The sequence below is a fragment of the Clytia hemisphaerica genome, unplaced genomic scaffold (assembly GCF_902728285.1).
Source record: "Clytia hemisphaerica strain Z4C2 unplaced genomic scaffold, Clytia hemisphaerica genome assembly, whole genome shotgun sequence".
Lineage (NCBI taxonomy): Eukaryota > Metazoa > Cnidaria > Hydrozoa > Leptothecata > Clytiidae > Clytia > Clytia hemisphaerica.
In genome coordinates, this window is record NW_027103240.1 from 833,456 (window position 1) to 894,403 (window position 60,948).

Genomic DNA, 60,948 nt, shown 5'->3' on the forward strand with positions numbered 1-60,948 from the left:
ACTCATCGCGTGACTTTATGTGGCAAATAAAGAATTGAAAATTTTCGTCACTTGAGTCACTCACATGACTTTTAGTTCTGATTGGACGTCAATATCTCTAATTTAATAGTTTTTTCTTTCTCATTTAATTTATGCAGATTTGAATTAAAAGCAAGGATATCCAGGGCATCCAGGTTTTTGTTTACAAATTTCCCCTTAACATCTTTTTTTGGGGGCATTATTTTTCTTAAAATCCCTGAAAAAATTACATGGGTCATCATTAAGTGATAGATGGTTCCATCAAAGAGTGCTCGATGATCAGAACCAGAGTTTCATACAAGTAAAAAATTTGAATTATGATAGTACTTTAAGTTTCATCTTTATAGAATAGTCAGCTATCAAATGAAAAATAACAAATGCTATGATTTTATGTTGAAAATTTTTGATAGGTAGTAAAAAATGGGTCATTACAAAGTTATTACAAAGTTAATTTAGAGAAGAAGAGAGGGTTTTTACTACAGTCTATACTATAGCATAATTTTCTTATTGCTGTTGGACACAGAACATGCGTATTTTTTTTAGGTATCTTTTTGGTTTGTCCTTTTTGGCATTTTCAGGTTTTTATTGTTTTCTTTCACATGTCTTGATCATTTTCTAATTTTTGGGGTAATTTATGTATTTTTTTATGCATAACTAATGCATTCAGTATTTTACAATATAAAAAAGCCCAGACCGCCGTTTGAGGAAAACTGCGTAATGTTACCGAGCACGCGCAGTTGAACCATGAAGGTAATAAAAATACAGATGGAGAGAAAACGTCTCGGTAATGACCTAAATGGTCGTTGAAATCTTTTATAAATCTATTCAAAGCGGCTTTTCTTTGATGTACCATCATTGGAAGCAAAAAACATCAATTTATAACTTTATAAGAACAGAAAGAGGCTGGTCCGTTTATTTTGAAAAACTTAATTTTGCAAGAAATCTTAGTTAAAATGCAATTCGAAATAGTTTCAACTGATTTAAGGATAAAAGAATATATTGATTTCATAAGGATATATTTTTGGGCTGGCATTTTGTGAACATTGAGAGTCGCATCACATTTTCACGTCTAAGTGGGCAGCGGTTTTCATACTCTGACAAAATGATCGATACAAGGTTCCTAATCGTAACACGTAATTATTTTTTAAATCTATCGATGGCTTTATGGGCAGCTTCCCCTAGAAGTTTGAAGTATTGCGCTTATTATGTGAAGTTTTTTTCAATTTTTCATGACAAGGCTATTATATTTCAATATACTTGTTAAAAATGTAATGTCTTTTCATTCATCTTAAATATTCCCGCGAGTATACCCAAAATTAATCATCTTATTCCCAAAGCAACCAAACAGCTGTTTGCTTCCGATGATAAATCAGAAAAGAACAAAAGGCATTGACTCTCCATCTTTCTTTGTAACCTTCATGGTTGAACCTTACTCAGGACGCAGCACATCTAAAGGCCGGCTACTATTCCTCTCCGATGGGAAATCAGACCACTCCTTTAAAGCTTTAGCGTGGGTGGTCTTCAATCTGCCATCGGAATTTCAAATAAGTGATAAAGTCATCATAATGTTGTGACCACAGACGAGGACACGTTTAAAATTTTATAGTTAATTTCTTCTGTTTCTTCTGGAAAAAATAATCAAATTTCGTTTTTGTGTTATCATGGCAATAATAGTCTTTAATTGCCTTTTTCCACTAGATAGGTATTTGATAAAGCAATTAATAATTAAATTTATTGACCAAAAAGCAATTTTATAGAAATCAACAAATGAATTAAACAGATTCATTTTAATTGAGGGCGCCGTTTGAAATAAAAGTCAAACGTATTTCAACCACAAGTTTGGCGTTATAGAATTTATATTCACAGGCTATTTATCAACTTTTAAAGCAATAAACTGTCATTCAATGGTTCACATAGGTGGAGGTCTGTTCTACACAAAGGTGGGGTACCCTCTTGAGAGGCCCTCTATCTGTTTGCACAATAGCGTGATTGGCATATTTTCGGCGTGATTGCGTGCGATCAAGATTTTGGCGTGATGCGTGATAGGGAAAAGATCTTAGCATTATGCGTGATTTGGGCTATTTTTCGTTTTTTTACGTGATAACAGATTATTTACAGTAAAACCTCTAATTAACGGGCACTATAAAAGGCGGACACTTCTAATTAGCGGACACTAACCCCTTTCCCCGATGGTGTCCGCTAATTAGAGGTTCCACTGTAGCAATTTTTATGATGCACGTGACGAGGCGGCGCCGCTTTGGAGCCTCTTCATCTACTCGCAAGTTAGCTAAATTCTGTTTCAAAATAATATCCAGTTGAAACAAAAAAAATGATAGAAGAATTCTTATTAGATGACGGTTGTTTGCTCGTTGGAAAGATATTCAGGGTATAAATTTGTTTTCCAAAATATTCATTCAGTTGAAATATGTAGCCTAAAGTATATCACTCGTTCACTTTAAGAACTTTCGAAAAACATAAAAAAGAGCGTTTCCTTTGGCCAACTAGACAGAAATCTCAAGCTGTATTACATGACTGAATAATCATTTTTCGAAGAAAGTTTCACAGCGATGACGTTTTAAGATTGAAATTTCTTAATATGAGAATAGAAGCAAAACACAGTTTTTAGAGAAGTTAATTTCTCTTCTTTATTTTCATATCTGCATTTAATTTTTCTATTTGATGATTAGGCTTCTGAATATCTTTATAACGAAACTGTTATCGAATTCAAATTTTATACAAAAGATACAGTCATTTGTTTTCACTGTAAATTATATTGAAACATACTTTTTAGTAATTCCATCATTTTTTTTTTATTTTATAGCAATATATTTCGCAGGTCTATTGACCTCTATGAAACAAAACTTTTGATTTTACATTTTATAAAGTTTTTTCTCCCATTCTTTTATCAAACGCTCTTTGAAGACTTGTAAGGATGGTGCTTCAACAATATCTTCTTCTAGATCATTCCAAGGTTTCACACTTCTGTAAAAAAGAGAGTTGCTTTGGTAGCTTTTGGTATCATAATACACCTTTTCATAAATCACGTCACGAACACCACTTGCCCCGTTTTGAAATTATTACCATGGTGATTAACTCCCAGCAGATTTTATTAAAACTACTTTCCATTCATATCAAAATCATTTAATGTCTCAAGGGATATGATAACCACGATAATTTTTTGAATACGAGGCAAGTGATGCTTTGTGACGTAATTTATGAAAAGGTCTATTACCTTACTTAGCTTGTATATTTATTTCAGAATACCTTGTAAATAAACTAAAGCAAAGAAGGAAATCATAATGGCTAGCAATTCAACGAACTCTGCTCTTCAGACATCCAATCTACTTAATGGTATATTCACAAGCATTTTGTCCGTTTTTGGGACAATATTCAACGCATACATTATTCAACATTTTTATAAGAAGCTCTCATCTTCACAAAAACGAAAAAATATCAACACTTTAATGCTTGGACAATCCATAGTTGATTTCTATAATTCGGCATTCGCTGGGCCATCAAATGCAGTTTACTATTTTGGAAGCTACCGTTATGGAAATGATTATGAAAAGACATTGTATTTTAAATTGATTGATATTATTTCACCAAGTTTATACGTGACGTCACTGCAAATTAGCATGTTATGTTTCTTGCTGACAGCGTTCGATCGGTTGCTGTCTATCACATTTCCAGTGTTTCACCATGTAGCATCTACACCAAAGAAATTAAAGGTGAGAAAAATGAAGATGTCCTCTTATTCCTTGATTTAAAAGTAAACACAGAAAGCCACATAACATCATGGAATTTCCCTAGTGCTCATTATAAGTAAGTAAGTAAGTCTGCCGACCACAGTCGGAGGCGAGCCGAAGGCTCTTCATTCGATAGTTATCTACCCGAAGGGGTGCCACTCTTCTCTCTGGATTTCTCTACTTACCCTTGATCCTTCTCTTTTGCTGAGCATCAAGCAGAGAGGCATTAAGTACATTTTGGGAATCTTTGGTATTACCCAGCCGAGGATTGAACCCTCAGCCTTGCACACCGTAGTCGGGTGCTCTACTGCACTACGGTCGCTTTAATTGTAAATTAAGATTGTAAATACGATTGCTTCATTGAAAATACCGAGTAAAGCCCGAGTGGTCAAAGCATTCGTGCTAGAAACCAGGGACTCTTAGGTCTTGTGAAGACAATCGAAAGAGTGTACCTAGCTCAATTTGACAATTTTATTTGGATGATCGATTCGCTAGGCCATAAACAAAGTGAAAAAATATGTTCTGGTTTGCTAAATATATGATTAAGCAATTTTCCCGCCTGATATTAGGCTACGTTATATCTTCCTTCGTTTGGAGCGTAAAACTCCTACTCTTTGGAACATGAGCACTGCTCTTGTTTTGAATATTAAAATGTTCCAGATACATCGCATGCGCGCTGAAGTTTTAATGAACAATAGAGATATCGATGCCTAAGCCAATCAGCTTTTCATAAACATCTTTTTTGAAAGTTGTCTATTATGTTTAAACCTATTAAAGTCTATTCACGATAAGTGTGCACTCTTTTTTCTTTTACCTATAACCTTTGAAGGAATTCTTCAATCTTTATAAATTTGGTGTCATTGGAAAGATATTAGTGAGTGGAACAATTTGAAATAAAAAAATCTTTAAAAAAATTCTAAAAATGAAGATGAAAATGAAGAAGAAAAAAAGGAAGATCTTGTAGAAAAGTGCTATAACTTTCATTTTTACTGGAGAGATTCTTTGATCTTAGGAGATCATCACTGTGAAGAAATTTCATTAAATATCTATTCAATATAAAGTTATGATACAAAGTTAATAAGTGATTGGCCCCAAAAAACAGCAAAAAACTACAGAAAACAGCGTTTTTAGACATCAATCAGCTTATAACTTTGTTTGATATCTTTTGACTGAATGATTATTTTTGAGAATTATTTTTACAGTGATGACGTTCGATGATTAGGGATTCACTTCAGTGAGAATAATAGTTATAGCACTTTCCTACAAGATCTTCATTTTTTTCTTCTTCATTTTCATCTTCATTTTTAGAATTTTTTTAAAGATTTTTTTATTTCAAATTGTTCCACTCACTAATATCTTTCCAATGATACCAAATTTATAAAGATTGAAGAATTCCTTCAAAAGTTATATAGGTAAAAGAAAAAAGAGTGCACACTTATCGTGAATAGACTTTAATAAGCAACTCCCGGTGGTGGTTACAAGTGCCGCCTACCGCCTTTAGCCTGTAGCAGTGCCTATAGACCAGAGTAACGCCTAAAAATTGTGTAGACTAGCCTAATACCTAATGTTAATGTTTACTGTAATGAATTTTTTTTAGATTTGTATGGTTCTGATGTGGATTGGGTCAGCTTTATTCTCTTGCATTGGTGAAGTTTATTGTCATGTATGGAAGAACTTTTACAACAATCCCACATTTACAGTTCAATATCATGTCTGGATTCTAGTTTTGGATACAATACTTGTTGTATTGATTGCCATTTTGTGGATCTCGACGATGTTCACTTCATGTTCCGCTATCAAGAAGTCATTTGAAAGGTAATTTTTTATAAAGTTTTTTACCTTCATTTTTAAGTTACCCATTTCCGCACTAAGATTCTTTTGTCATTTTTCTAACAGAAAAAGACTAGGACTTTAAAGACTTTCTTTAAGAATCCACTTCCCCGGGTCATCAGATAGATGAATTTAGCTTTTCGGGTAAGGAAACGGCCCAGTGGGGGACACGGGGACGTGCTACTGGTCAGGTCTTCTTTAGGCTCTGATGATATCTGACAGGGTCCCAAATTTACCGATTCTCAAGATGTGTATTTGACAATTTCCAGGGAAGCATTAAAAAAAGATTTTTAATTTTTCGTCTACTTTTAGTCATTTTGGCCACATTTAAGGGTGAAAATGGGAAAAATTTTCGACTTTTCTTTCTCCCTGACAGGGTCCCAAATTCACCGAATATTCATATTTGAAAGGGTCCATTTTTTAAACTCCAGTGGCATGTCCTCGTCAGCCGTAAGGTTGGTGCCCCCCGGGGGGGGGGACGTCTTTCGACTGTTTGGTTAACCTATCGAATATTTCTACAATTCGTGGGTCAATCATGGGTCCTTGGCCACCTGAAGACCACGAAGTAAGACTTTCTATAGAAATCCTACCCCGGACTATGAGATTAGGTACTGAAACGGCTATTTGATTACGTAGCATGAAGGTAGAGCATCCGCAAATTTTTTTTCCGTACATGGACGGAAGTATCATCGACGGTCGGGAGTATCTCATCTTGACGGTCGGGAATATCATCGACGGGCAGGAGTATCTTAAACTTATCTTAAACCTTGAAATATCGACCCGACCGGGGTTCGAACCCACCAAATTAATGAAAGAGTTTCTGATAAGAAACCCAGCGCGCTATCCGTTGAGCCACACTTGCACAGCAGAACACAAAATTTGGAAATACTTATAGAATGACAAAAAAGACGGTAAAATTGCCCCTTTTTCAACCTGACTGAAATTCGAGCCGTTACTAGCAACCCTGCGGGGCCCAAGGCGCCGAGTATGCACCCGACACAGTGACAAGCCGTTACTAGCAACCCTGACCTAAGCAATTCCAAACAACAAAACCAAACAACAAAGATGAGATACTCCCGTCCGTCGATGATACTCCCGTCCATGCACGGATAAGAAAATTTGCAGAGAGCATCCAGCTTCGGTGTGCAAAGTTGTGGGTTTGATCCCCAGCCGGGTCAGTCAAAACATTCCCAAAATGGTACTTGATGCCTCACTGCTTGATGCTCAATACCGAGTTTATGTATCGGGGGATATCGAGGGCGACGGTAAGTGAAATCGATACAAAAACAAAGTCGATAGTTGATGTACGGCTCTATATCGCCTTTGCTCACCTAAACAGACGACGGTATCTTGGTGTTTTTACCGTCGTCGAGCAAAGTGGATGGTGATTTCGGTCCTATGTCAGCTTTGCTTTATACCGTCGCCCTCGATTTATCTTGAATACATAAACTCTCTAGTAACTAATAAGAGACGGATCTGGGATAGGTGGAGAAATCCAGGGAAAGGAGTGGCGCCCTCCCCTATCTTCGGGTAAACAGCTAGAGAAAAGGGAGCCTTCGGGTCGCCCTCAACTGCGGTCGTAACCTTACTTACTTACTTACTTACTAAATCATTGAATATACTTCCTTTTTTAGAAAGATAACAATGAGGCCATCTGTAAACGAAACTGAAGTTGAAAGACAAAAACGAAAACTACAAGAAAAACATTTGATGCAAATGTTTGGTCTCATGTTTTTCATTTTTGCTGTCGCATTCATCCCAAGTTTGATTTTCTGGTTTATGGATAACAAAGGACTTTACCAAGAGAATCCAGAAGTAATCATTGCATGGCATTGCTCCTCAACAACATTCGCATTATCATCTGTTTGCAATCCGCTGTTCATGCTGTATTATGCACCAGATTTCAAGAGAAGTTTCAAAAGTTTTAAAAAGCAGTTGCAACGTACTCTAACGGGAGAGACAACAACAGCATCAGAGATAGTATCGGAGAATACTGATGAAAATAGAAATAACACCAGTGGTAAATACATTGTGAATGGAGAAACAACAGCATCAGAGATGGTGTCGGAGAATAAGTATACTGATGGAAATAGAAATAACACTGGTGGTAAATACATTGGGAATGGAGAAACAACAGCATCAGAGATAGTATCGGAGAATACTGATGAAAATAGAAATAACACTGGTGGGAAATACATTGTGAATGGAGAAACAACAGCATCAGAGATGGTGTCGGAGAATAAGTATACTGATGAAAATAGAAATAACACCGGTGGGAAATACATTGTGAATGGAGAAACAACAGCATCAGAGATGGTATCGGAGAATAAGTATACTGATGAAAATAGAAATAACACCGGTGGGAAAACCATTGAGAATGGAGTAATGAGAGCCTTGGAGATGATCTGTGATGATAAGTCTACAGTTGAGCATTCAAATGGAGAAAGAAGCTATGACAGGAAAAATGGGAGAAAAGAAGAAATAATTTCACAAGTGGTTTGCTGTCACAAGTGTGGTGCTGAGCTGTCAAATGGAAACGGTGAAAGCCGAAAAACAACTTCAGATGAAAATCGAGCTAAGGATGCAAATGCCAAGATTCGAGAAACAACAGATTCAGATGTGACATTTACCAATAAGTATAAAGTTGATGAGCTGTCAGATAAAGATAAAACCAATAATCGAATTACCGAAATTCAAGGAGCAATAGCCTCAGAGGCATATGGGAACAAATACACAATCGAGCTATCAGATGAGAACGGAACCAACGAAAATTGCATCAAGGATAATTCTGGGAACAAAGAAACAGATTCAGAGGTGGTATGGGGGAATAATTATACAATCAAGCTATCAGATGAAAATAACAGAGCCAACGAAAATTGCATCATGGATAATGATACTTGGTGCTGAGCTGTTAAATGGAAATGGTGAAAGCCGAAAATCAACTTCAGATGAAAATAGAGCTGAAGATAGCGAGAATCGAAAAACAACAGCTTCAGAGCTGTTATGTACGAATAATGGTAATGATCATACAGTTGAGCTATTAGATGAAAAAATAGTGCTCATAATGCAAATATTTGGAGCCAAGATACAAATTCAGGGACCATATGTGGTAATAGTTATACAGTTGGGCTATACACAGGTGAAAAAAGTGCCGACGATGCAAATATTGAGTGCCCTTCACAGATCAGCTGTGGTAATAAACATGTGATTGAACTATCGTTTTTTAGAAGTTCCAACCTCAGATGCAATTATCTCAGCTTTGGAGCAATCTAAATAGGTCATGTTTAGGTTCGTTGGAAAGATGTTTTTATGCTCTATCTTTTCAGCCTGCCAGATTTTCAAATTAAGTCCTCAAAAAAAGTTACGGCAGCCGAAAAAGAAAGTTCCAAATGGAACGAAATTAGCAGGAGCCGTCCTGAAAGAGTTAAGGGCTCTGACCATAGTGAATTTTTCATAATTGCCGTGTTTAAAATGTGTTTTCTGACTGATGTAACCAACAAAACTATGGCATGTTATACATTTTCTGTTAGACAAACTATTCCTGAATCTGAAAATTCAAAAATTGCATTGAAAAAGTTTGATGAAGAAGAAAATGAAGACTTTTGCGAGGAAGAATATTTCAACTTTGAAGAGCTTAGTTTCGGCGAAGAAAAAACATTTTGAAAAAATTTTTGCAGTAGATGGTGTATCTTTTACCGAACAATAAAAATTTTTGCGGAAAATTTTTGTAAATGCTTCTTTGTCTCGAAATCTTCAAAATAGTGGTTTTTCATCAATTTTTCATCCGGATTTTGCTTAAAAAAACAGTAATAACTTTTGACACACCTTTTTAGAAAAATTTTCCGCAAAATTTAAAATAGTTCAATTCTTTGCGGACAGTGTAAAGAAATTTTGAAACAAAAAAGTTAATTACCCATTAAAACTAAGCACTTTTTGTAAAAGAGGGTGATGCAACATATTATTAACATCTTTTTAAAGTTCATAACGTCATTTTTGCAATTAAATTCTTAATTACTCTTAAGGGATTCGATTAAAAAGCAATTTATAAAGGCAATTCTTTGTTAAAAGTGTTAAGGAACCTGAAATATAACTTTTATGTTCAAATACCAAAATCAATTTTTGGACTATGGTCAGAGCCCTTAAATATCAAGAATATTAAGCTGGGGTGCGTCTCCGCTATAAATAGCACTATTATGAAAAGTAGTTAGAGCTGGCCAATAAAACACCCCTGTCTCACTTACTCAATGCCAAGGTGAAGCCTTAATACCAAAGGATATGTGAAATTACTTAATTTTAGTGAGTGGGGTTTTCAAAGTCTAAAAGAATTCAGTTGAGATTCTCAAAATTGTCCTTTGGTGGTTAGACGGTTTATTGTTAATTCCAATAGTGGAAAAAGAGTTTTTTTCACACCGGGCTCATTTTTTGGTTAGTTAACTTTTGAGTGCATACATGTTGTTATTTTTATAAGAACAAATTATATAAGAACATAAAGCTTCGGTGGCCAAAAAATGTTAAGAACAAGTTAAACTTTGCAGACTCTAAGGCACCCAATTTCTTATGAAAACGGGCAAAAATGCTCGAGAAATGGTGAAAATAAGAACATGTTAATAACATTTTTAGGCTTAAAACCCAAAAAGTTAAGAACATCCGAAGGCTTCAAAAATTCTGGATGTTCTTATAAAAAAACGTGTTTGTGCTACAGGAGTGTAATGGGTTTTTGCAGATAATACTAAATTTTTTCTAAAATTTTCACTACAGTATATGGCCCCCAAAACGGAGACGGCCCCCAAAACGGAGGTTTTCATTAAAATGAAGATTCTGAATTAAACGATTTTTGTTTATTTTGCAAGAATGATGGTTATACTTAAAAATGAGCATGTTTTGCTGGTTTGAGACAGATTCAAAATAACATATTTGCGTCTAAAGGAAATATTTTAACACCAAAATTAGATAAAAATTGCATATAACTCACTCTAGCTCCTTGTATATTGAAAATAAGTCATGAAAACGGGGTATAGGAAACTTTCTACACCTAATACCGTTCAGAAAATCCAAATAAATCTGTGACTTTAGAGGCTGGGTAAAAGATATAGCATCTTGAAGGTCAACCAGTATTTTGGAGCCCTAGAATCAGCATTGACAAAACCGAAAATTCTAAATATGAGAAAAAGCAAAAAATCTTGGAATTCTATTCCTATCACCTTGAGTTAATAGTTTATAACAAAAAATTAACATTATATATAAAATTTTTTGCTGAATCAGCAAAAACGGCAAACTCTGTCATTTTTTGCAAAATATAGGAGAAAAATATCTTTAAAGCTTAATATTTTCAGTTTCAGTTAAGCTTTTTTTCTAAAATTTTCACAGCCTATTCCATACATGAATGGAACTATTTTCAAAAGAGATTTGTTTTCAAAAACTTGATTAAGACGTTGTTAAATAAAAATTGTCATTTTGAAAATTTCTAAATTTTCAGTTTGGACTTTGCAATATCGAAAATCTTGAAATATTTCATAAGAATCATAAATTTTACATCCATCGGGTCGTAAATTTAAGGGAAAACACAAATATGTTCATAGTTTTTCCCCCTATTAACACTGGGCTTAATAATTTGATTTTAACTACACCTCCGTTTTGGGGGCCCCAAACCTGCATTTTGACAACCAGGGGTATACTGTAAAAATTTTATCAAATAAATTTATGCCCAAAACCCTCTAAATCATATTTCAAAACTATGGTCAAAATTTTGTATTCATATCTTAAAGATATCTCGAGAAATCGCTAAAATTTCAAACCTCCGTTTTGGGGTCATCAGAAAAAAGATACCTATCTTTAAGCGATTGAAAAATATTGTTGAAATTGAAAATTTTGAAAAAGAACTTCCAGGAAATAAAGTAGAGATGTTAAAGGTTTTCATGCAGCAAAAATTTTTGTAAAATCTCTTTTCCTCTAGATTTGAAAGAAATTTCAAATTTGATCGCCGTTTTGGGGGCCACGCATACTGTATACAAAACACACTTACATTGTATATATACATGCTTATATCGGCAATGAACATAGAATACACTTTATTTAATAATATTTGTTTTTATTAATTTTCTCAGAGATTTGATTTTCTAAAGCCTCACTCATCTACATATTTTTATGATCTTCCCCGGAAGTCCTATAAATTAACCCAACGATGTAAAAATAATAGATAACCAACTTGCCTTGATTCTCAAAAAACATCCGTGTTACGGTTGTAAAAATATTAATGACATTTTGCATCGTAAAAAGTGCAATTAAATAAAAACTTGCTTCATTTGCAACCTTCTATTGGACAGAATCGATCACGTGATGTATATTTTTCCAAAATTTGGGTTAGAAAAAGTGTATTTTCCTATAGGCAGCCTCACAGAAGGAATTTTTTAATTAGATATTATTGTTCTATAAACATTCATCTGTTTATTTTGTATCAGGCAACCTTCATGCACTTTTCATTCGTGAGATATCGCACTTCAAATCACACATATATTTTTCAGATAACAGCATTTTATGAGCGTTTATTTATCTAGATAAAGATTAAGTGGTATCAGGCCGATCCGTAGTCAATTTGTCTAAAGATCGGTACCTTTATCTTTTGAAAACGATTCCAAAATTTGCAGTAAATAACAATTCAAATTTTCTATCAATTCAGTGGATGTCAAAAAGTGTGTCAAAATCTAGCTAAAAGCATAACACACACTGCACACAGAGCTTTTTAAAAGAGTGCTCATTTCAATAGGAAAACAATGGTTGTTCTCTTGGGAGAAGTGCCTTCTAGAGGTAGTTGGTTATCTATTATTTTTACATCGTTGATTAACCCATGTCTGTCCGTTCGTCTGTTACCAACTTTTCTCATTGGCTCATTAGTTTTCTCTGATTTTTTTTGCACAATGATGTAAAATGGCAATACCGAAAATGTGATGGAGCCCAATTTCCGAGAATAATTCTTTGGGGCAAATTTGGGCCGAAAAATGCCAAAAATAGGGTTTTCCGGACTTGCTTTATTAGTTTTTCTAATTTTTGGCAGAAAGATAGAAGGCAAAGTTCTCTAAAAAATGGCCAGTGTGTGCATTAAGTCAAGGTAGTCAGTTATACTTCAAGCCCAAGAAACAGGTTACATAGTTTCCTGAAAAAAAGAGAAGATTAAAATATATCTTTTTTTTCAGCAATTCTAAATTAGAAGTTTTTTCACATTGAATTGATACTGATCCCGGGGGGGGGGGTACTAGGTTTGCCAGGTGACGGGTACGTCCGAGCCGAAAATCGAAAATCGACCCTTATTGAGAGACAAAATTTGGTGATTTTTGGACCCTTTGAGAGACTTTTTCCTAAATTTTGGTCCATTTTTTCCAAATTTTGGTTTGATTTTCAACAAATTTTGGTCAAAACTTTTGGAAATCGTGACCCTTTGAGAGAGAAATTTTTGATTTTCGTGATTTTGGGACCCTTTCAGAGACTAACTTTTGAATTTGTACCCCTTTGAGAGACTTTTGAGGAATGAGAAAAGGTACCCTTATGGCTCGCACATACCCGGTACCCATTTTGCCTAAGTATCCCACGGGACACTGATGTAGAGCAAGATTGGTTAGAAAAAAAGAAAAGCAATCTTTTTTATTCAGTGCAAAATTGAACACAATATAACAATAGGGGACACCGGCCTGATATAAAACATGTGTCTGATATGAAACAAGAACATTTATAGAACCTTTAAGTAGAGATATTGATAGGCGTAGGTCATTTTTCTAACGGAAATACCCGAAAAAAGGTCGGGATGTGACCCCTGTCTGTTACTTAAAATAAAAACACGTTTGTGAAATCCGGCTTTTTTCGGGTGTTTCCGTTAGAAAATATGATTTACGCTTTTCTAGAATGCAGAGCTCACAAAATATCAATATCTCTACTTAAAGGTTTTATAAATGTTCCCGTTTCATATCAGACACGTGTTGTATATCAGGCCGGCGTCTCCTATCACCTATTATCTTGACATTTTTAGTCTTAACTGTCAAAAAGTTAAGAACGTCGTCTTAACTGTCAAAAAGTTAAGAACGTCCGATGGCTTGGATGTTCTTATAAAAAATGTTTCGATTTCTGACAGGTCTGAAGCATTTGCGATACACGCTTTTTTCATAAGAACCAGTAAATTTTTGTCCAGGCTGGGTTTTTCTGAATTTTATGGAATTTTCAAGATTAAATGTTCTTATGATGTTCTTAATATGTTCCTTTTCTTGAAATCTTTAAATGGGTTTAATATCTGTTAAAATTAGTACTTTCTTAACGATTTTTCAAATCTGAGGCACATGATTGTTCTTGATTTGTTCTTAGGTTTTAGCAAATTTTCAGCCTCGTGTTCTTATAAAAAAGCGTTTAAGAGTTTTCTCTCAATAGCTAACCTAACTTAACTCCTTTATGAGGAATTAGATTCAAAGGCTTCTAGGCCGAAGTTTCAAGAAAATTTTAGAAATATATTCTATATATATTATAAGTAAAACATACCCTTTCTTCTGAAATTATTACACAAGATATTCAAAAAATACTGTGAATAAAACCATTTCAAGAAGTTGTTGAAATTGTTAAAATTCAAAATTTCAAATATCTTAAATGTTTTTATTTAAAAGAATTTCTCATTTCATATTTCTTTCTTAAATCTTTAATAGCAAAATAATTTAATAAACAATAGTTTACAAACAAAAAGAAATAAAGAAAATGATTAAAAAATACAAAATCTCTATACGTTTTTTGTAAGAACAAACTATATAAGAACAAGTTAAGAACATTTTTAGGCTTAAAATTCAAAAAGTTAAGAACATTTGAAGGCTTAAAAATTTTTGGATGTTCTTATGAAAAAGCGTGTAAACGAATAAACCTTTCGAAGGCTCTGCCTATTTTTTCAGTTCACGATAAGTCAATGTCATCCCTTTTCCCCAGACCTCCTTGGCACACAATCCTAATGAAATATAGCCGAAGGCTAAGGTCGAATCTCCTGTGTTTTGGAAGTTAAAACACGTTTTCCTAGTTAAGTTCCACGGCCCGTGTAGTTTTCATAAAAACGCTTGATTAGAATTAATATTTGCCACAAGAATTCGAAAGTGTGAGAAAGTAACTACGCACAAAAAGAAACAGATTCAATCATTCAACCGAAATGCAGTAAATATCTTGAAGGCATCACATTTACACGTTTTTTTTTTATAAGGAACCTTAACTTTGCTCTGAGCCTGGAGTTCCTTATTTTTACAGAGAATTTCAGCCTCAAAGTTCCTTATAAACGTGTTCCTTATAAAAAAAAGCGTGTACATCTCTGGTAGAGGTCGATGATTCATCCCAAGCCACTGATATAGAATCTCAATTCAATTTGTTCAGTTATCAATAGGGCCTTACAGTAGTGTAGACAGGAGGGATGCAAGAATTGTGTAGGAGAACATATTTTATGACACAGTAATTATATTTTTCTATTATGAATAGATAATTACAGTGTCCATAAAAATCTGCTCTTCTACACAAATTGTGCATATTGTGCAGTGGGGTCTGAACCCCCCATTAATATTTCATCCCCCCTATAAAGGTATCCCCCCTATTTTTAAAATTTTTTGATCCCGCACCATTTACAGGGGTCCGAGCTCCCACCATATAATTTGTACTCCCAGTATTGGGGAAGAATTTTGATGAATGAAATATATTTTTCAGTGTGAATTCGTACCAATAGTCAATGAACTTGACTTGACTTGAATTTTATTGACTTAAATTAACATATAACATAAAAAAAATTATTTTTTTAACCAAAAAGTTACTATCCCCCCATTTTTATTTGACCCCCCCTATAAGCTCAACCCCCCCATTTTAACTGGAAAATTGCCCGTCCCCCCTATAAAGCCTTCCTTGAAAACTCGGATCCCCCCCCCTTAAAAAAGGGGGGGGGTTCATACTATGTTGTGCACCCTCTTGTCTACGCTACTGACCTTACTTGTGTAATATTCTGTCAAAACATGGCAAATTCAAATTCCGTGAAATTTTTACTGAGCTAGTCCTGACGACATAGATACCCAAAGTTAGATTGTTGTCAACAAAAACAAAACAAAATGTAAATAAAGAATTCTATTAAAAAAATTCAAAAGCACAAAAATATTATTACCTTTTAATTTTGAAAAAAAAATATAACTGGCATTAAATGTGATTTCGTTTAAAAGTCTATAAAAGATAAAACAAATTGTGCTTCTTTTTATATCAAGGATAAAATATAAAATAACATATCGAAGTATATAAGAAATATCGAAGTTTATGGGGATATACCCAAAAGAAAAGTTACAAGAATAAAACACATTTCAAGAGTTTTGGGCATTCGCTCATTAGAATAGCTTAAAATTTGATCGCAAGTTTTGCAGAATCTTAACCCTTTGAGTGCCATGGTCCTTTTTTCTAAGTTTTTTTAAAAAAATCGCTAGTTCAAACTTTAAGGGCTTATATCTCCTGATCTAGAAGGAATTAGAAGCTCGTATATAGCTCGCGGACCTGACTGAACTGATGAAAAGGTGCCCAGTGGTAAAATTTCAAATCAATTCACTAGAAGACAGAATAAAGTAAAACAGGGCCAAATTTGGAGGTTCTTGGATCACTCGTTGACCAAAAATAGTCAAAAAACGGTCAGAATCTCAAAAAAGTGAATTTTTGTCAATTTTTTGCATTTTTTTGACTTTTTTGCTTAAAATTTCGCTGGAAAGACTCACTTTTGAATTTTTTTTTGCTTGACCATAAAGGACAATCTAATTCCTACGAGTTCGACCAAAAATAACGATTTCTAACTCAAACTGGGCATTACAGGAGGGCTTCGCCCTCCTATATAGCCCATGTCGTATATATACGACATCGGCACTTAAAGGGTTAAGCAACTTCAATATTTAGGGTCAAAATGTTTTTAAAAATGAAGAAGTTTCCACCCCATGAACATATCCTCTATTATTCTAAAAAGTACGGATCATCTTAAAATTATATAATTGCTGAAATACTTTTTTATTATCTACAAAATGAATTTATCTAAAAATTATAACAGAACCGGATTCCCTCTTACCAGGGACGGACGCTAACTGTCTAGTATAGATTACTTAGCAGCAGCCCGAGCGTTCTTGCTGCGTGACGACATCAACAGGCTTCTTCCTCAGGTCAATTTTATCATCATCGATGTCTGGACTTGTCAGATTGTTGGCTCGATCGTTCTCTAGAATCTACGAAACAGAATAATAGAAATCAAATAATACACGTTTTTTTATAAGAATATCCAAAATTTTTGAATCCTTCAGATGCTCTTAGCTTTTCGGGTTTCAAGCCTAAAAATGTTTTTAGCATGTTATTTTTGAGTATTTTTGTCCATTTTCCTAACAAAACAGGTGTTTTAAAGAACACAAAGCCTTAAAATATTCTTAATTTGTTCTTAAGATTTTGGCCACCAAAGCCTTATGTTCTTATATAATTTGTTCTTATAAAAAAAAGTGCAATCTACTATCTCATATCTAACTTCGGCAAGCTTTGGTAGAGTGGTAAGATAAAAAATCAGTCAGTGTATGTCTTTAAGAATTTCACAAAAATGTCTAAAGATAATCTCGGAATGTTCAGTCCTATTCAGCTCAGCTTCATGTTTTACAAAAATTTTAAAAATTTTCCCCCTCGGGCCAAACCATGGTTGGCCCTCGCAGTGTCACTAAACTTCAGCCCCCCCAATATGAAAATGCTTCCTACGGCACTGTATCGTCAAAACATATTGAGAATTTTGGTTATTTCTTCGCTTCGGGCCAGAAAGTCACTTTGGGGCTATTTGTAAAATGTAATCGAAATTTTCAATTAGGGAGGGGTTCATAGACTTTCAGGCTATATTCTGAGCCGTATTGGACCAATCTTGAACTATTTGGATGTTGTTAAGTCTAGTGTTAAAACTCAGGGTTAAGACTCTACCCTGCGAAAATAAATCAGAGCGCTTTCAAATCGTTTGTGGCTGTAAGATTTCGTAGGAATTACCCTTTTTCTCAAATATAATGACCTTGATTGTAGCTAACAATAATGGTTTTAGGGAATTTGCCAACAATATCTTAAACAACTTTGATACCTACCTTTTGAACAAGGAATTTCGAAGCTTCATCGATATTTATGTTTTCTTTGGCACTTGTCTCGTACCAACCAATGAACCCTTTCTCTTCACAAAATTTATCCATATCTGATGGCTTATTGACTAACCCTTCTTTCGGTTGATCACACTAAAGAGAAATGAAACAGATGGCTTCTTATATAAGTTTTCAGTCTGTTCATACATGCTTTGTTCGTGTGATGCTTCATATTAATTTTTCTTCTAGAAAATTATCATCCAAAAAATCTACCTAGAAAAAAGATAACTGTGGTGGATTAAGCCCAGTGTTGGTTAAATTAACTGAAGGAGAATGATCACTTTATCGGCGTATCCCTTCACTGGAAAGGGATAACACATTTCTAGCTACAAATTATACTCTATAAGAATATTTATAATGAAATTTGAACAGAACCTAAAGGGCTACATACACTACACAATATATTGTCGGGCAATATATTGAGAATATATTGTTGAATGCTGGCAATATATTGAAAAGTTGTCCGCAATATATTGTCAGCTCGATTTGCCAACAATATAGGGGGATTGTTTACAGAAAGAAAACTCCTTTTTATAATAGAGCAACTGTTGGTTACTTCGTACATTACGGTCCGCAAGCAATTTTGTTGAATATTGATCACCAATATAATGTGTAGTCTAAGTAGCCCTTCCCGAGTAAGGCTCAATACGAAAATGCCATTTTATGCTTCAGGTGGGTATTACATGTTAAATTTAAGTTTTTAATTTCGATCTTGACCTAAGAATACCGTAAGAATATTTTAGAATGAATTTCCCCAAGAAGTTAAGAATTTCGATGATGAATGGAAAAACACTTGTATAGTAAAAGTATGCAATTTACCGAGTCATTCTTCACTAACCAAGCCTACCTACTAGCTTTCCTCTGTAGTCTAACCTGATAACAACTGTGGAGTTTTCTTAACGCGACAGCACCCTGAAGCTCTAAAGATCGCTAAAAACTATATTTTCGCCCACGTCTTTAGAGCTTCAGCGTACTGGGCCAGAAAATATACAATCTGTTATCAGGTTACTTTAGTCAGGAGTAAAACTAAACTTACTTTGTTAGCTAATAATAAACATGGGATTGGTTTTCCATCAGGAAGTTGAACTTTAGTATCGAGATCGTTCTTCCATTTAGAGACTGCTTCGAATGTTGATTGTCTCGTTACATCGAACACGATGAAACATCCTACGGCTTCTTTGTAATACACCTGTGTATGTGAAAGTATAAAAATTTTTAAAAAGGAACTAATTTTTGCAGTAGAAAAAAAATTCGAAAAAATCGTCTCTCGCGGGAATTAATTTTCGAAGTTTTGCCATATTTTCGACACATTTTTTTCGTTATTTCTAGGGATTTTTCAACTTTTTTGATAGAATGGCTAAATTAGTAATTCGTGGGTTCTGTGGGTTGCTGAAAAACCGCGGAAAAAACAAAAATTAGTTCCCGCGAAAATTAGTTCCCTTGATGTAAACAAGAAGCAGCGGAGACGCTAGATTTCAGACAAGTCTTCATCCCACAGCTTCTTTGTAATACACATGTGAAGCAAGAAATCAAATTCAGTGGATTTATTGATTTTATCAAACCTCTAACTCCAACGTCTCCTACACTCGAACAAGTTTATTCTCCCTAAAGTTAACACTGTCTTATAAACCTTACTCCATAACTCGGGATTTCCTAAACTCGAATAAATTTGTATCCCCCGCTTGCATGCTCGAGTTATGGAGATTCCATTGTGCATTTTTTACATAAGACCCAGTAAATCTTTTAAGAAGCTCATCTGTTCTTATTTTTTTGGCACTTTGAGCCTAAAATTGTTCTTATCATGTTCTTATTTCTATGGTGACATTGAGGCATTATAAGGCGTGTACCCTATTTTCACTACTTTGATAACTTCAGTAAGGGTTAAAAAAATAATGATAGGACGATCTCTAGAATAATTCAAACGATCATTACCCTTGTCATGTTTCCAAAACGTTCTTGTCCTAAAGAATTTGAAACAAAAATAATGAAAATATAATTTACAACCAATTCTATTTCGTAGAACTAATTAAAAGGTAAATACAGGGTGTCCCTAATTAAAGTATCGAGTCGAAACACAATTTATGAGTAGAAAGTTTTATGTGCGTGTTCACAAAATTGTATTTTAAGCTCTCCCTCTTTTTTCTTTGTCATTACGATTAATTTATACGTTGTAACTACCTTTTTTAATAAGCCTGTGTGATGGAGAACGTTCTTATATTTTAGCGATAACACACACAAACTTTTCTACTCAATCGCATGTTCAAACTCGATACTTTAATTAGGGACACCCTGTAGTGGTAGAACCACGTAGAAATTGTTACTAGTATTTTCTTAAAATGAAAAGATGACTTGTGTGGTAAACGCTTTTTTTATAAGAATGGTGTAAATCCATTTCATCATGAATAGTTTTAACTTTTTTGGGAAAATCATCCTAAAATATTCTTACCGCATCTTAGGTTAGGATCCTAATTCAGACTAGATTTAATATTTAGTACGTACGCCTCAAGCATATAATGGCATTTTTGTGAAGGAGTGAGCCTTACTTGGGGCGACTTATAATTGAAAGTACTCTAAAAATGGCATTCTTAGTTTGAGTAGCAAAACTCCATGATGGTGATATTCTTAGCTTTTTTGGCTATTTTTATCATGGACATTCTTATAAAGTGTATTCTTATAAAAAAAGCGCGTTTTGCAAATGTGACAGAATCTATTTTTGCAAAAGTCGTATCTTCATTTTTTTATTTTGGTTCAATAAAAAAAAAAGTTTCACCTGCTATATCCCATAGCTGTAGACGTATCAATGTTTTGTCATCCCAATTCAACACTTTCAAAGCAAAATCAACACCAATCTGAGAGAAAAATGAAAAAGGTTTATATTATATGTAGGTTTGCCAGTTGACGAGCCAAAAATCGAAAATCGACCCTTAGAGAGAAGAAAAGTTGGCGTTTTTTGGGACCCTTAGAGAGACTTTTCTCAAAATTTTTGTCGATTTTCACTTGACTTTTGTTCAAATTTTGGAAATCACGACTCCTTTGAGAGGCTTTCGGGAGTGTGAAAAAGGAACCTTTATGGTTCGCACATACCCAGCACCCATTTTGCCTAAGTACCCCCCCGGATATATAAGCATAATAAAACAATAGGCAGACACTGTCCTGATATTAAATATGCGTCTGATATAAACGGGAACACTTATGTAAAAATAAAACCTTTAAATCCTCAACAAGTTAACTGTAAATATATTTTTTAAATCTGTTTATATATACTCATAAAGAGTGATGGAAAGAGATGGAAATTAAAAAATTGAAATTCTGAGCGCAACCCCAAGTTAACTCTTGGATTCGTGAATACAATCGAGGTTTCACAATCTCAGGAAGCCATTTATCCCCATTTTCGCATGATTAAAGTCAATATCAAATTATATTTGCTCCTCAGAAAGCTAACTGTCATTACCCCTTTAATTACTTTCAAATTCCCTATTTGAGTACTTCCTGTTAAGTCTTCCTTAAGTTTTATTTTACGACTATTTTGAAATGCTATAGCTAACGACATTAACCCCAACCCTAATTATGTAATCAGGCAATTAAGATTTATTTTAGTAGTGACCTAGTATATATAGAGGTCGAAGTTACTTCGTAAACATATAAGTAGACAAGTAGACAAGTGAAGCTATTTTAGCCTTCATCAATTAATTCTCAAAATGTAAGTGTGACTCTTTTCATGTAATCATATGGCTGATTACATTTTAGCTTAGAAATGTAAGGGAGGAGCAGGGTGATTAATCCGTAATAAACCTGCTGTAATCACCCCGCGAAAAGAGAAAAATAAAAATCTTTATGACCTTTTTCAAAAACTAATTGATTTCACAGTTGTGCAATTAGAATATTTTGATTTATTAGTTGTCATTCGACTTCTATTTAAGTGACAAAAATAAAAAGGAAAATTAAAAAAGATATGTGAACAAAATAAGTTACAAGGAGGAGTGGCTGAATTTTAATTTGTCCATAAAAATTAACGAGGAGTAACATGGTCGTTTGGATGATTTTGGGAATAATAGCCCCTTGAAAACATTTCAAAATAGCCTGAACGTAGTGTTATTTACTAGTACTTATTCTAGGAGCTGGTTATGTTAAAGATTATTTTTATAGTGGACTAAGTTTGTCCAAGTTCATTCTGCACTCGTCTACCCTTTTATACAGGTACGAGCCGGGAAGTATCTTATCCATTTGGTGGACTAACTTTCTTGGGGTTTTTCTTGTTCCTTATGGTAATAAGAATATTTTAAGCTTCTGGGCCACCTGGATTTCTCACCTGGGTATCCATAATGGCGGATTTTTGGTCATGTGACCCCCGTAGCCAAAACTGAAAATTCGTCCAACCCAAATATAGGCATATCATATATCAATCGATCGGAAATTTGATACTGATTAATTTTGAGATACAAAGTTGGGTCTGAAAACTTTCCTATCTCGAGATATAAATCACTTTCATTTTCTCAGGTTTGGCTGCAGTTGTAGGCAGGCTTTCATGGAGTGAGGCAATTCTTTTAGTCATATCTCAAGAAATATGCTTTTAAACATATCAAAACTTTATGTGCTCCTAGAAAAGGCATTAAAAATTGTTTGTGCAAATTTTCAAAAATTTTGCAGTAAAAATGTGTATTATACAGACCAGAGTACAATTTTCTTACCGTCGAAAAAAGATCTTTTTCTCTCAAAATTGGTCTTTTTGTCTGAAATGAATTAGTGAAATGATGCTTAATAAGGTTTAGAGCCACTCGATTCTTCATATTATACTCAGAGAGGTACCTGGGGAATATATAAGGGCTAAGTGTGTCTGGTCAGCACTTTATAAGTATGATTTACGGTAAGACATGATCCCGAAAACGGTGAAATTTCCAAATAATTAATGAAAAATTCTCTCATTGCATCTCAACATTAAACGCGAACCTTCTGTTCTTTAGATTGACTAATGCAAAGAATTATGAATAATGTAAATCGTTACAGTGTGTATTTTACAGACAGGATTTAAGTGCTTCTAGGAGCTTGTCTTGTTCTAAAACGCTTTAGTTCGCCAATTCCTTTATCTTCATTGTTCATGCATGAAACGAGATTTAGAGGGCTTAGAATCTGTGTTGTCTGTAGGACCAAAAAACGTTGGCATAATATGGCTTCGAGAGGCGATAATCCAAGGCCATTGTAGGAAGCCTAGTGATGGAGCCATATTTGTGAACCTGCTTGGGGCTATTCTGGTTACTGTTACAATTATAAGAGGCGTATAATGAATCCAATGCATCATTGTATATCCGCTTTAACTACATGAGTGCAACACAAAGCCTTCAGCTAGTTGAAGAAGTCAGACTGTAGGAGTTTTAACTTAAAGCGCTTTAAAGAAGTTGTTGCCATATAAAATAATGCTTTAAGCTACATGTCCAAAATATCCCCGTTTTCTTACAAAAATCTAAGTATAATATTAAGAAATCTTGATTTTAAAATTCTTATTTGTTTTGGACATGGCTTGCTGATGGTGATCCCATTTTCCTTTCCCCTCATGAGGTTTTAAAGTTTTAGAATAATCTGGTCTCTGTGGCTTTGTCAGAACATGAACAAACGACTGGACATCCTTCTCCTTTGTAAGCACTGCTAGCTTCGTTGCCGCCTCGTTAAAACATAAAATGAAACAATAGGTTTTGATGATCTACCTTGGGAATACCTTGCTAACAACGTCAAAACTTACACAAAGTCCATGTTGTTCTACTCTTCTCTAGTCTTTTATCTATATCATAACAAAGATAACAGATGCGAAATCATCGTCATTTTTCAAAACTCCGATGAAATAATATCGAGTATATAGGATTGAGAGTATAGGATTCAAATTATGATATTCTTATGACACAGGCTCACAACTTTGGCATACTTTTTTTTTCAAGTCAATAAAAAAACTAATAGCGCGTCGTGGTGCAAACGTCAAGATTATTACTTCTCTCATTTGAGATGCCTTGGAGTTTTTACAAGATACTTCACTAATTGGTCATTTAAAGTGATAGAGATGACGCTTTCTTTAGTAATAAGATTCTTTTTTTATTACATCTTAACGACCAACCAAATCAAATATGAGCTTGTAAAAACTCCAGCTTGTCCCTCTCATTTGACCGAAATTCAATCCCACAATCCTTTTTTGTTTTAATTCAAGAGTCGTGAAATTTATTACTTTTTCTTTGTAATTGGAGTGTAATTTGCGTGCAAGCATAATTGACGCAAAGGTTGACGGGATTGAATCTCGGTCAAACAGAAAAATCAATTCGATTACGAATTCGATACGATTCGCTACGGTATGCTATTGGAATGACAAAAGTGATTCAAAAGTATACACGCAGTTGAAATTCTCCATTTCTGCGTATAAAAAAAATTGAAAATAATCATTTTGTGACTTGAGAGTAACTAGCCGTATGCGCAGCGTCGCACGCTGCGTGTCCCAATCCAGCAAATCACTATACATAAAAAAAATACCCAACGGAAGAAAGATAGCTGCTGATTGATGATAAGATTTTGATTTTATAAAAGAAAGGAGAAAAAAGTTCAACGCCATGAAGAGGAGGCTTTGTAGAGCTTTGTTAGATTTTCGAAAACTTTTTATAAAACGTTGTAAACACACACGTTTTAGCATATTAATATACAGTATAGATTTTCAAACTATCAAGCTATCTATCAATCATTTTACCTAAGTAATTCAACGAAATAGCATTGTGACGGAATATCAACGGCTTTTTTATACCAATTTAATAATACAGGCGGCAACGAAGCTCGCTTCAAAGACACAATGGAAGATAGACGTCCAGTTATGATTTATCCCATGTGAAGGCGCAGTAGTAGTATTGACCGTTGTCTAGGAGATCAGGACTAACTCCAACTCGGTGCTGTGTTTCAGTTAATGAAAAGTAAATGCTACTTTGCTAGGGCCAACCCATACCATGTGATGGTCGTAGGGTGGACAGAAACTCTACAGGCCCGTTCAGTGACTGTGCGACAAATCTGTGCTAGTGTCTAGCAAGCTTGCAAGAAATAAAAACTTTGGGACTTTGTTCTTTTTTAGGAAAATAATTCAAAGTCTGACGTCTGGCGCATACAAAGCTATCATGGCTTAGTGGTCTCAAAGCCAGACTAATTTCATCAAAATTTTATGCTTATGTAGCTACGCAGTTCTGGAAGTTCTAAGCACTTCCCGAAGTCTCAAAGACAGGCTACACAGATTTCTCGTTACATGCACGAATAATAAAGATATAGGAATTAGAGGATCTTGACGGATTTTACTCAGTAAAATTCTCCAGCTCGGGTTTTTCCGTGGTAAGTTTAAACATTTTAGGGCAATATAACCACCTAGAAGCACTTAATTCTGGTCTGTAAAATACACACAGCGATTTACATGTATTCTTGATTCTTTGCATGTGTCAAACTAAAGAATAAGGTTCAACTTTGTTTAATGTCGAGATACAATGAGAGACTTTGTCAAATATTTGAGTAATAGCTTGTAAGTTTTACCGTTTTTTGGATCAAATCTTACCAAAAAAACATGCTTGTAAAGTGCTGACCAGACACATTTAGCCCTTATATATTCCCCAGGTATCTCTCTGAGTATAATATGAGGAATCGAGTGGCTCTAAACCTTATTAAGCATCATTTCACTAATTCATTTCAGACAAAATTTTGAGAGAAAAAGATCTTTTTTCGACGGTAAGAAAATTGTACTCTGGTCTGTAAAATACACATTTTTACTGCAAAATTTTTGAAAATTTGCATAAACAATTTTTAATGCCTTTTCTAGGAGCACATAAAGTTTTGATATGTTTTAAAGCATATTTCTTGAGATATGACTAAAAGAATTGCCTAACTCCATGAAAGCCTACAACTGCAGCCAAACCTGAGAAAACGAAAGTGATTTATATCTCGAGATAGGAAAGTTTTCAGACCCAACTTTGCATCTCAAAATTAATCAGTATCAAATTTCCGATCGATTGATATATGATATGCCTATATTTGGGTTGGACGAATTTTCAGTTTTGCGTACGGGGGTCACATGACCAAAAATCCGCCATTATGGATACCCAGGTGAGAAATCCAGGTGGCCCAGAAGCTTAAAATATTCTTATTACCATAAGGAACAAGAAAAACCCCAAGAAAGTTAGTCCACCAAATGGATAAGATACTTCCCGGCTCGTACCTGTATATTTGTTTTATTTACTCATTTGATCATGAAATTTAGTAAGTTTGGATGGAGGACTCGGAAATCCTATGTACACCATTTTTATTGAACCAAGTTTTTGTTTTGAATATAAATTCTTTAAATTAGACTATTTCGACACTGTCAACATCTTAAAAACCTTCTTTGAGTTGAATTTCTTAAAAGTTGAATTAATGTTTTCTGATCATTTTCGACCAATTATACAAAACCCCTCATATTTTCTTTGCTCCAGTGGAAATTAAAGGGTAGGACAGGTAGGGCCACTATGTTTCTAGAGATTCCTCTATCACAATCAGGAAAGGTGGAGGAATTTTGCTCTACAAAAAGGTCTTTGAAATTCACTCATTATTTTGATTTATAAAAAATTCAAATCTTTCGAAAGTTAATCTGTTCTTTCCCAAGTTGTTCCAATTAACAGCAAAAATAAATTTATTAAGGAAAGTATATTAAAGGAAGAAATTTTGGCCGGAATTTAATTTGGCGGATGACCGAAAAAGTTTTTTAGAGGAAATTTAGTTTAGCGGATTGGCAATGAAATTAATGAGTTTCAAGGTTTACAATCAGTGTGAAAATGTTGAAAATACTCCCATTTAGGGCCTAAATAGTGAAAAATCGAAACGAAAAAATGAGAAGACTTAAATTTGGCAGGAATTTAATTTGATGGATGGTGGAAAAAGTAACTTTTGGCTGGAACTTAATTTGGCGGGTTTCGACAAAATCCACCAAATCCAAATCCGTCAAATTTTCTTCCCGCCAAAATTTCTTCCTTTATATAATGTATATATCCAAAATTAAACAGAATGAAATGAACTTACAGTTGCCCTGTAGTGAACTGAGAAGAAATTGTGAACATAACGTTTGATTATACTGGTCTTTCCTGTTCCCAAGTCTCCAATGACCAAAATCTTGTACAAATGTTCTTTCTTTTCCATGATTTTTTTAAAAATTATTATTGATTGAATAATCTGCTAGATGATAAGAAAATACAATAAACGAGACAAATTTCTACTTTAGGCTGATTGGGATTTTTAAAATCTATTCATGATATACACCACTGGAGTCTTCTGAGAACTTTAAAAAATTTCCACCCAATACGTCACTTAAACAATAGAAAAAGTGACGTATTGGATGGAACAAAAACAGAAAAGTTTTAATAATAATTTCGTGAAGTCATTGCAGTGGTGAATATCATGAATACCTTAAAACCTAAAGGGAGTTTAAAGTTTGAAATACAACAATAATGACTGTCAATAATTCTGACAACAAAGAGCTTCCCAAGGTAGAGCCAAACAATCTATTTCAAAACTACATTTCTTTAAAAACTGGAAAATAGAATTTGATCAGTTTAAGTTCTCATTTTGGCAACCTCATTTACTTGTCAGTAAACATATGATAGCATGACATGAATGAAATAAGAATTTACTTTTTTATCATGCTAATACACTTAATAAAAAAAATTAAGAAAGAAAAGTCTATTAAAAATGTCATATAAGAAGTGCCACCCATGTGGTGGAATACCACATTAACAATGTTATAGAGCTTTTATTAAAGAATTTATATCAATTCTCAAGAAAAAAGTCTTTAAAAGGTTTTGTATTATTAATAAGATTAAATTTTAGATTGTAATTTTAAAAATCAAGTCCTAATTATATATATATACGAGTGCACCACAAAAAAGTCTTAAGAAGTTCTCTAAGAACAAATCCTTTTAAATTGTGAGGGGTCATTTTATTAAATTTGGTTAATTAGATCAAAAGTTATCCTCTGAAATTGAAAAAAGAATACTTCCAACAAAGTGCTCAAAAAAATTGAAAATCAACCCATCAAATTTTTATTTCAAACTTTTACAGGAATTAGAGCATTTCTTAGTAATTGAACGCATAAATTTTGAAAATTGAGCTTAGAAAGGGTTTAAAATCTTCATCAAAATAATTTTCATTTGTTTTTACCGAGTTTATCTTCATATTTTTGGTTCTAGACTGGATGAAGTAAACGTAAGGCTGTATTTATCCCCAAACCCATATTTTGTGATGTATTTTCATGAATCTTACCAGATTTTTTACATTTTCGGACGAATTTTTGTCCTTTAGCTGAAATTCGATTTTACTTTACATAACAACAGATCACTTTGAATGCTAATTTTAAATTTTAATGACTAAAACAACAATACTGATTTATGTGATCATGCTTCTGTTTAATTTCTGCCATTCTAATTCGCGTCGGCATTCAGCTATTGCCGATTTGGATTTTGCCAACGTAAAAAAGTCCTCCTTGAATAACAATAATAACATTTTGTCAGTATTATTTAAAAATTTTCATTGTCGGACGTTTTACCAAACCCCAAAACGGACAAAAAGGATTGGGTAGCTCTAGAAAACTTTGGAATGATATTCTTGCCCTAAAGTTTTGCATACCTACCCTCAGTTATCTATCTTGACGAATCCTGAGAATATTTCCCAAAGTAAATTCGTTATTTCGTAAATAATTGTCTAGATATGTCCGTAAAAAAAGGGGAAATATAGACGGGCTACCGGCTAGGGCTCATTCATAAATCGTGTAATTAAATTTTCAGTTTTCTTCTTCATTACGTCAAATACTTTTTCGCCTCAAGACGTCTTTTTTTAAGCTGGCGAATCTCACAAGAAAAATGGAGGAAAAAATCGATGAAAATGACCAAGAATTGCCGCTTAAAAATGAGGTTTGCACCCCAGAAAAATGCATTATTAGAGAAGGAACAACACCAAAAGACACTCTGGCCTGTAGGAAGTGCCACCGAGATGTTCATTATGATTGTTCTGAGCTTCCAATCTACCAAATACAGATTTGCTAAACGTTTAAATCTCGAAGTTTTCAATGCCAAAGTTGTGTTAAGATCTCGCCAGAGCTGATTGAACTAGTTGAAACATGCAAAAACACCAAAATCGAAGGACTTCAAAAGGAAATTAAAGCATGTGAAGACATCATGAAAGTACAAAATGAAGAAATTTCCCAACTGAAATCAAATGATGTGAACTTTCTTACAAAAGAAATCAAAGAAAGCCTGGAAACAAAGATGAGCATACTCGAGAAAAAGATAGAAGCAAAGATCGAGAACATCTAAATCGAAAAGAAGCAAGAGGCAAAAGATGTTAGTTATGCTGAAGCTGCATCCAAACAGATGAATCAAAAATCAAATAAGGTGGAGAAAATAACTCGATGTGAGACAGTCGGCAAACAACGATCCACAGCATGTAACCTAATTTTCCATGGAATCAAAGAACATCTGGAGGATCAAGAGAATACAACGAAAATCTACGACGAGAAATTTATCAAGTACAAAATCCTTGGATTACAACTGGGTATCAAGGACATAAAAATTATAAACACACAGAGGATTGGAGTATTCACGTAAGAGAGAGAGGAGGAAGGGAGGTATCGACCAATCAAGGTAGTATTCGAAAATGAATAAGACAAGAACAAAGTCTTGAGAGCCATCACGACATACAAAGGCCCTCCTTCATCCTATCGAGCAACAGAAGACCTCACAATTATTGAACGATTGGCAATCAAAGAATTGTGCAAGAGAGCACATGAGCTCAATGCTCAAATGAGAGACAAAAACATTATATTTAAAGTCAGAGGAAGCCCAGAAAAAAATGTACCTAAAGAAAATTGTAACAACAAGCCATTGTAAAAAGACAGGTTCTTAGAGGCCCACAACGTGCCTTGAACCTCAATCCTTTAATAAAATAAATAAATAAATTGAAATTCCCTCTAGAAATTGGTATTCTTGATCCAAGAACAGTTTTAAAGCCTTTCAGAGTCGAAATTCATGTAAAAGTTTCAATTTTCCGCCTTCAGATCGCTTTTTACGTCTTCTGAACTTCACTGAGGTAGTGTTAAATTAAGGAAAGTGTTTTTATCACATAGAGCAAATTGTTGGCAGTTCTACGAGAATTTACATTATTTCAGATATAAAAGAAGTGCTTATAATTCACAAACATAAATTTTGATGGATTTTCTGTTGTTCAAGATCATAGAAATAAAAGGTTGTCAACTTTTGATATATTTAGGACGAGAAGTCACTTCCTCTAGGTAAAGGAATAATAAAATTTTTAAGGTTTCACAATTTACACTGACAAATCTTCACCTGAAGAGGTAATGTGCCAAATTTAAGCAGGAAAGAATGTTTTCTCGCCTTTATAGTCAAGCCTTCCTCTTTTTTGCCTGTGTAAAGCCTTTGGGCTACGCCCAAAATGTCCAAAATTATATTTCTCGAATAAATGTTTTGATATACTTTATTTCTGTCCCTGAGAAGTGAATGTGCCAAATTTGAACGGAATTCAATCACTGTGCGTTTCATTTCCAACATAATTTGGGTAGTTGGGTAGATGGAAAAAGATTGATTTGAGGGCACAAACCTTAGTCTACAAAAAGGCTTCCCATATTTTTTTCTTCATTTTTGTTCAAAAATTCTATTTGATCCTGTCTACACTTATAATTTAGACCTCAAAAAAATTTAGTTTGACATTTTTTGAAAAATCACCCTACATAGCCCACTCCTAATTGAACAAAATAAAACAATCTAAATGTTTTTAAGGGGTGATTTTTTAGTTTTTCTTCTTTTTCTTCATAGTTCACCAATCTGGCGAGTTGCATTGAAAAACAGAATAATGGAGACAAATGGCCCCTATCTTGCCCCCAATTTTTGTCTCTTTTGTCTTTGTTTTCGATCTGAATATCTAAAACAAAAAGTGAGACTTAGCGAGATCACAAAAGCAAACCAAACTAAGCGAGAGAAGTGGTCTACATACACTACATGAAAACTCGTGACACCCGCCCCAACTTAATTTTGCGTTTGGCAAATCCCCAAGGACAAACAATTATTTTTTCCATTTACTCTTTTTCTCTTTGATCTTTTATTGGTTTCTTTCGTTGATTTCAATGACTTGGGCGTCATTTCTTAAAATGGAAACAGACGGTATTTACCAAGCTGACCGCTCGTCGATTGCAATCTGATTATAGTTTGATATGTTTGTTCCTAGTTACGCCTCCCTTTTTTCTAGGCCATTTTTGCAATATCCCGAGAAAAATAGCGGAATAATTCCAGAAAAGTACCACAAGATACTGCGTGAAACTATACTCAAACACTCGTCGAACAACTTGACTGCTTAATTAAGTTTGATTGAGTTCAACAGCTTGATTAGGAAAATTGGTTCGATAGGGTTCAGTTGACAGCCCCTGGTTATAGAGGGGACTAACTTCAAACCCCCATAAACAAGAAAATAGTTCAGAAAATATTACCCCCAAGATTTATAATAGTTCTCTATAAAATTAAAAAGGTATTATATTCAAAAATTTTAAAAGCAAAAAAAATCAAAGACTTTAAAGGGAAAATATAGTATAATATATAATATACCATCCACCCATTCCAAGCCATTTTTGGACAGATAAATGATACTTATCATTTATTTTCTTTGAACTATAAAATCAACAATTTTGAATTAAAGAAAATTACCCAAAGTTTCAATCAAAAGTGTATCATAACATATATCATCACATGATATCAAACTCTAAAGTAAAGCTTATGAGGAATAAAAATCAAGAGAAAATCACAGTTGTAAGCACACAAGCTGTTACCTCTAGTTATCCTGTTGTAACCTGATATCGTATCCAGAAATCGATACCACTTTTTTTGTTTTCTTGATGTTGAAAAGTCCGCCATTTTGATAAGATTATTAATCATGTGATAGCTGGGGTTTTCCCTGAAGCCCAAAATTACCCGTGACCTCAAATAAAACCGGGGGTTTTGTAACAACTTTAATTATCGCTGTGTAGATTGATTTTATAGTCAAAAATTTCCTAAGTGAATAATTTGTGATTTTAATGATGTATTAAAAAAGATTTTTACCAAATTTTTTTCATTTTTTCTAAAACTTATCTTTTATCTTGAGTTTAAAAGTTCTTGAAGACCCCTTGTGACTCCGATTCTAAGAAAACGTGAGCCACTAAAGTGAAAACGAAAGTGGAAAAATTGGTGTGTCAATGGGGTGTCAACAACACAGATTTTATACCTATTTTTGAATATTGTATTTTGATTACCTCTTTTCCTCCCTGTAAAATATTGAAATTAATGAATTGATTGAATATCTCTGTAATTTTGTGTAAATAAGCTTTTCAGGGATTTTCAAAATATTTTTGCACACGGATCATGAGAAAATTACACCAATGAGCTTTTGTTTTGAACACGAGTGCAAAATCTTGACTATTCTCTTGTTCCTTCCTCATTTACTGCAAGTCTAGGTCTTGTAAACAACATACATCGACACACCTCCAAGAAGCAAAATGTCTGACACAACTGGAAAGGTAAAGTCTTTTTCATTTAATCTTCTTATTATGAATCTTTTTGTTCATTATACCTCCATCCTGTGTTATTCCTTCCACTACACTGTGAAGTTTTTGGACAAGTAATTTCATTTATAAAACAAGGTTACAAGTCTGAGAACTATTGATCCAAGCATTTAATTAGTATCGACTGGTAAAGATTAGGCTTCCATAGTATTCCAAAATGCAAAAAAATAGCACTATTCTAAAGGAATCAGAGTTAAGTTTGGAATACTTGACAAATTGGGATAAAAGTAGACAGTTTTTTTCATTAAACAAGTCGTAACAAGTCTGCCTAGATAATATATTGTGTTTAAAAAAAATTACCTTTTTTACACTGTACTTTATGTCTGTTACCGGGAAGGGGTAGGTATCAAAATTTAGCAATCCAAGTCTACAAAAGTCCACTGCGTTATGCCACCTCAGACTTTTCTGTAGACCAATTCAACAATACAATACTGAAATTGAATGATGCAAAATTTGAATTGCTACGTTATGGCTCAAATACAGAAATCAAAAATGAATCTCACTATACCTCACCATCAGGAGATAAAATTTAAGGAAAGGAATATGTTAAAGACCTGGCACTCATTTTCTACACTACTTCAAACTTCTTTGCTGCAGATTAAATTGAAACAGGCTTTACTATTGATACTAGCTTATACTAGATGTCACCCGCGTTTTTTCTACGCAATTAAGGAATTAACGTCTATTCCACTTTGTGACATTTTCGAATGTTTGCCCAGGTTTTTCAGGTTTTGGATTTTTTGAGGTCCCATCTAATTTTTGAAGCTCCTGCAGAAGTGAAAAAATTGAATTAACGTCAAAGCAAGCTTCTATTTTTCCAAAATCTTCAAAGTGGAACTCACTAAGAAACATAATGAAATATCCTGTTTTTTGGTGAGGTGCTCGCTATGTTGATACAGTTTCTATTTCTATTTGGTTGAGTCACAGGAGGCTTGGTCAATGACCAATACCACAGCACCTCAGTTACGGTCAGTTGTCAAGAAAGTTCTCTGAAACAATCAAATAAAAATATTTATGCTGCGAATGAAAATATCCTTATTATTTGAGAGACGAACCAACCTGGCTGCCTAAAAAAATCGTAAAGTTATCTCGCGAACATAGCACCAGTTTGTGAGAAATTCATTTGACTACATGTATCAGCATGTATTTTGATTTATTTTTGATTCAATACACTACCGTAGAATCGTCTAATATCGACACGCGTCTTCTAAAGTCGACACCGGATCTGTAAAATAATCAAAACAAACCTTGAATGAAATTCTTGGTATCATTCTTATCAAACAAGTTCATCCATCAAACTAGAAGAAGTCCAATAAACATTGCAATCCTTTCAATTAAAAAAACAGCCAAATTATAAGCAGTTTTACACAGCACACGAAGCGCATGCAAACTTCCTCGTAACTTTCTCGTGTCCATCATTAAAATTTTACAACTTTATTACGCTTCAAGTCACGTGATAAAAATAATTTGCGCGCTTAGCCTGGTTTCCCCTTCCTTATTTATCAAAAACACACGCTTTAGGCGCTAAGAGGCTGCACGCCGTGATGGCCAGTATGGCGGTCACATTAAATTCAAAAGGAAACCAGGTTCTTTTTATTTTTTTCGGTTAACGGTAAAAAGGTCTACTAAAAAATTCCTTGCGTGCAAAATGTTGTTTTGATTTATTTGGATATCTTCGTTCCGTTGAATGACAATGAAAGCATGCTAATTACAAATTAGTTTTTAGTGACTATATACATATCGTTAAAGTTCTTTTCGAAAAAAAACCACTTCACGTTTCTTACATTTCAACAATCTGTGACGTGATAGGGAGAGTACAATTTAGTGATTGATTGATAACTTTGGTATGTATTTGTTTATGTTTGATTTTTTATTTCGAAGACCAGCCTATAGCTATGTCGAAATAACAAGACGCATGTCGATATTAAACGACTCTACGGTATTGCATATGTTTTTTCTACATTTTTTTTACATTCTAGGTTATTAAATGCAGAGCTACTGTAGCATGGGGTGCAAAAGAACCTCTAAAGATGGAAACCATCGAAGTTGACCCACCAAAAGCTGGTGAAGTACGTATGAAAGTTTTACACACTGGTGTTTGCCATACAGATGCTTATACATTAAGCGGTGCTGATCCAGAAGGGGCTTTCCCAGTTGTACTTGGACATGAAGGAGGTGGTATTGTAGAAAGTATCGGAGAAGGAGTCACATCAGTAAAACCAGGTATGAATGATGTTATAAGATTTATGGGTGATATGCTGGGGTGATTGTGTTGGGAAAGTTTTTAAATCCTGTCTCAAATTTGTGTTCATTTTGAAGCTTTGAAGTTTGGTATTTTGAAGAAGAGTGAAAAATGAACTAAATCGATTCGTTATTATTAAGAATCACCCTAGGAATATTGAATGAAATACTGTTTGGAAATCACTAGATATATATTTGAAGATTTAAATAAAATTGCTATTGACTTGAACTCTTTATATATTGAAGGTTTGGTGTATTATATTTATTCTTGATAAATAGAATAGTCAAATTTCATCTGATTGTAAAACACTTCAGATTTTTTTATCAAAAGATCTGTGTGCAAAATTGAGTTCAAATTACACTCGACATTGTGCAATGAAACAACTTTGATAAACATTAAAATTGAATCATCATTTCTCATAATATGCCTCTAATTGTTGCTTAAATTAATCCTGTTAAGGTTCTTATCTAGCATTATCATTTGAAATCAGGCATTTTTCATAGACAATTTAATTGTCTACATTAATTAAATATTAAAAACAAAATAATTTATGTCACTGTTAAAATTGAAAATTCTAATTTCCCCTTGCAACTGATAAGGCTAACATCTAGGTAATAGTCAAATTTATAAAGATTGAGGTTTCTTTAGATATGCAAAATGATAAGGCTCAGATAAAGAGTTTCTTTAAATACCATTATCAGCTAAATTTTTTAAACAAATATGCGCTCTGAAAAGTTTCCACTAATTAAATAATTTTTGTTTACCTTTTTCAGGGGACCATGTCATTCCATTATACATTCCGCAATGTTACAATTGTAAATTCTGTTTCTCCAACAAGACAAACCTCTGCAGTAAAGTAAGGTGAGTGCCTTTACATGAACAATGTCTTTCTCAGGGGCCTGAGTTCTACTTTAAAAGAGCCTTGTATCGACCAACACCAAAATCAGCAGAAGAAATTGCCTTAAATTTTAGAGTACACAAAGCAGGCTCTTCAAGGTACCGGGTGTGCCACAAATAAGTTACCCTCTTTGAATTTATATTGCAGGCAGTAGAAAAGAGATTTTTCAAATATTGTTTCGGAATCATTCAGAGGAAAGCCTAACTTAAAATTTGGTTTATTACTTTTTAATTTTTCTTTTTCTTTCGCCTTTTTCTGTCATTTTTTAAAATTGATACTGAGGTTTTTGAACATAACCTTTGAACTAATGAAGCAAAATTAAAAGTAATACACCAAATTTTAAGTTAGGCTTTCCTCTGAATGATTCCAAAACAATCTTTGAAAAATCTCTTTTCTACTGCCTCCACTATAAATCCAAAGAGGGTAACTTATTTGTGGTACACCGGTATGAAAGAAACTCGAAGCATTTACTTTTTCTTGGAAGCTTTAATAAAATACCAATTTTAAGTCATTAAAATGGCTTTTATATTATTGGGAAGGAAACTGATTTGCTGTTTACCTGAATTTGCTGAGTCGTCACTAAATGGTTTTGATATTTTTTAATTTAGAGCAACACAAGGAAAAGGCCTTATGCCAGATGGTACAGTTAGATTTCATTGTAATGGCAAAGATTTATTCCATTTCATGGGTTGCAGTACATTTACAGAATACACAGTGGTAGCAGAAATTTCTATCGCTAAGGTATATTGTGAATTTTATAGTAGTTCTTGGGTAATATGGGGACATAAAAAACATGTTAGATTCTAAGGATGGCGATAAACCATCGTTGAGCAAAATTGCACTTCTAACATAACTTTTGTTACCACTTTTAAGCTTAATTCTGTACGCTAGTGGTTTTGCTCTTTGAAACAGCCTCTTATAGAGATGAGCAATCTCTTACTAACATATTCATTACAAACAAAGCTTTTCATCTACTTTTGTAAATAATTTTTCAGGTCGATGAGAAAGCACCATTAGATAAAGTTTGTTTACTCGGATGTGGTATCACCACTGGTTATGGCGCCGCTCTTAACACTGCTAAGGTATTATACTGAGATTTGTTGTGGATTGTAGCACCTATTGAACTTAATTCCATCAACTTTTTAGGTTCCACGTTAATATTGTGTCTTTATTTACAAGTACTCACTGACAAACCCGATCCTTTTTCATTTGACTGCGTGAAAAGGGTTAATAATTAATGTACCGTTTTCGTAGGATATCACTTTAGGTTTTCAATCGCAGTGTGTGAAATTTTGAAGAATAAAGCAAAGTTACTCATTAAGAATATTGATCCTTGCAAAAGCAAAAACCGATATTTAGAAGTTCTATTTTCTGAGTGCACTAACACAGAAAAGTCTGCAAAAATACACATTCTTTCTTCAATAGAAGTACGTTACGATATTCCAAATCATAATTCGGGGATCTTAATTTTGTGGATAAACTCGTAGATTTGAAAAACCATTTTAACCAACCAAATTTTATTAAACATGAAATTTCGAGAAATCTGTTAACTGTACGCAGTTGTACGTAGTACATAAAACTTCTGCAATTAGTAAAAATATATCATACTAAAGTTTGAAAAAATCAATTTTTAACTCACTTAATCCAACTTACTTTAATACTACCATAGTCATTATAAAAAACCCCAGTCTGGCAATGTATTGTTTTAGCTTTTTGTTCAATTTAGTTGCTATTTGCATAATTTGTGATCACGTTACCAAAATCTCCTATTGGGATTGGTCTATTTTCTAATCACATGATCAAAAAGTTTGCAAATAAATCGATTTTGTTCACGTAAGCACCATCTTTTAACAATGAAAAGAGACAAAAGCCTTCCAGACCAGTGCTTTTATAATGACTATAATTCTACCATAGGTTGAGAAAGGCTCCAATGTTGCAGTATGGGGTATGGGAGCTGTTGGATTAGCTGTCCTAATGGGTTGTAAAAAAGCTGGAGCTGAACGTATCATTGCTGTTGATATCAACCCAACGAAAGAAAAAATTGCACGAGAATTTGGTGCCACTGAATTTTTCAACCCTAAAGACCATGACAGGCCAACTCAACAGGTACACTTTCGATATTTACTTTTGAGGATAGGATTATATTACCTGTGAAATAAGAATTTCTAACTTAATTCTCTCAGAAGATTTGGGTGGTAGAGTAGCAGTTACATGTCTGGAAAGCTCTGAAAATTTCACGTCAGATTTATAACAAAAAAAGATCTTTGATAAAAATTCGAAACGAAGGGTCTACATACCTTAAGGAATTTTCGAGTTATAAAGTAAAGTTTATAAGGGTTATATATACAACTAAAAGGACCATAAAACTTGTTCCAATCAACGAGACATTCTTTCGAGTAATAGAGGTTCGAGTTAAAGAGACGCCATTTTATAAGATCTTACCGCAATAATAACATAAAAATTTACTTCCTCTTCTTCAGTGTCTTCTCCACTGTACAAGTTCTTACCACAACAAAAAGATAAAATTTCCCCGCCCTCCCCTTTCAGGTTTTGGTGGAGATGACAGACGGTGGTTTAGATTACACTTTCGAATGTGTCGGTAACATTCACACCATGAGAGCAGCTTTGGAGGCTTGCCACAAAGGATGGGGTGAATCCATCATCATCGGTGTGGCTGCATCAGGACAGGAGATTAGCACCAGACCATTCCAATTGGTCACTGGCCGTGTATGGAAAGGATCTGCTTTCGGAGGTATGCGTCTTTTTTTCGTTTGCCTGGTTGGTGAAAATAATGTTTTGTCGAGCTTATCTTGTGTTCTTTTAGGTAGAAAATTATTCTGTTACCAAAGAATTTTTCACCAAAGTACCAAAAACTTGCCTTTTTTAATGAACCTGTCCCTTTTGTAAAAATTTTGGTGGAAATTCAATATTCAATTCCTCACAGGAAAAAATGTAAAGCGAATTACATTAACTTTTGGTGAATTCGCGAAAAGCTGAAGTATTTCAACACATTTCAGCTTTACACTGTAAATGCAGTCTGAAAATTACGATGTTTAAAATGCTTTTAATTTATTATCTTTCTGTGTTTACTGATATATCTTTTAGGGAAGATCAGATGGTTTGGTCTTCAAACATGTACATTCCTTCCATATTCCTGAGCAAAATTTCAAATCTTTTTTGTCTTTTCTAAAGTCGAGATAATATGGCAACTTGAAATCTCTGGAATTGGGCTTTGCCTCTCGGCTCTCACGTCAAATCTTATTGCTTTCTTGCTAAAACTCAAAAACTCGAAAGATTTACTCGACTTTGAAATAAGAGTCGAGAAGATTTGGAGGTTTCACTTAGAACCATTAAAATCTTATTTTTTTCATATTCACAGGATACAAGAGTCGTGACAGCGTACCAAAACTCGTCCAAGATTACATGAACGGAGATATGAAGATTGACGAGTTCATCACACATCATTTCCCATTGAAAGAAGTCAACGATGCTTTCCATGCCATGCACGAAGGAAAAGCGTGAGTTATTTTCTCATTTGCCAGTACTAAACTCTTCGTCGCTGGCGAAAAATATAGGGCTTGGCCTAAGACATTTTCTCATTTTCTCTGAATTTCCTTTTGAGGTGCTGGTTTTAGAGCTATTGGATATTTTTCATTTTCTTGAAATTCTGTTGTGGTCAAATCCAAAGGGTTTGGCGCAATGAAGTGTAAGCCCGAAGGACTAGAAGTCAATCTCCTTGGTAGGATTTGAAGCCAACAAATCCTACCAAAGTTGCGCGGCCTTGAGCGGTTCTTACACAAATGACAGATTGAAACTAAAATTTACCGCTAAATTTCGAAAAAAATATCAATCGTAAACAAAGGAATTGCTAGATTCAATCTGTCGTCAAAAATGCGGCGCATTTTTTAAGGCTTCACTTTTTCTTGCCTGAGAAAGGTTAGAGATTGAACTCTAGCCCTTCGGGCTTTAAAATCAATGGTTTGGCGGGAAACATGCCATTTTCGACTAGACTTCAATCTTCAGAAAGCTGTGGCCAAAATCTTACTGAAAGTTTTTCCAAATTTTTGTTCTACGACTAATTTATAGACGATTCGAAACGTAGCCAGAATCTATGACGGTTCGGTAAAAACCCGCTATTATACGCTGAAAATTAATTTGATGGTTTTTATTTTTTAGCATTCGGGCCATTGTTAATTTGTAAAAATATTGGATGGATATCAGAGGTTGGTTGATAACTTGGTGGTTGTAAATGAAATGGTCATATTTGGCGATCTGACCATGTCAGTGAAAATATTTTTAAATTCGGTTATGATTTTGTAATGATTTTTTTTAAACCTTACCACATCTCGGTTGCCGTTTGCTTGTTTATGTTTTTTTAAGCTAATGTAGATTATGGGAGTATGGTTATTTGCTCTGGAAAATATATGATTTTGAAAAAATATTGAAACTCTTTGGTTTTGTATGTGTATTTCAGAGGACCATAGTTCGCTTTCAGTTCACCTCGCTTGATCTCGCGCTCCGAAAACAATTAGAATGCTAGATCCTAGCCATCGGCACGAAATTTAAAAAGTCAAATTTTTGCTTCACTTTTTTTTTCTCGAGAAAGCTTAAAGTAGCTTATCTAGCCCTTCGGGCTCTACAGATCTGTCAAATGGGCATAAACTTGTTTTTCCCACAATCCTTTATTGATATTTTACCCCCTTTTTTTAATGTTTCTAAAATGGTTTAAATCTCCTGCTGTATGGTGAAAATTTCAGAAAGATCTTCTAAGTGTGATAAAACTATTTAAGAACATGAGACTTCGATGGCAAAATTTCCTATGTAGCAATCAAAGAACTTTTCACTCAAACAATTAGATGTCCCAATATTTACCAAGGGCTATACAAGGGTAGAGAAAAAAACTTAAGTATGATCGAGGAAAGCTTTCTGCAAGGAGCTGCTTTTCATAATATAATATTTTTCACTGCGCAACTCATTTAAAGTAATCACTAAGCAATTAAAAAAATCGCTTAGGCAACTTATTAACAAACAAGCATGGCTAGTGGTACTAATCAAAATAGCAAGTTATACCTCTGCGGAAACAGCCCGCACTCCATCGTTCATCTTCTAATACCAATTACTTCCTCTTTTTCCTTGATGTCAAAAGAATTCAAATCAAATCTGGAGGAGAGCCAAAAACAATTATATGACTAAAGAGTACATTATTAGATCTAATCTGTTAAAGAGAGTTGTTAAGTAATCCTTTCTGTTTCAATTTTTTGATGAAAGATGTCCTGTTATAATGTGGATAAAAATAATTCAGATTAGTTTTTAAATAAAAAGTATTACAAGTTTGTGCTGTCATTAATAGAGTGTAACGATTTTTGTTATTTGATTTTGTAGAGTATAGATGGTAGTGTGTTTTTGTCCATAGTATGAGCGAAACTCTGTGTCTGAGTAGGTGTAGGCTAGGATTCAAAGCTCCACCAATATCATGGAACTTGCACCACTTTTTTAATTTTACACGTTTTTTTATAAGAACAATCAAAAGTTTTGATGCCTTTGGATGTTGTTTGAGTTCTTAACCTAAAAATGTTTTTAACATGTTCTTCACTTCGCCATTTTGGTACTATTTTTGTGCAATTTCCTAAAGAAATTCGGTGTTTTAGAGCCAGGAAAGTTTTAAAATGTTCTTAATGTTTTTGCCATCAAAACCTTGTTTTCTTATAAAGTTTGTTTTTGTAAAAAACGTGTACTGATCTGGACGTGATACAGTCCATATTATACATATCCACTAAAACCATGATTTATTTCTTAAAATGGAAATCGTAACGAGTTACCGTAATTTTCTTTTCTGAAAAGAGCAACTCGTAACTCGCAAAATTCGTAAATCTTTTTAAAATTCAACTCGTAACTTGTGAATATTTACATAAATATCGTAACAAGCCCATATCTTGAACACAACGAAAACCCGGAAAAATAGATTAAATACTCTCAACCTGTCTCAACACATATTTGGCGTAGTAAAAGTTAAGTTTAGTTAAGTTTTCAATACAGTAAAATTTATTCAACTTTCTTCAATATTTAGAATTTTTTCATCGATAAAGATAGCACCTAGAGACTAAACCAACATAGCTTTTGTGATCCAAAAGCAAAAAATTTACTGCGTTGCGGGGCATTACATATGTCAAATTATTTTTCACCTTGCTTTGAATAATTCTTATCGTGAAAAAATAACTTGCTTTAGATTTGTTCACCCGGTAAAAGTTGTTAAGTGGATAAGATTTAGGCTCAAGATTTCTCTTGAATGAGTTGTCCAATATGTTCTTGAACTTAACTGGTCGAATTAAGGGATTCCAGAAAGAGAGAAAAGATACTTGTGACGTGAAGCTTGATAGGGGTACATTAAACGTACCTAATCGGGGAAAAAATTGTCGGAGTTTTACTTATTAGAGGCATTTTCGTCAACCTCCCCCGACCGAAATTTCAAATTTGTCACTTAAAAAAAAATTCGGTTAAAGTTTTGGTCAGGTGATAAAATATCGGGGAAAAAATCCGTCGGGGGAAAATTTCGTCACCCCTCAAAAAATTTTCGTCACTTTCCCCCGACATTTTCTTCCCCGATAAGATATTAAAAGCGTTGCATTATAGGCTTCATTAATTGATTATTCATTAATCGGAAAAGAAGAAGAAAATGAAAACGTTTACCTTTATACCAAATCATCCATTTTACAGGTCTTTAAAAACGTTCATAATGAAATTCGAATATCTAGAAAGCCTAATCACGGTATCAAAACAAGAGGGCGTTATCTCTTGGGCGGAAATTACAATCACCCTTGTGTGTGGTTTTCTTTTATACTATCTCACACAAGTTGTCCACAAACCAAAATTATTTTGTAAACCTGGTCTATGGTGTGAGACTTTAAAAGAACATTTGAAAGAGCTTGAGAATGACCAATGGCCATTGTTATGGTGTTTTTGGCCGTTATGGCAAGCAGCTTTCCACACACTACTGATGAAGCCACAACATTTTGACTTTGAAAGGTAAGTCGTTATAAGGTATATTTTCAGGGAAGGGGGAATGTGATATTTACGCTTGGCACTATACGTTAGATCAACCAAAAAGGTTGTGATTTTCAAACCACCAGAGTATTTTGTCTTCCTTTCCAATATCCAGGGTATTTGTTTTTGTTGAGAGCGACATTCTAGAAATTTAAGTTCGCGTCAGAACTCTAAAAAATGTACATAATGTAATCTAATATAGCCGATCCAAAAACTGCATAAATAACTTATACTTTGTATTTTACAACTTTAACCATTTTACTTGTCTTTAGGAAGGAGATTGAAACAGAAGACGGGGGTTCGTTCACTTTGGATTTTTATGGATTCGAAGAAGACAATGAAGACAATGAAACCAAGCCAATTCTTTTAATTCTCCCAGGAGCTACAGGTTTGTGAAACCAATTATAAATCAATCACTTACATTTGGAAAAAACGTGAAATTTGAGTATATATTAGTTTGCTACAGGTGTATGAAACCCTTATTCAATCATTATAAAACCCCCCTCCCAAGCCATTTGTGTGATGTGATGATAGGGACTTTTTTCCAGTGTGATTACGTGATTTGGAAATTATTTCTTTGTGATTGCGTGATCAGAGTTCAAAAAGTGATTGTGATTTGTTGTTTTACGTGATCGCGATTGAAGACAAAAAATTGCGTTATATCGTGAGTTACCACTGGGGAGCCTCTTATAACGTCAGGACGAAGCATTAATTTGGGAATTTCAGCTTTCGCAATCGCATTCAAAATTTTACTGATGTTTCGAGGTGGTAAATAGACGTGTGAAGCATAAAGCATTTTCCTTTCAAAAGTAATCGACTACTTGCAAAAATATCAAAGGGGGGGGTTTCACTTTTACGGTATGACGGTATTGGGCCTTTTTACCCCCGGTAAATCGGTATTACGAGAAAAAAACGACGGGATTACGGTATTTCATTTTCTACCGGTATCGGTAAATTGCCTGGTTTTTTGTCGGTATTTCGATATTTTTATCAATAAAAAACGGTATTTCGGTATAAAACTATTTACCTTTTAGTTTCTTCATGAGTTTCATGGAGAAAAATTTTCAAAAAAGATAAGTCTATTCCGCTATTTTAACCAGTAAAATTTTCTTGCTCGCTTCACTCGCACAATCTTGGATGTTCTATTGACTTATTGTCATGGTAAGGTTTTTCAAAATAAGCAGAACTTTACGATATCTAAACAAATGTTTTCGTTATTTTTCTGCGGGCGAATTTTTTAATGACAACTTTTGTGATGCAAATACTGCATCCAACGAAAGAGTCTAGATAAAATTTTCTCCATCAGCACTAAATGATATGGTCGTCTCTCCCAAAGAGAATATAAAAACCAAGCTTTAGCTTTTAAAGTATCTTTGTCTTCACTTATATTGCTACTACAATACAATACACTGATACTGCAGTAACTTAGAGACAGTAAAGGCGGTATTTACTCCTTCAATGATTAGTAAAAGTAGGTAGTTCTAAAAACATCTTGTGCAGCATCGAACGATTAAAAAATAATTCACATCATGATGCACATGATGCGTTTTCAGGCAATCTAGGCATTCTAAATTTTAAATTTTTTCTTGGGCGAAACTCTTAGGACGCGGCACCGGGTACGGCAGGTACGTCGCTCACCGTACCATATTTTTAGCAAGTAAGTAACTTTGGCACGGCAGACCGAAAATATTGCTTTATAAAAGCTCAAATAGCTGTAAAAGAGACCTTAAAAAGTCGACAAAACGCGAGAATAAGGTCACTAAAACTAGCAAAAAACTTTATATATTGGCAAAAATGTTTGGTATAAGAATAGGTCAATCTGTTTAAAAGAGACCATAAAAAGGTTTAATTTAGCCCAATAAGGTCACAATCTCCAACCAAAGATGTAAAAGCTAAATTGGTGTGTGAACGTGAAAATATTTTTTTTCGCGCGTTAATAAGTGAATTGGCAAATTTGTGCGTGAATACCTGAGTTGAGGGTTGACTGGGGGCCTCATAAAGTACAAGACTTGTTTGTACAGTTTCTAATTTGTTACTACACAATACATTTGATAACTGAAAATTGATTATTTTCGAAAAAAAAACATAAATTTAATATCGGTATCGGTATTAGGCTTCCTTCACCAACGGTATTACGGTATTTAACCCAAAATTTTGTCGGTATGACGGTATTTAAGACCCCTGAAACCCCCCCCCCCAATCAAAGGCCTTCAAACTGGGAAAATGGAATTTTAGGTTATTTTTCATTGAGAGTCGAATAAAGAGCTGTCAGGGGATACAAGGGTGTCAAATATTTACCGATTCTCCTTTTTTTTTACATTTTTAGGACACAGTGGCAAAGTTTATGTTCGAGAATTTATTTCAATAGCTTTGAATCGAAAGTACAGGTTGGAGTCTTTTGAACTTCTAAAACGTTAAACCAAAAAGTTATTTAACAACTCATAATCTTCTTAAAATTCAGCTACTCCAAGCTCTATATTATTGTTTTTAGTTGTCCTTAATTTTTACATCTACAATCATGGTCGATAGCTCATTTCCTCGTTTTTCGAAATTTGGAGTTCCGGCGAGAAAGTCGATTTTGGGCCATCTCTCAAATTTAATCGGATATTTCAATTTGGCTCGGGTTTATAGACCTCCAGGCTATATTATGAGCCTTATTGGACCATTTTTGAACTTTTTGATCCTCGGATCCTAAGCTCCTCCTAAGTTTTAAGTCTCATGTTAAAACTCAGAGTTAAAACTCTACCCTTCCAACCTACTTCAGAGCACTTACAAATCGATTGTGGTTCAAAACTTCCCGGTTGATTTCCTTTTTTTCTCAAATATTACGACCATGATTGTAGTCACAGTAAAGTATAGCATCAAAGTAATTAATTTTTTTTTTCACTCAGAGCTATTGGTCTTAACTTCAGAGGCTGGGGACGAGGTGTTAGACTTAAGGTAAGATATTTTTCTGGTGATTTTTATTTTTCAAAATGTGGTTCAAAATGATTGATTGTTTCATCAGCCTATATGAATGAAGTTTTAAAAATAGGTTTTAAGGTAAATTTTACAACAGTTATTTTAAGCTTTCTTCTAAAAGTAAGAAACTACCTTATTACACGAATATTACTAGGCAAGTATTCAAACGGCCTTGAAATTAACACTCCAAAAATTTAAACAAATTTTATTTGCTTTTTCAAGGTTGGTTGTAATTAAGGGGATTTTTATCAACACGAAATTTTTCAATAGCATACCGTGGCGAATTTTTGTAAAACGTCTTATCCTCTAGCTTTGAGAGAAATTTTAAATTTGATCGCCGTTTTGGGGGCCACATACGATTATTACTTCTCTCATTTGACCGAAATTCAATCCCGTCAACCTTTGCGTTAATCATGCTTGCACGCAAATTACACTCAATTACAAAGAAAAAGTAATAACTTTCACGATTTTTGAATTAAAACAAAAAAGGATTATGGGATGGAATTTCGGTCAAATGAGAGAAGTAATAATCGTGACATTTGCACGACGAAGCGCTATTCGTGTTAATAAAATGGCTACAGTATGTGGCCCCCAAAACGGCGATCAAATTTAAAATTTCTCTCAAAGCTAGAGGAAAAGACGTTTTACAAAAATTTTTCTTGCATGCAAAACTTTAACATCTCTACTTTATTTCCCGACAGTTCTTTTTCAAAATTTTCAATTTTAACAATATTTTTCAATCGCTTAAAGACAGGTAGCTTTTTTCTAATGGCCCCCAAAACGGAGGTTTGCAATTTTAGCGATTTCTCGTGATATCTTTAAGATATTAATACAAAATTTTGACCATAGTTTTGAAATGTGATTTAGAGGGTTTTGGGCATAAATTAGTTTGATAACATTTTTACAAAACCAGGTTGTCAAAATGCAGGTTTGGGGCCCCCAAAACGGAGGTGTAGTTAAAATCAAATTATTAAGCCCAGTGGTAATAGGGGGGAAAACTATGAACATATTTGTGTTTTCCCTTAAATTTACGACCCGATGGATGTAAAATTTATGATTTTTATGAAATATTTCAAGATTTTCGATATTGCAAAGTCCAAACTGAAAATTTAGATATTTTCAAAATGACAATTTTAATTTAACAATGTCTTAATCAAGTTTTTGAAAACAAATCTCTTTTGAAAATAGTTCCATTCATGTATGGAATAAGCTGTGAAAATTTTAGAAAAAAAGCTTAACTGAAACTGAAAATATCAAGCTTTAAAGATATTTTTCTCCTATATTTTGCAGAAAATGACAGAATTTGCCATTTTTGCTGATTCAGCGAAAATTGTTATATATAATGTTAATTTTTTGTTATAAGCTATTAACTCAACCTGATAGGAATGGAATTCCAAGATTTTTTGCTGTTTTTCATATTTAGAATTTTCGGTTTTATCAATGCTGATTCTAGGGTCCCAAAATACTGGTTGACCTTTAAGATGCTATATCTTTTACCCATCCTCTAAATTCACAGATGTATCTGCATTTTCTGAACGGCATTAGGTGTAGAAAGTTTCCTATACCCCATTTTCATAACTTATTTTCAATATCCAAGGATATAGAGTGAGTTATATGCAATTTTTATCTAATTGTGGTGTTAAAATATCTCCTTCATACGCAAATATGTCATTTTGAATCTGTCTCAAACCATCAAAAACATGCTCATTTTTTAGTATAACCATCATTCTTTCTAAATAAACAAAAATCGTTTAATTCTGATAAATCTACAAGTCAGAATCCTCATTTTATAATGACAACCTCCGTTTTGGGGGCCGTCTCCGTTTTGGGGGCCATATACTGTAGTAACATTCGTGTAATAAGGTATTTTGTTTGAAAATCTAGGGATTTTGAACCATGGCCAGTTAATATAGGGTAGGAAGATTGCCCAGTTCTGGGTGTGGGCGGTCAACATTGCCGTTACCCAACGTCTTAGAGTATACATATCTACGCCCCTGATGTCTAACAGCTCTGGTGAAACTTTTCCCACAGTGGAGATAAAATTTTCTATTGAAAAACCCAATGGGGATAAAAATTCTAGTGCTTTTTTTTGGTGTAAAAATTCAGTGAGAATGGTTTTGGAGTGCAATTTTTAAGCATTGAATTTTGAGTAGGGATGAAATCAAAGTCAATTTCCCAGTGGGGATGAAATTGCAGAGTATTCTTCTCACCGGGGACGAGATTTTGGTTGAATTTTCAGTGGGACTGGGCTCCCAGCGGGTCTGTGACACAGGGGTGTATAATCATTTCAGACAGAAAAAGTTTCATGTGTCGGGAATTTATCGGAAATCAAAGCAGCGTTCAAACATATAACAAAAGAACATCCAAACGCCCCCATTATGGTTATTGCATCTTCTATTGGAGCGTAAGTTGGTTTTATTATAATTCCATGAAATTTAGGACTTAATACAAGTTTAATCGACACGAAGTAGTTTTTTTCTGATTTTTTTCGTTGAAAACTGCAAAACTATATTGTTACTCTAGAAATGGCTCAATGGAAAAATCTATTTAGCATAGCTGAAAAGCTCTTGCCATCTGTTTCTTTAAAGCAACTAAGGAAATTTTGATCAAAATTTAGTCGTTCTGAGCTAATAACTAGTTGGATGGGGAGGTAAATGATCTTATTCAGTCTTTTTGGGAATTTACCGTGTAAGGTTCACAGGATCTTAAGACTGGACACAGGTCATGCTCGGTCAATGGCTAATTTTTTCACAGCCGCAAAGGAATATGGAGTGGCTTATGGAGTGGCTTTGACCACCACATTATTCTTTACCAGTTTTTTGTGTTGGATAGATGGTTTCAGCACGGAAAAGCATTTCAGATTACATCATCTCCTATTCAACAAAAAGATCAATTGTCTATTTCTTTGATTTTTACCTTATAGAGTTACATTCACAAATTACTTGGCAAGAGAAAGCAACAAAATCAATCAAAACATAAGAGCTGTTATGCTTCTTGGCGTTCCTTGGGATCCTATGGAATCCAAAGCGAGGTTATCGGAATTTTGGATCAATTTAGTCGTCAATAAGCACATGACTCAGAATATGATTAACCATGTTAAAAGGTCAGTTTTGATACCCTGGGTACCAGAGGCCAAGTTTTCATAGTGAAAATATTAACCGATAGTTATTCGAGCTCTGATACTCACGGAACAGTTTTGGGCCCTGACGTATTAGCGATTTTTTATGTATTTGTCTTGCACTTTTGAGGACGGAGGAGTTATACCGTGAAAAGCACAGGTCGAAATCATATATCGACGCTGTTCCGACCAATCCAGATTCTATTCAACCATGGAGGTATAAAGAAAGACAGGAGAAGTATGCTATTGTAACCAAGCTCGCCCTACGATTAAAAAAGTTACGATGTATGCATGCTCATAATCTCATATATCGTGCATTTTTAATGAGCTCTTTTATCCATAGGTTAAATCTTATTGGCTCATTTAAGCTTTAGAAATTAGATGAGACGAGATTCATTGTTTCTGACATCAGTGTAAGAAAAATATTGGACTAAAAAAAGGCCTGTGAACTTGGCAATCCTTCATCAAATGATAAGATTTTTCGATCAATGTTTTCTTTCAGGTGAACTCTATTGCTTGATACTTTCCTCCAAAATTCTCCAGCGACTTTATGTCTACAAATTGACTCTGAAATCGTGTGTGCTTATAAAGAACTTTTCATTTTCTGGCTTGAGAAAATATCTTTTCAAAACAAAATTGAACGGATAGCGAAATGGAACATAAATTTGTTTCGTGGACGAAGTTTTATCTAATTTTCGTATATTAAAAGGCTAGAATCTTCAATACTGATTATTAGAATGTTCAGAGCAAACTTGAGTTCTACTAAAAAGTCTTATTTCATCGGGCGAGCTTAGAATTTCTTTTGATTCATTTTATAAAAGAAATCAAAAGACTTTAACGACCAATTACCGACACATTCAACTCCTGTTTTCTTTATACCTCTATGATTCAACGCACAATCAACGAAGAGAAAAGTAACCATGACGACCATCCAAGATCTTGGATGAGGTTCAAAGTTGATATTTTTATTGCCGTCGTTGAAAACAGAACTAAAAAAAAAGTCATCTTTGCTTTTTAAAAAGAGTCAGTGATAGAGAATCATAACATAAAGTCTGTCTATTATTTCTATTCAATTAAAGTGACATTTCCATAATCAAAAGTTTAGTAATTACTGTTATACATTTGGGGATCATGTAAAAGATTTCTTTCGAAAGGAACTCACTTCAATAACACTTGGAGGTTTCTGGGGAATTCGTAAATAGTAAACTGCATACTGATACAGTCTGCTAGACATTAATATGGTAATATTTCCTCTTCATCTTTGATTTTTTCTACAGTGATTAGATTGACACATGCGCGATAAAATTTCTATGATACTTAGGGTAGAGGAGTTATTGAAGGGACTTAAGGGACTTTCTTTTAGGAACAATGCAGTTGTCGAGGATAGTGTTCAAACGCTCGGGATTGACTTGGAAGAAGTTTATCAGGTAAGAATAAAAAACGAAATTACTGACCACGATTGACAACTTTAATCAATCAGTACCATTCAGACTTTGTAATAAGAGCACGCTATCTTCGTCTGTTTAAGAGTATGAGAGGCAAAAGTCGATCGGCACATACCACCCTTAAAACCCCAAAACCTTAGTATTTAGGGCGTCAGATGGGCGTCATGTCGACGATAAGTTTCAATTTGACTGTCCTTTTCTTTTGTTTTGACTCTATTTTGTTTTTGACTTTTTTTTGTTTTTGTATTTTTCTTTTCTGCCTTCTATTTTCAAGTCACAAACAGTATGGGACTTTGACGATCGTTACCTATGTCCATTATATGGTTATAAAGATCACATGGAATATTATAAAGATGTTGGTATTGTTTCGTTACCGTTAGAAAAGATCACTGTTCCTGTTCTTGCTCTGTGTACAGAAGACGACCCTCTTTGTCGTGGGAAAGGTAAGCGTTTTGGATGTTAAAGAACAAAAGAATAAGTATAGAAGTTTTTCATATTTGGTAAAAACACCCCCTTCTCACAGACCCGGTATGATTTTTTTCAGCCAGTAGGGGTAAAAAACATAAGGGACTGAAACTCGATGGGGATTGATATTTCCATATTTTTTTATGGCTGACGATTTAAATTTTTTTTGTTTTCAAGTCAAATTCAGTGGGATGGGAAAAAAGCGTTATATTTTGCAGTGATGATTGGTTTATTTTATTATTTTCAGTGAGAACAAAAATTGGAGGATAATTTTCCACTGGAACCATATTTTGGCCAATTTTTCCAGTGGGTCTGTGAGAAAGGGGTGTGTAAAATTACAAAGACCTGAGTTATACGATTTACGGTTGAAATTATTATTCTGAACTTTCTGGCTGATACTGAAAATATACTTAAATCTTGACTTTTTCACTTTTAGCAATACCATTACAGAAAATCATGACCAATAGTTTACTAGCAGTAGTTACAACAAAATTCGGTGGGCATTTGACGTGGCTTGAAGGAATCATGCCAACTTATAAACGATTTCCACATCGAGTCTTTGAACAATATGTTGATATCTTCTTTGGCGAAACTAAATCTGTTTAAGGTGGGAATACCTTAGGGAAGAAATTTTGGCCGGAATTTAATTTGGCGGGTAGCTGAAAAAGTTTTTTCAGAGGGAATTCAATTTAGAGAATGGCTTGAAAAATTAAATTTTGTATGGGAATTCAATTTGGTGGATGAAGGATATTTTTGGCCAAAAATGATAAAAATACCTGTTTCATAAGACCTGAAAGAGCACACATTCGAGAATGAATACAATAATTTAAATTTGCCGGGAACTTACTTTGGCCAAATCTGCCAAATTTTCTTTCCGCCAAAATTTCTTCCCTTAAGGGTATATAAACTTCTGGATTTTGGGCGGTTTTTGATCCTTAATCCCAAAGACGCCACCTCCTTGTTAATCCTTCCTGAGCATACCCTGAAAGTCTCAAAACTTTAGCATTAACATTACTTATGAACCGTTAGTGTTATATATTTCCCTTGGCAACGGAATGTTGCTAAGGCCTCATTTCCAGATGGTCTCCCACCTTAGCCTTTTTATTTGTGGCTTCTAAGGCTCAATTTTAATTTTTAAATAACTAGAAATCAGAAATCAACTGACAGGAACATTTCCATGACGTTTTCCTGGAAAAAGGCATCCAGTAAAATTTATATTCAAAAGATTTATAAGGTTATTAATAATACTAATATTGAAAGTAATTATTATACCTTTCCTGACAATTCGATCCACAAGTTTTTGAACAATATACGATGTGTCCGGGAAAAGAAAGCGAAACAGATTCTATACTCGAGTGAGAAAAAGAGCTAATTTTTCTAATCGCCTTCTTCTCTTAAATATTTTAGCCTTTTTTCCAGGTCCAGTTCAAGTCCTCTGTATAAGTTTTGAAATAGTCCTAAAAAAGTTGTGACGGGAGACCCTAGGCTAAGCCCCTTCTAAAAAGGAGAGTTTACCTTTAAAAAATAGCGAGATTTAAGGTCGAGAACTACTCTATATTTACTACCCAGCTACAAACAGCATAAAAATAAAAACTTCAGCCACTAAATTGTTTATATAATCAGTAACATATATTATGATAAGTGCATTTTTTGTAGTTTTTATTTAATACAATAGATATTTTATGTACAATAGATATTTATATATTTTTGCTGACATTATTGTATATGGAGTATAAAACCCGGGGGGGGGGGGCAGCTGGGCAAAAGGACCGACGGGTATGTGCGGGTCCTAAGGGTACCTTTTCCAATATGTTTAAAATGCACTGTAAGGGTCGGAAAAACTAGAGATGCACTGTAAGGGTACAAATTTCAGAAAATTCTTGAAAAATCTAGATATTTTGACCAAAAATGCTAGAATTTTGACCATCTTTTGCACGAAAAGTATCGAAAATTTTGGGGAAAATGCACTCTAAGGGTATGATTTTCACTGATTTTTGCTGCACTGTAAGGGTGCAATTTTAAAAGCCAATTTTTGGCCCGCACATACCGTCAGTCTGCAAACCCAGTGCCCCCCCCCCCCGGGGTATAAAACCATGCAATCACTTTTCAAAAGAATTTTTACATTTTTCAAATAAACTCACAGTATACCCCCAAAAAAGCTGACAAATTTTTATATAAAGTAAAATCTTCGATTTACTTTGTTCTTATAAGAATGGTGTTTTTTTCATTTCAGGATGAATATTCTTAAAATCATCCTTAAAAAAATATTCTTACAGCATTCTTAGAAATTCAAAACATAGTCTGTGTGCATAAAATGGCATTTTATGGAAGTAGTCTTACTTGGGGCATTTAATTGGCAATTGAAAATTGAAAATGTTATAAAAATGGCATTCTTAGCTTCAATTGCCGAATTCTATGATGGTGATAGTCTCAGCATATTCTTAAATTCTTTGGCCAAATTCATCATTCAAGATTTTTTGACTTGTTTACTTAATAATTCAATCTCAAAATCCTACTCAATTGTCTTGACAACTGAATATTTATTGATTGAACAAAGAATTTTAATCTTAGTTCAATTATTATAAGCTCAATTTAGATAATGAGTTTTGAGAAATTTACTTTATATAAAAATTTGCCCACTTTTTTTGGAACACACTGTATTTTGGCGAGGATATAAAGTGACTAAATTCGCCAAAATTGAATCTTCCAAATCATTCACTTTCTTTGTCTTTTTAACCTTTAAGTGCTACGTTCCTTTTTATATAAGTTTTTCAAGAAAATCGCTAGTTCAAAATTCAAAGGCTTATCTCTTTGCCCTCCTATACAGCCCATATGTCCAATATACTCGACATTGGCACTTAAAGAGTCTAAGGGATACCAAATTTAAGAGTTTTCATGCGATTATTTCGGTCTCCAATGGTTGAAAATTCGAGAAAACTCACGTCAAAAGGTAGTATTTTCGAAGCATTAAATTGCCATTTTAGAGACCTAAAGATTTCCGTTAGACCCGAGCAATAATTTAAAAAATCAGAAATAAAATCTCTCATAAAATGCGAAATAAAAGTTTTAAAGACAAATTCATCTATTTACATGAACATCATCATCTAATAATTCTCATAACAATTTAAAAATTAACTAGAAACAAAAATTCCTTTGACCATGTTACATAGATGGTTCTAGAGTGGTCAGAGTATTGAATCATTAATACAGGGTTACACGATATCGCCCAAAAAGATATTTAAAATTCAAGAATAAATTCTATACATTCCTTGTGTAAGCGAAAACTAATAACAGTGATCAATATTAATGACAAGCTTCATACTAGTTTGAGTATACTACTAAAGAATGGCATAAAACTTTGAGTATTAATTTTCTTTACTCAAACTAGCAATAGATTTTAGTAGTCGAAAAGGTATATTTTTATAAAACGGAATGTCAACTTTTACAGTTTTAGTCCTGTAGAATTTTGTCGAAAATAGAGTCAACCTAGAAAAAATTCGAATAGAAGGTTTCTAGACACCGTTGGAAAGATAATTTTATCTGCTTTCGAATGTGGGGTAGAGTCGATTTTTACACCTTGGGCAAAAAGTTATTGACCCGAAAATGAGTTTTAACGATTTTCGAAATCTTCCATAAGTCGGGATTGAAACACGGTACATCCTCCAAATATTGTAAAAAAACTTATAACGGCTGCAAATCTGTGTCTTATACATAGAGGATATCTGAAGTTAAAGCTAGGTTATGATAAAAATGTAAAAGATGCTTATAATCATGAACTATCATAACTTCTCAATAAACTTATTACATAGCCTCGCTACACCTTCCGAAGAGTCAAGTACAAAATCATGTTTAAAACCATCACGTCCGTAGAAAGTTTTCACTTCAGGAAATTTCTGTATAAATTCCTCATAAAAAGAAAAAGGCGTCCATGCGTCACCGTCACCATAATAAACCGTCAATTTATTGGAATATCGTCGTATAATCCGGGATAATTCCGGATTCAAAGTTTTGACTTCTACTAACTCACATTCGACCATACGGAAACCTTGACTTAAAACGTCCCAAGAGACACATCGTCTGCACACTGGTACGATCGGGGCGTCAATTTGCCGCCATTTTGCACGCCATCGTATCAAAACATCTTGTAGGGCGTAAGGTAGATAAGAGGAAAAATATGCAGTCCATAGTAAAGGGAGTTTGAGATATGAAGTTATCAGATTCCAGAATTTTCCGTCAACTGTTCCAATCATGTTCGTGATGGTGGGGAAGAGTAATATACCATGAAGCGATCTATAAAAGATAGGTGTTAAAATGTATTATAGTCTCTCCACTATCATCTTAGGAATAATCGTTAACAAGTTTTGAGCAAACACTTTTCCTTCATTATCTTTCATATTTTCAGGTCAAACAAACTATTTCAAAGTCAAAGTATTTTTTAAAATTATCAACAAAGGGTTTTAACTTTTAAAAATCCAAGTAGGAGAATCAAAACTCAGTAAAAACATTAAAAAATCGTCAAATTTTACTATTTGGCGGGGGATAAAAAATCGCCCTAAAAACTTTTGGTTGCCAAGCCTTTTATGCCCCTTCTCAAAAAAGTCTCGAAATTCTATCTACTTTCAAACCAATCACACGCGAATGTGTCCTACGAAAGATTCTACGGATCCGAAGCCTTGCCCCTTATTATTTTGAGAAGAGTGTATTCACCTTTCTGGTATATGGTCCATAAGCTGTAGAATAATATAAGCTCCTATGGAATGTCCGATAAAGATGATATTGCAGTCGTCAGGAATGAATTGTCGGACACAGTCCTTCTTGTGTTGAATTTGTTCTTGCAAGGTTAATGGAGGAGTTCTCATTGGTTCATCTGTGTATGGGTGGATCGGTGAATGTCCTGAGATGTGGAAAACACGTTTTTTATAAGAACAAACTTGTGGAGAATCTTCTTATTCATAGTAGAAATTTTTAAGTCAAACAGAAAAAAACAAAAACAGTTTTTTGTACTGATATTTTCGCAATCCTTTTCTGGGTTGATCATCAGCAAACAAACAAAAAGAGTTTGCTGATGATCAACCCAGAAGAAGGTTGTGAAACTATTAGTACAAAAAAACTGTTTTTGTTTTTTCTGTTTCATTGTTTCACATAAGAACAAACTATATGAACAAAAGGGTTTGATGGCCAAGATATTATGAACAAGTTAGGAAGTGTGAAAAAAACACTCACAAAATGGTTTAAAATTCAGAACATTTTAATAACGTTTTTTTTCAGCTTAAAAACTCAAAAAGCTTAGAAGAACACCCAAAGGCTAAAAATATTATGGATGTTATTATAAAAAAACGTGTATTTGATAGAGAATGGGTGAAACTTGCTTAGTTAGCTTTTAGATTTTCGATGTTCACATCAGGATCACATCGAAACAACATGATGAGCAGAATTGGATTTACTTTTTGTCTTCATGTTAATTTTAAGAAAAAGAGTATTCACACTTTATATAAGAACAGTAAGGCAGGCTTAAAAATACCATACATTACGAAAAAGACTGGAATCGCAGAGAGTTTTTGAAAATTTACAATTTGTGACTCAAAGTACATCCAAAAAAGTAACTGACCCTTAATAAAAATTGAATGGTTCTTATAAAAAAGAGAAATCCATTTATACCTGCATGTGAAAAACCGATAATTGGAATCCCCTTTAACTTGTACAAACATTCCATAAACAATTCATAAAATTCAACCAAACCAGGATTACCAGGAATGACAACAATAGCTTTCTTGGAAGATGAAACTTCATTATCAAAGTTCCTCGTTTTTGCTATTACTGTCCATAAACCATCCAGATTTGCAGCTGTATGCTCTACTGCCTTGTGCGATGACATTATATTTTGTTGTATAATATACCTGTTAAAGGTATATGATAAACAGTTTTATTAAGATCTGAAAGCACTGGTACGATACACAAAGCAGCAGTTGCTTTATGCTACTCAACAGCAGAATATTTCTCTCCAATCTGTACCTTAGTACTCTTTGTACTTTTTTGAAATATATTAAAGAAAAAGGAGACATGCCAAGACATTTTGCTAGTTAAGATCTCATGCTGAAGAATTAAAAAATCCAGCATCAAAACAATGACAGATGAATTCATAATTTTAATTAGTTCAAGTATACATTATTAATTTTTTCTTATCATTGTTTTATTAATGCTGGAGTTTTGAATTATTCAACATGACGTTTCAACTAGCAGAAGTTCTATCTAGGGATACCCCAGACTCAACACTTGATACAATCAGTTAATTCAATACAGTTAATTTCCAGGCCCAATGTATGCCAGTGTGGAAATGATGCAAAGCCCACACCGAATTGTTATTCGTTAAAACTGAGGTTTAAGCCAAAAGAACAGAACAGCGATATTACTGGGTTTTGGGGCAGTGTAATCCAGTGCCCCAAACGGGTCCAGGGCTTAGCCCTGATGGAGGTTTAGGGGGCAAACCCCCCGAAAGCCGAGCCGTTTCAAAAATTAGTACTGGTTTTGTAACATTTTTGAAGGCTCACAAAAAACGTCTCATAGAAACAGGGCACATTGTGCACAGTGTCTATATTTTTGATATGGTTAATAAGCCAGATATATTTCCCAATTTAAAATGCTTTAATTTTTACCTAAATTGAAATACTATATTTCGAATTATACCCAGAAGCAAAATGTGACAAAAAGTGACTTACTTTAAGGATGACATATTTTACTTTTTTACTCGTAAAGTAAGTCATTTATTGGCACAATCAACACCTAAAGTTGTTCATTTTTAACCACTGAGTGTTATAGGACGTGCAGTATTGAAACATTAATTTTTGTGTACATTATTTTCAAAAAATTGATTGTGACAAAGAGTGACATACTTTACTTTGAACATATAAGGGTAATTCATTTAGTACCTAAGTCGTTTTGCTATCATAAAGAATGGCTTCATAAATATATTTTTGAAAAGGTAATTAAATTTCCTATTACCAGTCAAAATTTCAAGGCTTGTAATTAATTTGAGTTGATTTTATTCAACCTTAAAGATTTTTGTCAATTTTTTGTGTTTTAAAAAATGTCACACAATGACTGTTCAGCCCTGGGATTATTTCATTTTCTCACCCCTAAAAGTTGCTCGTAAGCTTTATATTTACACTCTACGTTGTTAGGCCAAAAAAAAAAGTAGTCTTGTTTCCGGAAATCGGCCGGGTGAACTTTTTTTTGGAAAAAAATATATCTCACCCGGCCGCAAATAGAAAAAAACTTTTTTTTTTGTGCAATCGAAGAAAAAAAACTTTTTTTCAAACTGAATATTTCAGACAAGTAAGCTAAAGAACGCAAAACGTTTTCTCAACATTATTTAGTTCTTCGTAGTAACAATATGTATTAGTTGTGCACGAGGCATTATGTGTGCAAAAAATTGTACGCAATGCGTTTACGTATGTCACTTGTGTTTTGAAAAAGAAAATCTTCTGTCACAAATGTTTTCTACTTTCCTGTATTATGTTGTTGTGAATAGAATTACCTTAGAGTACAGCTTCTTCTTAAAATTTCGTTTTTTCAAGTAAAGAGACATCGAACCTGGATTATTTTTTCGTACAAGTCAATTAGAGTTTTTCTAGGAAAATTGAAAAAAAAAATATTTTCCGGCCGCCCGGGTGAGATTTTTTTTCGTCACCCGCATTTCCGGAAACAAAACTACTTTTTTTTTGGCCTTATATATATGGTCAATGGTGGTCAAGGGAGAGCTAGGTGGATGCATTTTTAAACCTGCGGCGTCATGAAATTGGGCGTTAGAATGGGGGTGCTTCTCTCGTCTTGAAAAGCTTTGACTTACGCCAATATCTTACTTTATATCGGCTCCTTGTGCCAATACGCCAAACGTAATTACCGTCAGCGGCTCTAATTTGGCACAATTGGTTGAAACATGGGACTGTTGCATATCTGGTCTGAAATAAACTAACTGTAAAATCAAAACAGAAATTGTGTATTTTTTAATATGCCTTTCCTTAACTCAAATCAAATGACTTTGGAGTTTCGGTGAAATGGGGGCCGAATTGCCGTCCCATGTTTTGTCAGATAGTGCCCCCAAGTGGAGCAGTTGACGGTACTGCCTCACTCTGAATATATTCACATACTGTGCACCATTTCCAGCCCGGAATGGATGGAGTTATTTAGCTAGTATAGGTATACGAAACTGACTCAATGCCTAGGCTGTTGCGTTTTCCCAAACAACTATTTGCTGATTGAAACTTTATTTCTTTGATAGAATAGAGATCGCATCTTCTTTTTCAATCTGTGATTCCCACCTTCCTATTTTCTGTTATTTTTCTCTACTAAAAAACAAAAAAGAGTGTGGTAGGTAATTAGAATCAGCTTATATATACCAAATAAAGTGTAAAGTTCCCAACTGCCCAACATAACAAAAATGAAAAACATCTAATCTCACACCATACCATAGCATAGCTATAAGACCTTTTTTCAAAGAGGCCACCCTGTTGAATAATTATGTAGTCCAGCAGAAAAACAATGATGAACCATGAATAATTACTACAATATGCATGATACAGTAATTATGCATGGATATATCATTGTTTTTATGGCTGGACTACATAATTATTCAACATGACATCCTCTTTGAAAAAAGGTCTCATAGTAATAGTAATTTACTACATCTATTTAATATCTGCTCTGCCACCCAGTCCAGGTCTGCTGAAAGAAGATACATACCCTGGTGCTGGTAGAAGGTAGAGAAGGTTGAAGATCTAGAAGACAAGTGACAAGAAGACATATGTTGGACGGTGAAGGCTTCTTCGTAAAGACGAAAGACATGTACCTATTTTTTGGATCCGGCATGCGGGAATAGTGTCAGGACCTGCAGGCGACCTGGTAGGGTTGGGTATGGGTGTGGTTTGGGTGTGGTTACGTATCAGATTGGCTAGGAATTTGGTTATTATCAGTTAGGGTTAGGGTTGGAGCTCGAAAAAAGCACTCTTTTGTGATTTTCTCTTAATACAGTCTGGTCTGTAGTTTGTACAATATAAATAGCCGTCAGAAACGCTCTTTCGGCATGAATCCGTGGCGCAGTGGTTAAGGCATTGGGTTTCAAAACATCGGAACTTTGCATTTAGTGGGTTCGAATCATTGAGTTTCAAGCCGAAGGCTAGAGGTCAATCTCTAACCTTTCTCAGGCAAGAAAAATTGAAGCCTTAAAAAATGCGCCGTATTTTTTATGACGGATTGAATCTAGCAATTCCTTTGTTTTCGAGTGATATATTTTTCGAAATTAAGCGGTAAATTTTAGTTTCAATCTGTCATTTGTGTAAAAACCAGGCGGATCGCTCAAGGCCGCGCAACTTTGGTAGGATTTGTTGGCTTCAAATCCTACCAAGGAGATTGACCTCTAGCCTTCGGCTTGAAACTCAATGGTTCGAATCCCACCGGTGGCGATCTGTCGGTAAGTCATTCAGCAAGTTAGAAAACATAGTAAATAACTCACACAGAACCAGAAAGTCAGAAAAACTACGAACAAGAGACTGGAAAGTACGAAATAAGTCCAGATCTGTCTTTCGTCTTTACGAAGAAGCCACGACCATGTTGGACAGAAATTGCAGCCAGACGACAACGATGTCTTTCACTTTCGTTTTCTCGCTGTAGAAGCCTGCCCGCTCCGTAAGTCTTCCTACCCGGCATCATCTTTATCCCGGAAGCCCAAATGCACAAAAATATCGCAAACCCTCGCAAACCTAGGTTTATGCTTTAAAACTTAGGTTTATGCTTCATAAACCTGGGTTTGCACCCTGTAAACCTAGGTTTGTGCTATAATACCTGAGTTTACGCTTTGTAAACCTAGGTTTATGGGTTTAGGTCTCAGGGGGGGGGGCACTCAAAATTTGGCTTCTAAAATCGGACCCTTACAGTGCTGTGAATTTCCATGAAAAATTATACCCTTACAGGGGATCTTAAATACCATCATACCGACAAAATTTCGGGTCAAATAACGTAATACCGTCGGTGAAGGAAGCCTAATACCGATACCGATATTATATTTATGTTTTTTTTCTCGAAAATAATGAATTTTCAGTTATCAAATCTATTGTGTAGTAACAAATTAGAAACTGTACAAACAAGTCTTGTACTTTATGAGGCCCCGGAGGCCCCCCAGTCAACCCTCAATGATTCAGGTATTCACGCACAATTTTTTGCCAATTCACGTATTCACGCGCGAAAGAAACCATTTTCACGTTCACGCAGTCGCACCAATTTTGCTTTTACATCTTTGGTTAAATTAAACGATTGTGACATCGGGCTAAATTTAACCTTTTTATGGTCTCTTTTAAACAGATTGACCTATTCTTATACCAAACATTTTCGCCAATATA

At 34.2% G+C, this 60,948-nt stretch overlaps 5 protein-coding genes across 5 annotated transcripts; 3 read left to right on the forward strand and 2 right to left on the reverse strand.

The window, feature by feature from the left end:
- The first annotated feature begins 3,281 nt into the window (after positions 1 to 3,281).
- On the forward strand, positions 3,282 to 8,501 carry LOC136802369 (uncharacterized). Its single transcript, XM_067059137.1, has 3 exons — positions 3,282 to 3,746; positions 5,362 to 5,579; positions 7,229 to 8,501. Exons 1-3 carry the CDS (start codon positions 3,318 to 3,320, stop codon positions 8,499 to 8,501), a joined length of 1,920 nt encoding a protein of 639 aa, XP_066915238.1. The 5' UTR covers positions 3,282 to 3,317.
- Positions 8,502 to 16,310: 7,809 nt separating this feature from the next.
- LOC136800488 (ras-related protein Rab-32-like) lies at positions 16,311 to 26,962 on the reverse strand. The gene is made up of 6 exons (XM_067057181.1): positions 26,813 to 26,962; positions 20,532 to 20,610; positions 19,694 to 19,722; positions 18,798 to 18,950; positions 17,711 to 17,854; positions 16,311 to 16,831 (listed from the first exon to the last, which is right to left on the reverse strand). The coding sequence occupies exons 1-6, from the start codon at positions 26,927 to 26,929 to the stop codon at positions 16,712 to 16,714; spliced, it is 642 nt and encodes a 213-aa protein (XP_066913282.1). The 5' UTR covers positions 26,930 to 26,962; the 3' UTR covers positions 16,311 to 16,711.
- A 5,271-nt stretch (positions 26,963 to 32,233) lies between these two features.
- On the forward strand, positions 32,234 to 39,971 carry LOC136800391 (alcohol dehydrogenase class-3 chain L-like). Its single transcript, XM_067057076.1, has 9 exons — positions 32,234 to 32,342; positions 34,367 to 34,610; positions 35,403 to 35,490; positions 36,136 to 36,268; positions 36,523 to 36,609; positions 37,442 to 37,633; positions 38,075 to 38,279; positions 38,907 to 39,045; positions 39,704 to 39,971. Exons 1-9 carry the CDS (start codon positions 32,322 to 32,324, stop codon positions 39,726 to 39,728), a joined length of 1,134 nt encoding a protein of 377 aa, XP_066913177.1. The 5' UTR covers positions 32,234 to 32,321; the 3' UTR covers positions 39,729 to 39,971.
- A 2,274-nt stretch (positions 39,972 to 42,245) lies between these two features.
- LOC136797810 (protein ABHD1-like) lies at positions 42,246 to 51,978 on the forward strand. The gene is made up of 9 exons (XM_067054425.1): positions 42,246 to 42,550; positions 42,841 to 42,956; positions 44,895 to 44,955; positions 45,460 to 45,508; positions 47,821 to 47,933; positions 48,453 to 48,632; positions 50,011 to 50,074; positions 50,367 to 50,535; positions 50,994 to 51,978. The coding sequence occupies exons 1-9, from the start codon at positions 42,261 to 42,263 to the stop codon at positions 51,161 to 51,163; spliced, it is 1,212 nt and encodes a 403-aa protein (XP_066910526.1). The 5' UTR covers positions 42,246 to 42,260; the 3' UTR covers positions 51,164 to 51,978.
- A 2,036-nt stretch (positions 51,979 to 54,014) lies between these two features.
- Positions 54,015 to 59,350, reverse strand: LOC136797910 (lipid droplet-associated hydrolase-like). The gene is made up of 4 exons (XM_067054524.1): positions 59,297 to 59,350; positions 56,216 to 56,454; positions 55,265 to 55,451; positions 54,015 to 54,847 (listed from the first exon to the last, which is right to left on the reverse strand). The coding sequence occupies exons 2-4, from the start codon at positions 56,430 to 56,432 to the stop codon at positions 54,337 to 54,339; spliced, it is 915 nt and encodes a 304-aa protein (XP_066910625.1). The 5' UTR covers positions 56,433 to 56,454; positions 59,297 to 59,350; the 3' UTR covers positions 54,015 to 54,336.
- Between the last annotated feature and the right edge of the window lie 1,598 nt (positions 59,351 to 60,948).

Coding starts and splice junctions, on each gene's coding strand:
- LOC136800488 (XM_067057181.1), bottom strand. CDS start 26,929: ATGGAAAAGAAAGAACATTTGTACAAGATTTTGGTCATTGGAGACTTG. Junction 17,855..18,797: donor GTTTATTATTAGCTAACAAA/GTAAGTTTAGTT, acceptor ATTTCTCTTTAG/TGTGATCAACCGAAAGAAGG. Junction 16,832..17,710: donor CGAAATTCCTTGTTCAAAAG/GTAGGTATCAAA, acceptor TCTGTTTCGTAG/ATTCTAGAGAACGATCGAGC.
- LOC136797910 (XM_067054524.1), bottom strand. CDS start 56,432: ATGTCATCGCACAAGGCAGTAGAGCATACAGCTGCAAATCTGGATGGT. Junction 55,452..56,215: donor TATCGGTTTTTCACATGCAG/GTATAAATGGAT, acceptor TCCACATCTCAG/GACATTCACCGATCCACCCA. Junction 54,848..55,264: donor ATGGACCATATACCAGAAAG/GTGAATACACTC, acceptor TATCTTTTATAG/ATCGCTTCATGGTATATTAC.
- LOC136800391 (XM_067057076.1), top strand. CDS start 32,322: ATGTCTGACACAACTGGAAAG. Junction 35,491..36,135: donor AACCTCTGCAGTAAAGTAAG/GTGAGTGCCTTT, acceptor TTTTTAATTTAG/AGCAACACAAGGAAAAGGCC. Junction 37,634..38,074: donor ATGACAGGCCAACTCAACAG/GTACACTTTCGA, acceptor CTCCCCTTTCAG/GTTTTGGTGGAGATGACAGA.
- LOC136802369 (XM_067059137.1), top strand. CDS start 3,318: ATGGCTAGCAATTCAACGAACTCTGCTCTTCAGACATCCAATCTACTT. Junction 3,747..5,361: donor CTACACCAAAGAAATTAAAG/GTGAGAAAAATG, acceptor AATTTTTTTTAG/ATTTGTATGGTTCTGATGTG. Junction 5,580..7,228: donor ATCAAGAAGTCATTTGAAAG/GTAATTTTTTAT, acceptor TTCCTTTTTTAG/AAAGATAACAATGAGGCCAT.
- LOC136797810 (XM_067054425.1), top strand. CDS start 42,261: ATGAAATTCGAATATCTAGAAAGCCTAATCACGGTATCAAAACAAGAG. Junction 42,957..44,894: donor AATTCTCCCAGGAGCTACAG/GTTTGTGAAACC, acceptor TTACATTTTTAG/GACACAGTGGCAAAGTTTAT. Junction 45,509..47,820: donor GACGAGGTGTTAGACTTAAG/GTAAGATATTTT, acceptor TAATCATTTCAG/ACAGAAAAAGTTTCATGTGT.